Here is a 67,890-nt window from a genome sequence, read left to right as displayed (position 1 = left end):
TTCTGGAACAATAAGTGCTTTCACATCTGAGTACACACAGAGGTGCTCTAGGACACCACAGTATAACTGAAGTCATTAGGATGAGAAGACATTGCTCTTGGAATTTGATTCCCAGGTTTGGACACTGTTACTTCCAACATTGGAGACCTAAGGAATATGATTCTGGTGATTCTGCAAGCAGGTCCTAGCAGTGACTTAACACACACACACAATGCACACACACAATAATGTATTTCTGATGAAACCAAACACACTATCATTCGCAAACGCACAGCGAGGCCTCCTCCCTAACTGTTCCATAAAAGCATCCCCTCTTCCAATCAAGCAAGCAGTGTTCTGATGTGGCCCCGTGTTCCAACAGCTGACAACAAACACGTCTCTCATGTAAACACACATTTTTCACCCCTTTTTTTCTCCCCAATTTCGTGGTATCCAATTGATAGTAGTTACAGTCTTGTCTCATCGCTGCAACTCCTGTACGGACTCGGGAGAGGCGAAGGTCGTGAGCCATGCGTCCTCCGAAACACAACCCAACCAAGCTGCACTGCTTCTTGACACAATGCCCATCCAACCCAGAAGCCAGCCTCACCAATGTGTCGGAGGAAACACTGTACACCTGGCGACCGTGTCAGCGTGCACTGCGCCCAGCCCGCCACAGGAGTCGCTAGTGCACAATGACACAAGGATATCCCTGCAGCCGGCTGCGACAGAGCCTGGACTCGAACCCAGAATCTCTAGTGGCACAGCTAGCACTGCGATGCAGTGCCTTAGGGAGGCCCTAAACACACACTTTCTTTGCATGAGAGAGTACATAGCATCTTTCACATCCAGAGATGCTTTTATAAATCATCAAAGCCTACTTCTTTCGGGTATTTGAGTGAAAATGGCCTACAAAATACCCAGGTCAACAAATGAGAATAAAAAATAAAAACATCACTCAGGTGGGCAGCAATATACTTGATTTCTGTAGAAAACATTAATTTCACACTTCCAACAAGATTCCTGCACATTTGAAAGGACATACAAACACAAAATGGGTGAATTTGATCAAATATAAATATAATCTTTCTTCCTTGAGGCCCCCAGATAGTATTGCATAAAGAAAAACAATAAACAAATTACACCCCAAGCTATAAACAGATAAACATCAGATAAGATTGTCTGTGCAGTACGTGGGAGTGTTGGAGTGTATGTCTGTGTGTGTGCTGTGTTTGTGAAAGAGTTATGTTAGTACAAACTGGAGTGACTTGACATAAGACGTTGAGTGAACATTGACCTGAATTGACAAAAAAGTCCATGGCTTACTATGGACTAATTCACGTAGAGAGGAGCAGAGACTACAGTGCCTTGCGAAAGTATTCGGCCCCCTTGAACTTTGCGACCTTTTGGCACATTTCAGGCTTCAAATATAAAGATATAAAACTGTATTTTTTTGTGAAGAATCAACAACAAGTGGGACACAATCTTTGAAGTGGAACGACATTTATTGGATATTTCAAACTTTTTTAACAAATCAAAAACTGAAAAATTGGGCGTGCAAAATTATTCAGCCCCTTTACTTTCAGTGCAGCAAACTCTCTCCAGAAGTTCAGTGAGGATCTCTGAATGATCCAATGTTGACCTAAATGACTAATGATGATAAATACAATCCACCTGTGTGTAATCAAGTCTCCGTATAAATGCAACTGCACTGTGATAGTCTCAGAGGTCCGTTAAAAGCGCAGAGAGCATCATGAAGAACAAGGAACACACCAGGCAGGTCCGAGATACTGTTGTGAAGAAGTTTAAAGCCGGATTTGGATACAAAAGATTTCCCAAGCTTTAAACATCCCAAGGAGCACTGTGCAAGCGATAATATTGAAATGGAAGGAGTATAAGACCACTGCAAATCTACCAAGACCTGGCCGTCCCTCTAAACTTTCAACTCATACAAGGAGAAGACTGATCAGAGATGCAGCCAAGAGGCCCATGATCACTCTGGATGAACTGCAGAGATCTACAGCTGAGGTGGGAGACTCTGTCCATAGGACAACAATCAGTCGTATATTGAACAAATCTGGCCTTTCTGGAAGAGTGGCAAGAAGAAAGCCATTTCTTAAAGATATCCATAAAAAGTGTTGTTTAAAGTTTGCCACAGGCCACCTGGGAGACACACCAAACATGTGGAAGAAGGTGCTCTGGTCAGATGAAACCAAAATTGAACTTTTTGGCAACAATACAAAACATTATGTTTGGCGTAAAAGCAACACAGCTGAACACACCATCCCCAATGTCAAACATGGTGGTGGCAGCATCATGGTTTGGGCCTGCTTTTCTTCAGCAGGGACAGGGAAGATGGTTAAAATTGATGGGAAGATGGATGGAGCCAAATACAGGACCATTCTGGAAGAAAACCTGATGGAGTCTGCAAAAGACCTGAGACTGGGGCGGAGATTTGTCTTCCAACAAGACAATGATCCAAAACATAAAGCAAAATCTACAATGGAATGGTTCAAAAATAAACATATCCAGGTGTTAGAATGGCCAAGTCAAAGTCCAGACCTGAATCCAATCGAGAATCTGTGGAAAGAACTGAAAACTGCTGTTCACAAATGCTCTCCATCCAACCTCACTGAGCTCGAGCTGTTTTGCAAGGAGGAATGGGAAAAAATTTCAGTCTCTCGATGTGTAAAACTGATAGAGACATACCCCAAGCGACTTCCAGCTGTAATCGCAGCAAAAGGTGGCGCTACAAAGTATTAACTTAAGGGGGCTGAATAATTTTGCACGCCCAATTTTTCAGTTTTTGATTTGTTAAAAAAGTTTGAAATATCCAATAAATGTCGTTCCACTTCATGATTGTGTCCCACTTGTTGTTGATTCTTCACAAAAAAAATCAGTTTTATATCTTTATGTTTAAAGCCTGAAATGTGGCAAAAGGTCGCAAAGTTCAAGGGGGCCGAATACTTTCGCAAGGCACTGTATATATGAATTACACTAGAACAGAGCTAGACTTGCAGTCATCTCCAGAACCTTCACTCTGAAATAACCATTTGAGCTGTGTTCACACAGAGTCCATAAAGAGTGCAAACAAAGTCATAAGGATGAACGCACAACGTGTTCATTTGAGACATATCCAACAGCCTTGAGGGCACCATGTCAGTCAGAACACCACTAATACTGTCCAAACTGCAAGCCCCGAAACACCCTGGGCTCAGAGGGGAACAGAGTGGGGGTAAGGAGCAAATGAGGGAGGGAGGAAGAGGAGGAGGAGGGATGTCCATGGCCCCCTTTTCATAGACTGAAGTGTTAGCAGAAGTGTTCTCAGGTCCCGGGGTTCAAGAGGAACAGCGGGAAAGAGGAGGAGGGGTGTGGAAGGAAAGCCTTCACCCTTCATCATGCAGTCTCATTCAGGCCACAGGGTCGTCTGAACTCCTGCCCTCGTTCATGGATCCATTTGTTTGATACTGAGGTTGACAAGGAGGATAAAGAAAGATGTTAGCTGCCATAGCCTGGTTTGGTAAAATGTCTACAGTACTTACAGAGATTCATTTAGGTGGTTTCAATACACAAACTCACCCCACTTGTTGCCCACCAGTACTGGGCAGGCTGCGTTTCTAGTACTGTAATCTCCCTCTCCACTGGGAAACAGGTTGTACTAGAACACTGCAGTCCCCTGTAATACATCACACACAGCAGAGAGAGGTTACAGGGAATGATGTAACTATGCTCATACACATTGGCCGCAAATATACACACTCATAAGCATTTAGTCACCTTTTTCGGCCATACTACAGCACCCACATCTGGGAAAACTGTAGCTCCTCCTGCTGCCACATCACTCATCTAGAATCGAGAAAACAAGAACTAGTCACCCACTACTATCTTATTGGATTCTTCCCTAATGTATTTATTTTAGGTGGGTGGGGGTAAAGACAGAAGCAGTCCCATGCATATAGAGATACTCACATAGAAGAGCCAGGTTGCTATGCTGTTTCCAGTTCCCAGCTCTTTAAAGGCATCAGGCTCATCTTTCTGTAGAGAGAGAGAGACTAGGTTATCATGACATGATCAATATGAGCAAAAATGGCACATCCTATGTGTAATCCAAAAACGTCTTACAGCAATAATGTGTCCAGTTAAAAATCAGGGCTGCAGGGCTACTAACCCGTCCAAAGTCAAAGTGTGGCTCATACTGCCCTCCCACACCGTAGTTTGCAACCTGAAAAGCAACAAAAATTAGAACCGTGAGATCATTAATATTGGAAAAGTAACCGTCAACAATCCCAAACAATGACACAAACAAACACATATTACCTGCAACTCTTCTGCAGTGTCCATCGCCAGTCCTGTGAGGTCCTCAATCCGCTGGTTGATCTGGTCAATCAATGGGTGTTCATACGCTGTCAGCCATGCACTGGGACAGGGGAAGGACACAGGGGTTCATGGAAAACAGGTGAAATACAGGGTATATGAATTGTCACAGGGGGGCAGTAGAGTCACTATAGGACAGTAGTTATTACTGATGAACAGTATAGAAGAGAGAGAAACTAGACAAACCATGCTGCAAGCTGCTGCTGAATATGAAATATATAAAACTACAGTAGGTTAATGCGTTACTTGCATTCAATAGATGAGCGGTGGGAGGAGCGTTGAGAGAGGAAGAGGAAGGACTTGAGAAAGCGGCCCGACAGTCTCCAATCAGCTCAGCATACAGTGGTGGGAGTGTCTGAAGTTTAGGAGTAACTCAATAAAGTCATGTGTTTCTTTATCTACTTTTCAAGAACGTATGCCTTCTATAGGTCAAAGCTTTCAGTTTGCAGTCATAATGTGAGCCATCCTTTCATTCAAAGACTTAATCATGGACACTCTTACTGACAGTTGTGGCTGCTTCGTGTGATGTATTGTTGTCTCTACCTTCTTGCCCTTTGTGCTGCTGTCTGTACCCAATAATGTGTGTACCATGATGTGCTGCTGCCATGTTGTGTAGCTACCATGTTGTCATGTGTTGCTGCCTTGCTATGTTGTTGTCTTAGATCTCTCTTTATGTAGTGCTGTGTTGTCTCTCTTGTCGTGATGTGTGTTTTGTCCTATATTTTTATAGTATTTTTTATTTTGAATCCTAGCCCCCGTCCCCCACATCAGGCCTTTTGCCGTTTGGTAGGCCGTCATTGTCAATAAGAATTTGTTCTTAACTGTCTTGCCTAGTTAAATAAAGGTTAAAGAAAAAATAAAAAAATAAATGTGGCCTGGGACAATTCCTGGGACAATTCTGGAGGTCACAGGCTTGGTTGATGACTTAAGGGGCACCAGAGGAGAGTCTTTCACCATCCACCCAGGCCCAGTAGTCTAAACTGCCCACTCCAATAGGGAGAGAGCCATTCTGACTGGGTGTCATGGCAATGACTTCTTTCATGTATCATATGAAGACATCACAATTTCTTAGATCTCTCATTTTATGGTCCACAACATTATTTTCATTTTTCTGGGTCATGCACCACAAGCCTCAGTGTGCAAATAAAAATGGTAAAACCACAGACAATAGCATTCAAATGGTGGATTCTCTGCTTAATAGATTTGCCATACACTGCGTGAAGTGAGAGTTGTAGCAGTTGTGGTCGCAATGTTTTCAAGGCCAGGGGGCTGGAGTTTGAGTTTACGGCATTGGGATGAGGTCCAGGACAAAGGCTTGGGTTCAGACATCTGTTCTCCACACACCATGCATTTTTATTAGATACATTATTGAATCTCTCAGCCAATAAAATTACTCATCCTCCCCAGTGCAATATACTGTCTGTATTACTTAATACTGAAAATCAAAACTAAGATGAGTGTTAGTAAAGTGATTTATTAGAAGTTGCTGTTGGGGGAGTGAAGACAGTAAAACAATTAATTGGACATGATACAGTGCTGGTTAGGTAAAAAAGGCTCTCTTCCTACAAATTCTCTCCCCTGCTATGACTGCTCTCCCAATTTGACCTCGTTGTCAATTCAAATGAGGTTCACGCTCAGTTCACCACACACACAGTTGCACATACTTCCACATGAACACACAGAAGCAGACACAGACAGACACACACATGCACACACTCTAGCAAACACACACAAATTAGCACTAACTTGCAGTAATAGGCAGGGACAGAAAAAACAAAGTGATGTGGGGTGGTGTAATGGTTGGTTCTATTATTAAAAAGAGGAATGTTTTTTTTTTTTAAGTATCTTTGACTTAAGACTGGCATGTTCCCGTACAATCAGTAGTCTGACCATAGATTTGGTTGTGTGTGTATTAGATCTCCACAAGGGGGCACTCACTGTTCAACAGGATCATATATATACACATACATATACATATATACATATACATATATACATATACATATATATATACGTATACATATACATACACACACATACATATACACACACACACACATACATATTATATATATATATATATATATATATATATATATATACAGTGCCTTGCGAAAGTATTCGGCCCCCTTGAACTTTGCGACCTTTTGCCACATTTCAGACTTCAAACATAAAGATATAAAACTGTATTTTTTTGTGAAGAATCAACAACAAGTGGGACACAATCATGAAGTGGAACGACATTTATTGGATATTTCAAACTTTTTTAACAAATCAAAAACTGAAAAATTGGGCGTGCAAAATTATTCAGCCCCCTTAAGTTAATACTTTGTAGCGCCACCTTTTGCTGCGATTACAGCTGTAAGTCGCTTGGGGTATGTCTCTATCAGTTTTGCACATCGAGAGACTGACATTTTTTCCCATTCCTCCTTGCAAAACAGCTCGAGCTCAGTGAGGTTGGATGGAGAGCATTTGTGAACAGCAGTTTTCAGTTCTTTCCACAGATTCTCGATTGGATTCAGGTCTGGACTTTGACTTGGCCATTCTAACACCTGGATATGTTTATTTTTGAACCATTCCATTGTAGATTTTGCTTTATGTTTTGGATCATTGTCTTGTTGACAGACAAATCTCCGTCCCAGTCTCAGGTCTTTTGCAGACTCCATCAGGTTTTCTTCCAGAATGGTCCTGTATTTGGCTCCATCCATCTTCCCATCAATTTTAACCATCTTCCCTGTCCCTGCTGAAGAAAAGCAGGCCCAAACCATGATGCTGCCACCACCATGGTTGACAGTGGGGATGGTGTGTTCAGCTGTGTTGCTTTTACGCCAAACATAACGTTTTGCATTGTTCTCAAAAAGTTCAATTTTGGTTTCATCTGACCAGAGCACCTTCTTCCACATGTTTGGTGTGTCTCCCAGGTGGCTTGTGGCAAACTTTAAACGACACTTTTTATGGATATCTTTAAGAAATGGCTTTCTTCTTGCCACTCTTCCATAAAGGCCAGATTTGTGCAATATACGACTGATTGTTGTCCTATGGACAGAGTCTCCCACCTCAGCTGTAGATCTCTGCAGTTCATCCAGAGTGATCATGGGCTTCTTGGCTGCATCTTTGATCAGTCTTCTCCTTGTATGAGCTGAAAGTTTAGAGGGACGGCCAGGTCTTGGTAGATTTGCAGTGGTCTGATACTCCTTCCATTTCAATATTATCGCTTGCACAGTGCTCCTTGGGATGTTTAAAGCTTGGGAAATCTTTTTGTATCCAAATCCGGCTTTAAACTTCTTCACAACAGTATCTCGGACCTGCCTGGTGTGTTCCTTGTTCTTCACGATGCTCTCTGCGCTTTTAACGGACCTCTGAGACTATCACAGTACAGGTGCATTTATACGGAGACTTGATTACACACAGGTGGATTGTATTTATCATCATTAGTCATTTAGGTCAACATTGGATCATTCAGAGATCCTCACTGAACTTCTGGAGAGAGTTTGCTGCACTGAAAGTAAAGGGGCTGAATAATTTTGCACGCCCAATTTTTCAGTTTTTGATTTGTTAAAAAAGTTTGAAATATCCAATAAATGTTGTTCCACTTCATGATTGTGTCCCACTTGTTGTTGATTCTTCACAAAAAAATACAGTTTTATATCTTTATGTTTGAAGCCTGAAATGTGGCAAAAGGTTGCAAAGTTCAAGGGGGCCGAATACTTTCGCAAGGCACTGTATATATGTATGTATATATATATATATATATATACACACACACATATGTATATATATACACATATATACATATATACACACACACACACACACACATATATATACACATATATATATATATATATATATATACACATATACATACATATATATACACATACACATATATATATATATATATGCGAGAGAGGGAGAGAGAGATTCACTGCAAGAAAAGGTGGTGAGGTGGCCCTATATACTCAAAGACCTGCCGAAACATGGATAGGACATCCTGGGGATGCAGGTCAGGGTGGTATGAGATGGATAGAGACCAGAGGCGATGGGAGTCTCTGGAGCCCCTAATGTATTATGCCCTTTGACCCCTTACCTATTGGAGACTCTGTACAGGGCCGTGGTGAGTTTCCCAGTTAGAGGGTCATGTACTGTGGCGCGCCTTAGCTAGTTCCACAGGCACAAGAAAAAACAAGGAAGGAAACAAAAGAAAGGGAGAGAGGTACACAACACATACACAACACAACATTATAGGAAATAGAGGGAAACGGGAAGTGAAAGAAACAGAAAGAGGAGAAAGATAAGCAAATCTGGTCAATGTTATTCCGACATTATGCCAGGGGTTGTTTCAGGGCCAGTCCTTTCACCCAACGTTAGTATCACTTAATAGTTTATGCTGTAGATTAGGAGAATGCTAAACTAGTGATTACATTAGTGATAAAAGGAACAGAGGATTTGTGAAAGGACTGCTCCTGACACACCCTTAGTTGGCCAAAAGCAACTATGTTAATATAAACAACTACATCTTTACACCCATATGTTTTATCCCCCCCCCCCCCTCACCCCTCCACTGGATTAAAATCCTAGAGCAGCTGTAACTCCTGAGCAGAAGCACATTTTCACCACTTTAAGGCCCTACACTCTTCTCTCCTTTTTATTAGTTTATACTCTGAACCTCTAGAACGCCCTTGGAATCTTCTAGAATCTGACTTATGGTTAGACTAACAAAATTTGTCAGAGCGAGAGTGGAGGAGGGTCTAGTCAAAGTAAGATTCTGTGCTTCTGCAGAGGAGTCTTCAAGCCTAGGATGGAGGGAGGAATGCGGACCGGACTCAGAGGCATAGGCCAGTGGCAGGCGTAAGAGGAGGGGATTGAGGTGGGGTGACCCCATCCTCTCCTGCTGCCTGCACCTGGCTGTGCTTTACCTCTTGCTGATCCTGTAGGGGGCAGTCTCGAGCACACCAGTGATGGGGTTGGAGATGGTGGCCCGGCGGAGCTGTAAGCTAGGGAGAGGGGGTTTACAGGATATCCTGACACCACCTTCATCGCCCAACTCCATGCACCAGCCTCTGCTCTGGGTGGCTTAAAGGGCTCAACCTACCTACACTTTCATGGCTCTTTGATATAAGTCAATTCTCATTGACTCGATCAATGCATACTGTGTCAAGAGTGTTTATGTTTAGCATTAACATTGCCCATTTGTTCTGCCTTCCAATGGCCTCGAAGCTGCAGATACACAGCTGCAGCTGGTCAGACAGTTACTAGTATGAGTATCTTGATTACCAAAGAGCAACGACACAGAAATTACACTTCTGTAGGACCATGAAACCCTTCCATCACACACTTCTGTGTGGCCATGACACCCTTCTGAACCCTTATTACCTCAATGTAACACACACACACACACATACCAGACAGAGAGTGGAATTTACCCTGGGCTTGGCCAGCTCTTTGACCTTCTCGATCTCGCTGTGAGAGATGATGTCAAGGTAACGGACGATGTAGGGCCGGTCCCACTCGTCCTCCTGCTTCACCGGGCTCAACAGGTACTTGGGGTGACTGTGGTTGTCATAGTAATGGCAGAAAAGCCAGCTCTGTCTGCGGGGGGTCTACAAGGCAGAGATGCGGAGGGTGGAGGTAAGAAGACAGATAGATTGACATAGAGATAAAGACACAAGAAGAGATGGAGCTAGAAACTGGACGTTACTCTTTGATGACTACACTTGTGTTCAACTAACACACACACATATGCACAACCACATTAAGACACTCTAAACCCATTTATATGAGCTCAACCTTTCACTGTGTGTGTGAGTAACTCCTCCTCACCAGCTTTATGCCCTCCCCTCGACACAGCATCTCATAAATCTTCCTCTCTGGGACAGGCTCCCGGAAGCGCATCTTCTCCTTGGAGGCATCACTCGTCTGTCTATTCGTTCGCCCCTTGCCCTCATTCTGGGCCTTCTGGGCCTCCTCGGCCTGGGCCTTCCTCTGCTTTGTCAGTTGAAAATCAAAGTACTTCAGGTTGCCGTTGGCCAGCTGGTGTTCCGGGTCTGGAGTGAGGAGAGAGAGAGAGGGGACAGTGAGATGAAATGCTGATGCTCATACAGTAACAAGACAAGGAAAACTTCACCTCATTTTTAAGATTCATGCACAGCGCTACTGACTATCTGGATGACTAACTTCAGATCCTACTGCCACCTGGGACATTTTATGAGTAATCCTCTATCCCAGTTTATGCAGGGCATACATATCTGTTGTTCAATGATTCACCTGGAGGGCATCATATTCCCTCAGCACTTGTTAACAGTTCAGGTCCTTCAGTGTGCTCTCATTTTCACTCCTTTAACTTTCTTTGTGTGTCCTAAGTTTGACCCCACCCCCAGTGTGCCTAGTTTAACTCCTTTAATTCTGAGCCATGTTAGGGTATCTCACCCAGTATGAGCAGCCTCTTGGTGAGCTCCAGGGCCCTGCCTAGCTCTCCCTGCTGGTAGATGGCATAGCTGAGGTAGTCCAGCACGGTAACCTTGTTCATGGTGGACTCCTCTCCTTCATCCAGTTGCTTCAGGGCCTGTTCCATCCATAGCTCAGTGTGGTAGTAGTCCACCTCGCTGTAGGCAATCTTCCCCAGCTCAAAGCAGTCCTCCACCGTCATAGGGCTCTTGTGCGTCACTCCTGTGGATGAGCCAGTGGTTACAAACTTACAAATTATAAAAGGCCTCAAGTTCTCTCTCTAGCACTCCCTAACCCCTTACCTGGCAGGTCTCCTCTAGAGATGATGTTGGTATCTAGCCTGTAAGTGTCCTGCAGTCTGAGAAGGGCCTTGGCTGCGCCTGTCTGGTCCTCGTCTGTAGGCAAGTGTTTCCTCTGGAGGGTCAGGTTAGAGATGAAGCCTGATAGAAAGATAGAGATTCTCATTGATGAGGATGCTCACTGTGAGTATACAAAAGACAAACAAACATTGCAGAAAATCTCTAAGATTAACACTTATGTCGTTGCTGCTTTGTGACTACTTTCAACATCCTTTTCATCCCTTCTAATGTGACCCTCATTGTGTAATAATGTCTAACCGTCTGTGGTGTCCTTCAGCACCAGGCTCCCCAGGTCTCCCCATTCTGTGTTCAGCCTCTTCATCAATTTGAAGGCGTTGACCGGGAGTCACAGGAAGCCCTCGGGATCCTGCATGGCTGTGGCTGACAACACATCCAGCTTCTCTGCCCACCTAGGAGAGGGTTTGGGAGAAGAGACGCAATTCAGCAACTCTGTTTGTGTGTGTGTGTGTGCGCGAGCATGCGTGCGTGCGTGCATGTGTGTCTGGACACTCACAGTTTGACCTGTTTCAGCTTCTTCTCCTCTGCCGTGATATAATCCTTCAGTGAAGTATTTCTCTGTGTACAACAGATCTGTCATGTGACCTAAGGAAGGAAAATACACACACACATTATCAAACTTTATTTTAAGTTTATCTAAACCAATAATACACATAGAGATAAGGAATACATTGTGTACTGTATAATTCAACTTCCGGGTAGATAACAATCACAGTATGTGCAGTGAGGGCAGACCAAACTGGGGCATTAAGGGCAGACCAAACCGGTTTCTATTTCATAGGAGAGGGAGGAGCATCACCGATGGATGTGTATAAAAGTCACTATGGGCTGAGAAAGTCTGGAGCAGGCTGCTCAATACCGGTAAACACGACCAACACCGTCGCTCCATCCTGGACATACTGCGAGAGAGAGAGAGACGGAAACAGAGAGAGGTGAAGGAGAGAGAAAGAGAGATATAGAGAGAGGGGAGGGGAGGCAGAGAGAGGAAGAAAGAGGAGGTGAGAATGAGGGTTAGTGAAAGAAGGACAGTGCATGTATGGTGTTTTTTCACTCAAATAATCTATCAGCTAATGTACTAGAAAAAGTCATGATTTGCAGGGTAGTTCCCTTATGACAGAATGCACTAAGCACGGACCAATGTCGACGTCTTTTGGAAGTCTTCTTTTAAGCTATTTATTTTGTGCGGTCCACACCGGCCTTAATTTTAACGTCCACAGACGTCCAGTCTGGACTAGCCTATATTTGGCCCAAACATAGACGTCTATAATTGGTTCAGATTAGGTCCGGTGTGGTCTGGCCTTGATTAGTCACAAACATAGACGTCTAAGTTCGGACAGCACAGTACAGCACAGTACAGTAGAGCACAGTAGAGTAGAGAACAGAACAGAAAAGTAAAGGAGAGTAGAGTATAGTATAGTACAGTATAGGACAGAATGATACAGTAGAGCACAATAGAATACAGTAAAGTATAGTTCAGTACAGTAGAGTACAATACAGCACAGGAGAGTATGGAACAGAATAATGAACTGTATTGTACCCTACTTTACTCTAATGTACTCTGCTCTACTGAATTAAACTCTACTGTACTCTACTGAATTAAACTGTACTGTACTGTACCGTATTGTACTGTACTCTGCTAAATAAAACTCTCCTGTACCGTACCATACTGTACTCTACTGTGCTCTACTGTACTAAACTGTGCGGTAATGTACTGTTCTGTTCAAACTTGTGAAACATAGCCTAGATGTCTATGATTAGTCTAGATTTCGTCTCATCCGGACCGATGAACATTTGTGACTGGTTTCAGGACACTAGGTGAATGTCGCGTGTCACTACTTCACAGGAGAGGCATTTGAACGTAAATATATATATATTTTAATCAAAATGCGTTTTTGGCAGAAATGCTTTCTGGAACATGTTCCTTAATAACAAACGTGTATGCCATCTGTAAATACGAATACAATTGTTAAAATATGAGCCTAGTTGGTTTAGCCACAGAAAAAGACATGAACTTTCCCGCCAGTCATGATTGGCTGAGATAATGGATGGGTTGGAATGTAAGCAGAGTATGATAGTATGATAGCTAAGGAGGTGGAGAAAATTCAGGCGTTTGATTGCAAATATGTGGAGAAAGTAGAAAAGAGGACACACAGAAGGCTGTTGTAATCCGGAGACGGGGTGTTTTATACATCTTCAAATTAAGGGCAACCATAGCATCCATGACAGAGGGAGAAGCGTTCATCCATGTATATGGGTAAGAGAGTCTAGGTAGCTACATTTTCAGTTATTATACGTTTCTATACCGTCAGAAAGTCGTTTTCATTGCAGTTAAAGTGTACTGTTACCAAGCTATGGTTTGAAAAATTAAAGGAGAGCAGCACCCTCTAGAAGCTCAGAGGCAATAATTGAATAACCTAATAACCAACTGTCTTCATCAGGGTATAATGACAAACACTGCGGGGTGACGAGTTTACAGTATATAATGTCTTTAGTCATGGCTGGGTGTGGCCTGATATCATTGGTTCATTCTCAGATATAAAAATAACATACTTAAAACATGAATGGATAGCATATGATCATAGATACAATTTTGCTACATAGGCCTACAAACATTTACAATGAATAGCAGAATCACAATAATCACAAGAATGGCTTCAGATCAAAGTCTACGTTGAGCCCGAAGGGAGCAAGAGTTTTTAAATTAAAGATCCAGGCAGCCTCTCGTTTTATCAATAAATTGTCGAGGTCACCCCCTCTCCTAGGGAGGGTGACATGTGCGATGCCAATATAACGTAGGGACGAAATCGAGTGGTTTTCTTCCAAAAAGTGGGCAGCAACTGGGTAAGTCAAGTTTTTGCACTTAATGGTGCTATGATGCTCTGAAAATCATACTTTTAATTCGCGCTTTGTTTTACCCTCATAATTTTTACCACAAGGAAAAGTTATAAGATAAATAACTGACTTAGTGCAGCATGTGATTACACATTTGAACATTCAAAGCAGAATTACTTTTCCATTGTTCCTCTACAATAGTGTATGATATGCAATTTCTTTACTTTTATACAATGTAAAAAAAAAATTTAAAAAAAATAAAAAAAACTATTTCAAATTTTGCAACATAAGACTGAATCGAACAGGTCGGTCACATTTGTACTTGTTTGGGGTGGAGGTCATTAAATAATACCCAGCATGCTTTGCAATTGTTTGTTTTTACTTTACATTTTGGTCATTCAGCAGACACTCATCCAGAGCGATTTACAGTCAGTGCATTCAACTAAGGTAGATAAACAACCACATATAACAGTCAAAGCAGGAATTAAACAATTATGTAACTGTTACTGATAATGTTATTGTAGTTCAAGTGGTTTGTTGGTTTACACCCTGGGTATTATTGGCCAACGTGCAATCATTAGAAAACAAACTGGACGATCTACGATTAAGACTATCCTACCCACGGGACATTAAAAACAGTAATATCTTATTTTTCACCGAGACATGGCTGAACGACGACATGTATAATATAGAGCTGGTTGGCATCTCTGTGTATCGGCAGGACAGAGCAACTATGTCTGGTAAGACGAGGGGCGAGGGTGTGTATCTATTTGTCAATAACTGCTAGTGCGCGATGTCTAATATTAAAGAAGTCTCAAGGTATTGCTCGCCTGAGGTAGAATACCTCATGATAAGCTGAAGACCACACTATCTACTAAGAGAGTTCTCATCTAAATTATTCGTAGCCATCTATTTACCACCACAAACCGATGCTGGCACTAAGACCACACTCAACGAGCTGTATAAGGCAATAAGTAAATAAGAAATGGGCATTTAGAAATGCTCCTAGAGGCCAGGGACTTTAACGCAGGCAAACTTAAATCCTTTTTGCATAATTTCTCCCACCTTGTCACATGTGCAACTAGAGGAGAAAAAAAACCTCTAGACCACATTTAATCCACACACGGAGATGCATACAAAGCTCTCCCTCACCCTCCATTTGGCAAATCGGACCATAATTCTATCCTCCTGATTTGTGCTTACAAGCAAAAACTAAACAGGAAGCACCAGTGGCTCGCTGACAAAATTTTGTGACCGCCACAGCCCTAGTCATGACTGACCTTGGATAACCATACTAAGTGTCAACATCCTATGCCAATATAATTATACCTTCCTGTGTCTGACCAAAGTGAGCCTTCTGATACACACGTTTTAGCACTTAACTTGTATGATGTTAATTTTTCAATTCAGACTACACTTAGAACAAATGGTTCCAAAAGGGTTCCTTCAGCTGTCCCCATAGGAAACACCTTTGTGGTTGCAGGTAAAACCCTTTTTGGATCCATTTAGAATTATTTGGGGTTACATGTAGAAGCGTCTGTGGAAAGAGTTCTACGTGGAACCCAAAAGGGTTATTCAACAGGTTTTTCTATGGGGACAGCCGAATAACCCTTTTAGGTTCTAGATAGCACCATTTTTTCTAAGAGTGTACTGTCTGAGGCTGAGCTTTGTTTCGTGTTTACCTGAAATCTCTTTCAAGCACATCACCTGATATGATATGTACTAACTGATCTGTTACGGGCGCACAGAATAGGCCATAGAGAAATTTGACTTGGCACTTAAAACTTAGATATGGAGGCTTCATTCCTGTGGTTTTCAAGGAATGTTGTGGAGCACCCATGTCTGTACAGGTATTCATTGGCCACATATGTTGTGTTGACAGTCCTGTCGTAAATCTTTATCATTGACCATGCTTGTTCTAAAAAGACCCCACTAGCTTAAAGGTTAGGAAGCATTGGGGTGGCAGGGTAGCCTAGTGGTTAGAGCGTTGGACTAGTAACTGGAAGGTTGCAAGTTCAAACCCCAAGTTCAAACCCCCGAGCTGACAAGGTACAAATCTGTCATGAACCCACTGTTCCTAGGCTGTCATTGAAAATAATAATTTGTTCTTAACTGACTTGCCTGGCTAAGTAAAATAATTAATTTTTACTCACCAAAGTAACAACTTAGTGTGGCCATGGTGACCCAGCAGACTCGGACCAGCTCCGTAACACCATCTCCTCCCAAGGAGCCACCATTGGTAGACACGAAGAGTTACTTCGAGGTCTTCTGGACGGATTCCAGACCTTGGCAGAACGCCATGACTGTGCCTTGAATACATTGCTGGAGCAATTCCGTGAATTATCTGTGAGGAAGCCGGCCACGACAGTAGCCTTCCAGCCCCCCAGTAACACCGCTGTCAGCAGTGCGTCTAAGAATGTTAATGTTAAGCCGGACGCACTTTCACACCACTATTTCCCCGCTTCTACACCCTCGAGACCATTCTTCCTACCTTGTGCCTGGTGGCTAACCTCGTCTGGGGAATAGAGAACCAGGTCCATGAGCCCGGGTGGGGGGGGGGGGTGTTTGTCCCAGATGCTGTCCGCTCCCGTCTTGGAATGGGCTCATTCATCCAGGCTTGCCTGCCACCCTTGCTCTTGTTGGACCCTGGCCTTTGTACGACCAGGCCTTTGTGCGACAACGCCATCGTTCCAGATGTCTCCGCATTCGTCGCCGCCTGCACCATCTGTGCTCAGAACAAGACTCCACGGTAAGCTCCGGCTGGCCTCCTTCAACCTCTTCCTGTCCCTCACCGTCCCTGGTCACATATATCCCTGGACTTCGCCTATTGTCTCCCTCCGTCTGATGTGAACACCACAATCCTCACAGTGGTGGACAGGTTTTCCAAAGCCGCCCATTTCATTCCCCTCCCCAAGCTACCTTCTACTAAGGAGATGGCCCAGCTCATGCAGCAGCACGTCTTCCAGATCCATTGACATCCGGTGGACATGGTTTCTGACCATTGTCCTCATTTCTAGTCCCTGTTGCGGAAGGCGTTCTGCACACTCATTGGGTTGTCGGCCAGCCTCCGGGTTTCATCCCCAATCCAATGGCCAGTCGGAGCGTGCCATTCAGGACCTGGACACAACACTTTGGTGCCTCGTCTCGGCCAACCCCACCACCTGGAGCCAGCAACTCGTGTGGGTGGAGTATGCCCGGAACACCCTTCCCTGCTCGACCGCTGGACTGTTGCCCTTCGAGTGCTCTGTGGGTTATCATCCCCCGCTCATCCCGTAGCAAGAGGTCAGCATACCATCTGCCCAGATATTTGTCCACCGCTGTCAGCGTACCTGGAAGAGAGCTCGGTCTGCTCTTCTCAAGATCACCTCCAGGTATCGTCGACAGGCGGACCACTCCCCGCTATAGTCTTGGGCAGAAGGTATGGCTGTCCACTCGGGATCTGCCCCTCCAGGTAGAGCCCTGCAAACATTCCCCTAGTTTTATTGGCCTTTTCCCCATCACCAAGATAATTACCCCCTCTGCTGTTCGCCTTCTGTTGCCCCATACCCAACGTATACATCCCACTTTACATGTGACTAAGATTAAACCTATATATCACAGACCCATGTCTCCTGTTTCTTGTCCTGAGGTGGAATGTCACGATAACAGCTAAAAACTCCCTTGAGAGGTTGAATGATCGGCATTGGACCATCAGGTATTCCAACACGGGTGAACATGTTCATTATCCACCAACAGTCTAATTTTGATATCCTATTTCTTAAAATGTTTGAGATTGATGACCAATGAGTTAATGTCCCACTTCAATATAAAGGGACAGAGGAGTAAACTTGCCTTTGCTACCACTTGTCTGTGCTTCATTGCAGTTGGTAAGTAAATGTGAGCAGTTGAGACATTTGACATAGACAATGAGACATTTTTTGTAGATTCTGACTGTCAAAGATATTTTACTGTGCGTTAATGTTCTGTCGTGTCCTTCACGCCCATATTATGCCAATTTTTATGCTTACAGTAAGTGTAATATGTTGCGGTCCCCCAGGAAAGTCCTAAAATATCACTGACCGCCGTGGTAGAAGAGGATGCAAAGTATGTACATGAGCAATTTGCTCTTTTTTAAAGATCATGGTGCAGTACCTCGACTTTGTTGTCCTTAATCTTATGGCTGAAATCCCGTTAATGGGATCGATTTGACAACAGCCAGTGAAAGTGCAGGGTCCCATATTCAAACAACAGAAATCTCATGATTAAAGTTCCTCAAACATACAAGTATTATACACAATTTTAAAGATAAACTTGTTAATCCCACCACAGTGTCCGATTTCAAAAAGGCTTTACGATGAAAGCATACCATGCGATTATGTTAGGTCAGCACCTAGTCACAAAAAACAGCAATTTTCCAGCCAAAGAGAGGAGTCACAAAAAGCAGAAATAGAGAGAGGATTTATCACTAACCTTTGATGATCTTCATCAGATGGCACTCATAGGACATCATGTTACACAATACATGTATGTTTTGTTCATATTTATATCCAAAAATCTCAGTTTACATTGGAGCGTTGTGTTCAGTAAAGCTTCGCCTCCGATTTTGCAGAGAGCCACATCAATTTTCAGGAATATTCATCGTAAACGTTGATGAAAGATACAAGTGTTATGCATAGAAATAAATACACTGCTCAAAAAATAAAGGGAAAACTTAAACAACACTATGTAACTCCAAGTCAATCACACTTCTGTGAAATCAAACTGTCCACTTAGGAAGCAACACTGATTGACAATAAATGTCACATGCTGTTGTGCAAATGGAATAGACAACAGGTAGAAATTATAGGCAATTAGCAAGACACCCCCAATAAAGGAGTGGTTCTGCAGGCGGGGACCACAGACCACTTCTCAGTTCCTATGCTTCCTGGGTGATGCTTTGGTCAGTTGTGAATGCTGGCGGTGCTTTCACTCTAGTGGTAGCATGAGACGGAGTCTACAACCCACACAAGTGGCTCAGGTAGTGCAGCTCATCCAGGATGGCACATCAATGCAAGCAGTGGCAAGAAGGTTTGCTGTGTCTGTCAGCGTAGTGTCCAGAGCATGGAGGCGCTACCAGGAGACAGGCCAGTACATCAGGAGATGTGGAGGAGGCCGTAGGAGGGCAACAACCCAGCAGCAAGACCGCTACCTCCGCCTTTGTGCAAGGAGAAGGACTGCCAGAGCCCTTCAAAATGACCTCCAGCAGGCCACAAATGTGCTTGTGTCTGCTCAAACGGTCAGAAACAGCCATCACAGCCAACAGCCAATCATTTGAGCAAGTCTGGTTCATCCTTGGGAGCAATTTCCAAACGCCTGAAGGTACCACGTTCATCTGTACAAACAATAATACGCAAGTATAAACACCATGGGACCACGCAGCCTTTCATTCTGCTCAGGAAGGAGACGCGTTCTGTCTCCTAGGGATGAACGTACTTTGATGTGAAAGTGCAAATCAATCCCAGAACAACAGCAAAGGACCTTGTGAAACAGGTACAAAAGTATATTTATCCACAGTAAAACGAGTCCTATATCCAAATAACCTGAAAGGCTGTTCAGCAAGGAAGAAGCCACTGCTCCAAAACCTCCATAAAAAAAGCCAGACTACGGTTTGCAAATGCACATGAGGACAAAGATTGTACTTTTTGGAGAAATGTCGTCTGGTCTGATGAAACAAAAATAGAACTGTTTGGCCATAATGACCATCATTTTGTTTGGAGTAAAAAGGGGGAGGCTTTCAAGCCGAAGAACACCATCCCAACCGTAAAGCACGTGGGTGGCAGCATCATGTTGTGAGGGTGCTTTGCTGCAGGAGGGACTGGTGCACTTCACAAAATAGATGGCATATTGAGAAAGGAAAATTATGTGGATATATTGAAGCAACATCTCAATACATCAGTCAGGAGGTTAAAGCTTAGTCGCAATTGGGTCTTCCAAATGGACAATGACCCCAAGCATACTCCCAAAGTTGTGGCAAAATGGCTTAAGGACAACAAAGTCAAGGTATTGGAGTGGCCATCACAAAGCCCTGACCTCAATCCCATAGAAAATGTGTGGCCAGAACTGAAAAAGCGTGTGCGAGCAAGGAGGCCTACAAACCTGGCTCAGTTCAACAAGCTCTGTCAGGAGGAATAGGCCAAAATTCACCCAACTTATTGTGGGAAGCTTGTGGAAGCCTACCCGAAACATTTGACCCAAGTTAAACAATTTAAAGGCAATGCTTCCAAATACTAATTGAGTGTATATCAACTTCTGACCCACTGGGAATGTGATGAAGGAAATAAAAGCTGAAATAAATCATTCTCTAATATTATTCTGACATGTAAACCTCTGACTTCAACTATATTCCTCAGAGATCCTAGAAAGTAACCAGACTTCACTTTATCATTAGGAGTGTAGTATATCCTATAATACACCAAATTTGGTCAGGTGCGCCAATGACGTGAGTGGTCATCACTTGATCGACTCTAACTTTGTCAAATAAGCACCAATCAATCGGGGTCAAACAGCTAGCTAGATTGCCAATGAGCTGGGCTTTACGGGAGTATGCAGAAACCCTGTATCTCTCACACTTTTTTGCTGCTAACCTTGTGCGACTTCAAGCCTTTTGCTTTTGTGCAAAAACTGCAAGAATATGGAAAGTTATTTAGTTATGAAAACTGGTTGTTTTGATAGTGTTGAACTTACATCATGGCTACTACTAATACTGGAAAAGCTAAATCAATGTCCAAGTATACAGATGATGACGATATTCTTGCAGAAAAATGTAATATAAATGTAATTGTGTCCTTCACAATTTGCCCAAATGTACCTGGGTGACTTCACACCAAATGTCATTTAACTTGCTCATACTTCAAGTTACCAGTCTGAAACTTTGCACATACACTGCTGCCCTCTTGTGGACACCATCGGAATTGCAACCAGAGTGATGGCTAGATTTGGAACCTTTCTGTTGCATTTCAAAGATCGTGGTAGAATTGTTTTTTTTTTTAACAGTTGTTTTTTTCCTTTATTTTCTTCTACCATATCTATTGTTATATTCTCCTATATTCAATTCACATTTCCACAAACTGCTTCCTTTCACATGGTACCAAGAATATGCATATCCTTGCTTCAGGGCCTGAGGAGAAAATTGACAAAAAGGGGGCTATCCCTAAGAAGATTTATCGGGGATGTTTGAGCTAATGTATGCTAACGCGAATAGCATAAGGTTGTAAGTAACATGTCAATGTACTGGGACATTTTCTTATCTGATATTGTCAGAAAGCTTCAATTATTTTTCATCTAACTGCACTGTCCAATTTACAGTAGCTATTACAGTGAAATAACAACATGCTATTGTTTGAGGAGAGTGCACAATTTTTTACATAAAAAGTTAGTAATAAACAAACTAGGCAAATTTGGGCCGTCTTGATACAACAGTTTGAACAAAAATACAATGGTTCATTGGATCAGTCTAAAACACATATGTCAGAGTCAAGGCCCGCGGGCCACATCCGGCCCGCAAGAAGGTTTTTTACGGCCCCTGGGATGATCTTGATTTATTATTAGAACCGGCCCGCAGCAAGCCGGCAGCCCGCAGATCTTTTACACGCACCAATACTACATTTCCCACAATGCAAAGGTGACGCACCGAGCAGTAGGCTGCTTCATTTCAATATTTATTGGCACAGCAGTCGTCAGCATCACAGTAAAATTAACTTTCAGATACCCATCAAAAATGGCAAAACGGAAGGTGGATACTGAGAACCGGGGGTTTCAAACAAGGTGGGAGTCGGAGTATATGTTCACGAAGGTAGCTGGAAAACCTGTGTGTCTTCTGTGTGGAGAAAGTGTGGCGGTACTGAAAGAGTATAATCTGAGACGACATTATGAAACGAAACACGCGGACAAAAACAAGAATATGGACATGGAACAAAGGCTACAAAAGGCCAGTTTTATTTTGGCAGAAGAGATCGCTAAATCAGCCCGGCCATTTACGGAGGGGGATTTCATCAAAAACTGCATGATTAAAGTTTGTGACGAAGTTTGCCCAGAAAAAAGGCAACTCTTTTTAAATGTGAGTCTGAGCAGAAACACCATTGCCGAGAGAGTAGACCAGTTGTCCATCAATCTAAAAGAGCAGCTTGTGAAAAAGGGAAAAGATTTTATTGCATATTCCTTGGCTGTGGATGAGAGCACCGACATTTCTGACATTGCCCAGTTGTCAATTTTCATCCGCGGAGTGGACTCCAACCTAAGCGTGACAGAGGAGTTTTTGGCTTTACGTCCTATGCATGGCACAACTACGGGGCATGATTTGTATGAAGAGGTGTCAAGATGTGTAAATGAGATGGAGCTGCCTTGGGAAAAACTCGTGGGTTTGACAACCGACGGAGCACCTGCGATGTGTGGACACAGGAGCGGACTGGTGGCGAAGATACGGGAAAAGATGCAAGAGGAAAACGCGACAGGTGAGCTGACAGCTTATCATTGTATCATACACCAGGAAGCGTTGTGCGGTAAAGCCTTGAAAATGGAGCATGTAATGAGCATCATCACGCGCACAGTTAACTTTATCAGAGCCAAAGGTTTGAATCACCGCCAGTTCAAGGCATTTCTGACGGAGTTAGAAACGGAGCATGGTGATTTGCCTTATCACACAGAGGTGCGATGGCTAAGCCAGGGAAAGGTGCTTCAAAGATGTTTCGAGCTTCGTGAGGAGATTTGTCTGTTCTTGGACAGCAAAGGGAAAGACACAACACAACTCCGAGACTAAATGTTTCTGTGTGAAATGGCTTTTCTGTGTGACATTACGAGTCATCTGAATGCAATAAACTTGCAGCTGCAGGGTCGGGATCGTGTCATCTCTGATATGTACAGTACAGTGAAGGCATTTAAAACCAAACTGACTCTGTGGGAGACGCAGATGCGGAAAGAAAATTTGAGCCACTTTCCCAGCTGCCAGACCATGAAAGAGAAGCTCTCTACCAGTGCGTTCCCGAGCACACAGTTGGCTGATAAAATAGGTATGCTTGCCGCTGACTTTCGACGCCGATTTGCTGACTTTGAAGCACAAAAAAGCAGGTTGGAACTGCTCGGTAACCCATTTGCTGTTGACGTGGAAAGCTCACCACCAAACCTCCAAATGGAGTTGATTGACCTCCAATGCAATGATGCACTGAGGGCAAAATATGCGGCAGTGGGTGCTGCGGAGTTCGCCCGTTTCCTCCCCGGCACAATGCCCCAGCTGCGCATCCAGGCTGCTCAAACGTTGTCTATGTTTGGCAGCACATACCTGTGTGAACAACTGTTTTCTTTGATGAACCTGAACAAAACATCACACAGAAGTCGACTTACTGCTGAACACCTCCACTCAATTCTGAGGATTTCTTCAGCTCAGAGCCTTACCCCGAACATTGATGAACTTGTGGAAAAGATGGGACACCACCAAGTATCACCCTCAACCTCAAACAAGTGAACATTACTGTGCAATCACATATTTAGAGTTTTTACTCAGTTCAAGTTTAAAAGTTAAAATTTAATATTTGTTTTCACTGCATGTTACTTCTCCTTAAACAAAGTGTTGTTTTTGATTAATAGATTTTTGCACTTTATTTTTTTGTATTTCAATCCAATTATATTTTAAAAATATTTCAGTTGAGTGGATGATAGAAAATTGCTATTATTGTTTTTTCTTTGAAGTAAATTTAGCCCACTTTTGCTAAAATAGAAAATATAGTCTACTGATGGTGCCTTGAATACCGGTTTCTTTCATTTAATGTTCATGTTATGGGGATATTTATATAAAGGAAATTTGTCTTTTGTGTCTGTTGAAAATTAAAGATTACTGACAGAGCCATAAGAAAATATTGCTTTATTTATCTGATCATATTGTAATATATTTGTTAGGTTTTCAGTAGGTTCAATTAGGTTCACTAGACTATATGCGTCATTTAAAAAATTTTCAATGAACATTCGAACAGTCCGGCCCTCGTCTTGTAGCTGATTTTTTTATTTGGCCCTCCGTCCATTTGACTTTGACACCCCTGGTCTAAAACATTGCACAAACACTGCTGCCATCTAGTGGCCAAAATCGAAATTGCACCTAGGCTGGACTAATACATGATGTTCTTTCTATTGTATTTCAAAGATGAGCTCTTAAGGATCTCGCTTAAAATTACATACCCAAATCTAACTGCCTGTAGCTCAAGCCCTGAAGCAAGGATATGCATATTCTTGGTACCATTTGAAAGGAAACACTACAAAGAAAAAAAAACATTATTTTGTATTTTTTTTTTGTACCATCTTTGAAATGCAAGAGAAAGGCCATAATGTATTATTCCAGCCATGGTGAAATTTAGATGTTGGCCACTAGGTGGCAGCAGTGTATGTGCAAAGTTTTAGACTGATCCAATGAACCATTAACAGAAATGCAAATGTTGTATCAAGACCGCCCAAATGTGCATAACTTGATTATTAATAACTTTTCATGTTCAAAATTGTGCACTGTCAAATCAAATCATTTAATTTGTTTATTAATAACTTTTCATGTTCAAAGTTGTGCACTCTCCTCAAACAATAGCATGGTATTATTTCACTGCAATAGCTACTGTAAATTGGATAGTGCAGTTAGATTAACAAGAATTTAAGCTTTCTGCCAATATCAGATATATCTATGTCCTGGGAAATGTTCTTGTTACTTACAACCTCATGCTAATCGGGTTAGCTCAACCGTCTCGTGGATGGGACACCAATCCTGAAGATTTTTAATAAAGGGACCAACTTAAACCTACGTATGGGTTTTTTCCATTGCATCTCATTATATTCCCAATATTACTTTATCAAATCTCTATTACTCGATTATACACACATACAATTTATCATTTTTTCATTTCTTCACAGAATCATAATGAATGTTAGAAGTTCTTAGGTACTCACATCAACCAATTCATTGGCTCAGCAAATTCCCAGCAGGAAAAAAAAACCTGAAGGTTGCTGGACACTGTAGGAATAATGCTCTTCGGGTATAAAATAACATCACTCTCCCAATTCCACCCGTTAATATTCTATGATGGGCAGTGATGGACGGAACACCAAAATAACATTATATCATCTTATTATGCAAATGTCTATATCTTATTTCCACACTCACACAACTCTCGTATTATATTCACACACTACTGTTCCCAAACACACTTAAGGTATAGGGGGCAGCATTTTCACTTTTGTATAAATAGCGTGCCCAATTTCAACCTCCTGCTACTCATGCCAAGACTATAAGGTATGCATATTATTAGTAGATGTGGATAGAAAACACTCTGAAGTTTCTAAAACTGTTTGAATCATGTCTGTGAGTATAACAGAACGTATGTAGCAGGAAAAACCTAGAGGACTAACCGTTCAGAAATTATTTTTGAGGTCTCTGTCTGTTCAGTGAAATATCATTGGGAAACAATATTTTTTAGTGACTTGTTTTCAGTTCCTACCGCTTCCACTGGATGTCACCAGTCTCTGGAATTTGGTTGAGGTTATTCCTTTGTGCAATGAAGAAGTACAGCCATCTAGGAACTGCGTAACACTGTTGAGAGTTGCGCAAGACTTGAAAAGTAGCTTGGTTTGTTGTCTTCCTGTATTGAACACAGATAGACCCGTCTTCAATTTGATCGATTATTAACGTTTAAAAATACCTAAAGTTGTATTACAAAAGTAGTTTGAAATGTTTTGGCAACTTTTTAGATATTTTGTAGTGACGTTACGCAAATTGGAAGCTGTTTTATTCTGGATCAAACGCGCCAAATAAATAGACATTTTGGATATATATGGACGGAATTAATCGAACAAAAGGACCAATTGTGATGTTTATGGGACATATTTGAGTGCCAACAAAAGAAGCTCGTCAAAGGTAAGGCATGTTTTATATTGGATTTCTGCATTTTGTGTAGCGCCTGCAGGGTTGAAATATGCTACTCTCGTTGTTTACTGTTGTGCTATCATCAGATAATAGCTTCTTATGCTTTTGCCGAAAAGCATTTTTAAAATCTGACATGTTGTCTAAATTCACAACGAATCAACGATAGCACAACGATAGCTTTAATTTAGTATCTGACGTGTGATTTAATGAAAGTTCGATTTTTATATAATTTTATTTGAATTTGCCACGCTGCATTTTCCCTGGCTTTTGGCCAAGTGGGACACTAGCGTCCCCTATACCTTAAGAAGTTAATAAAGGAGCAGGTCAATACAACACACACATATAAAGTGAATCGATTGAGTGCTCTACGATAATGATGGCTGGTCGACGAATCACTAATAGGTGATTCGTTGAGAGCCCCGAGGCAAAGGTACAAAGGTCTTTTATAGCCAAGATACACTCCCTTCAGTCTACATGACAAACAGATGTATGGAATGGGTCACAAGGTTAAGATTTGTATGAAAGATACTTAGAATTCACAGCAGACAGTATCTGCTATAAAAAACTGTTCTCATTGTGTAGAAACCAGGGTCTGGCCCAAGCCATCTCTAGCTGGTACCTTATAGAACAGAAACACCAACTCATGATATGGAATGTGTTCTTGTTAGTTTTATCACCCAAAGTATCGTAAATCTTCTGTCAGCATTAAGTCGCCCAGAGGCCCACTTTCAGTTCTTACAGACACAATAGAGTTATAAGAACCCTCTACTCTGTTGCATAAAACAATTTGATGCAAAACCAGTATTATAACATAATCTTGTAATTTCTCTCACACTACATGTGCAAAATAACTTGACTAACCTGTACCCACGCACATTGACTTGGTACCGGTACCCCCTGTATATGTGGCAAGTGGCAAGAAAAAGTATGTGAACCCTTTGGAATTACCTGGATTTCTGCATAAATTGGTCAAAAAATTAGATCTGATCTTCATCTAAATCACAACAGACAAACACAGTGTGCTTAAACGAATAACACACAAATAGTTTTTTTCTACATCATTTAAACATTCAGTGTAGGTTGAAAAAAATGTGAACCCCTAGGCAAGGGGTTCTTAAACTTTTTTCAGGCTGGGACCCAAATTTGAAATTCTGTGTTTTCCTGGGACCCAAGCTTATACATAAATATCGGTACATTTCATCGCCCTGGTGCCCAAAACAAATGCAATATAGACAAAAACGAAAAACAATGAAATATCCATATATATATATTCATGTTTATTTTCCCCCATTAAAAACACTCTTACATATCTGTTGGAACTGTTGCTGTTAAAATACAATAAAGCATTTTAATTCTGAACTGGAATAAACTGATTGATCACATCCCACAGATGAATAACAGAACACACACACACAGGCTTTTTATTAGTGCAACCCTAAGTAACAGTACAGATGAAAAATGATCAAGCCTACTGTACATTTTATAGTAGAAATTATTGTTGAAAGAAAGTCTAGCTTGGAACTGTTGCTGTCAAAATACAATAATATTTTTTCATTTTGAACTGGAGTAAACAAACTGATTGATCACATCACAAAGATGTAGACCAGAAAACAAACACACATAGTCCTAATGAGAGGTGTGTAAGCTGGTTGAAGTTTTCAACAAGCATTTTTATTCTGGGCTCCGTTTTTGACAGTGCAATACTGAGGTCATGCTCAGCCTTGAAACTGTTTCTGTACTTGTTTTTTTTAACTTATTGGTGACAGGGGGGCAGTATTGAGTAGCTTGGATGAATAAGGTGCCCAGAGTAAACTGCCTGCTACTCTGTCCCAGATGCTAATATATGCATATTATTTGTAGTATTGGATAGACACCACTCTGAAGTTTCTAAAACTGTTTGAATGATGTCTGTGAGTATAACAGAACTCATATGGCAAGCACAAACCTGAGACAAATCCAACCAGGAAGTGAGAAATCTGAGGTTTGTAGTTTTTCAACTCGTTGCCATTTCAATATACAGTGTAAATGGGGTCATATTGCACTTCCTAAGGCTTCCACTAGATGTCAACAGTCTTTAGAACGTGGTTTCAGGCTTCTACTGTGAAGTGGGGGCGAATGAGAGGGGATTGAGCCAGGTGTCTGGCAGAGTGCCACAGACTCTAAGAGAGTTAGCTCTCGCTCCATTGCTTTTCTACAGACATAGGAATTCTCCGGTTGGAACATTATTGAACATTTATGATAAAAACATCCTAAAGATTGATTCTATACTTAGCTTGACAAGTTTCTACGGGCTGTAATATAACTTTTTGAACTTTTCGTCCGACGTTCGGCTGGACCTGAATGCGCGTTTGGATTTGTTTACCAAACGTGCTAACAAAATAAGCTATTTGGACATAAATTATGAACTTTATCGAACAAATCAAACATTTATTGTGGAACTGGGATTCCTGGGAGTGCATTCTAATGAAGACCATCAAAGGTAAGTGAATATTTATAATGCTATTTCTGACTAATGTTGACTACACAATATGGGCGGATATCCTTTTGGCTGCTTTGTTGTCTGAACGCTGTACTCAGATTATTGCATGGTTTGCTTTTCTGTAAAGTTTTTAAAAAATCTGACACAGCGGTTGTATTAAGGAGAAGTATATATATCTTTAATTCCATGTATAACACTTGTATTTTCATCAACATTTATGATGAGTATTTCTGTGTTTTTCTGTGAGTTGGTGGTGACCTAACATAATTGCTTGTGGTGCATTCGCTGTAAAGCATTTTTGAAATCAGACACTGTGGCTGGATTAACGAGAATGTTATCTTTAAAATGGTGTAAAATGCTTGAGGAATTTTAATTATAAGATTTTTGTTGTTTTGAATTTGGCGCGGTGGGACGCTACCATCCCACATATCCTAGAGTTAAGTATATCAGAGTTGAGAACCCTGACTCGCATAGGTATGTGGTGCCAAACTGAACCAGAACATCTACTGCTTTCTCATTCAGGCAGGAGACTGCTTCCTACTGTAGATGAGCAACCCAGAACTGTGTGAGTGGGTTTGCCTCAAAATGCATCTTGCTTCAATTTAATTTTTTTACCTTTATTTTACTAGGCAAGTCAGTTAAGAACAAATTTTTATTTTCAATGATGGCCTAGGAACAGTGGGTTAACTGCCTGTTCAGGGGCAGAACGACAGATTTGTACCTTGTCAGCTCGGGGATTTGAACTTGCAACCTTCCGGTTACTAGTCCAACACTCTAACCACCCAATCAGTTTATTCCAGTTAAGAATAAAACTGCATTGTTGATTAAGGGCTTGTTAGTAAGAATTTCACTGTATTCGGAGCATGGGAGAAATTCAATTGGATTTAAATGGAAATTGAAATCTAGACACTGACTGTAGGTCTATAACCTCTCACGTAACCTCTCTATAACCTCTCACGCAGAATTAAGCATTTCTTGCAGTAAAATGATACACCAAATGTAAGCTACATTTAGACTCGGAAACAGGAGTGGAGAAATATGATTTCTTTCTTTCAGCATCTTGAGATAATGCAAACGCAGTTAGAAACCATCTGTAAAGGTGCGATCTTTATCAGCATCATAAAAACGGATATTATTTCAATCAGAAATTATGCATCCAAGCCAAACTGTAATCTTATCAGAAACATGTTGGGCCATTTTCACAGCTTTTTTCACAGAATGTCAGAAATAATAAGTGAAACAAAAAATTGTTCCACCATCTGACTGTAGCCTACAGCGCATTTTCTATATTAGCGTGTAAGTGTTGGGAGCGGGCTTCAGATTTTCACTTTATCACATATAGGCTAGTTGTGCGGTTGCGGATTGGTTATTAGCAATAGCGGGCGGGTGCAGGTGAACAAACAGCTGTCCAGCACTGTCTTGCTCCCAGACAAACTAAACAACTTCTTTGCTCGCTTTGAGGACAATACGGTGCACCCGACACGGCCCGCTACCAAAACCTGCGGACTCTCCTTCACCGCAGCCAACATGAGTAAAACATTTAAACATGTTAACCCTCGTAAGGCTGCCGGCCCAGACAGCATCCCTAGTCGCGTCCTCAGAGCATTGACCAGACCAGCTGGCTGGTGTGTTTACGGACATATTCAATCAATCCCTATTCCAGTCTGCTGTTCCCACATGCTTCAAGAGTGCCACCACTGTTCGTGTTCCCAAGAAAGCTAAGGTAACGGAGCTAAACGACTAGCACTCACTTCCGTCATCATGAAGTGCTTTGAGAAACTAGTCAAGGATCATATCACCGCCACTCTACCTGACACCCTAGACCCACTAATTTGCTTCCCGCCTCAATAGGTACACAGACGACGCAATCACACTGCACACTGCCCTTTCCCATCTGGAGAAGAGTAATACCTATGTAAGAATGCTGTTCATCAACTACCGCTCAGCATTTAACATCATAGTACCCTCCAAACTCGTCATTAAGCTGAAGACCCTGGGTCTCGACCCCGCCCTGTGCAGCTGGGTCCTGGACTTGACAGGCCGCCCCAGTTGGTAAGGGTAGGAAACAACATCTCCACCCCGCTGATCCTCAACACTGGGGCCCTACAAGGGTGCATTCTCAGCTCTCTCCTGTACTCCCTGTTCACCCATGACTGCGTGGCCATGCACACCTCCAACTCAATCATAAAGTTTGCAGACGACACTACAGTGGTAGGCTTGATTACCAACAACGAGACGGCCTACAGTGAAGAGGTTGTGTCAGGAAAATAACCTCACACTCAACGTCAACAAAACAAAAAGGAGAAGATCGTGGACTTCAGGAAACAGCAGAGGGAGCACGCCCCTATCCACAGACGGGACAGTAGTGGAGAAGGTGGAAAGTTTGAAGTTCCTCGGTGTAGACATCCCAGACAAACTGAAATGGTCCACCCACAGACAGCATGGTGAAGAAGGCCCAACAGCGCCTCTTCAACCTCAGGAGGCTGATGAAATGTGGCTTGTCACCAAAAACACTCAAACTTTTACAGATGCACAATCGAAAGCATCCTGTCAGGCTCTATCGCCGCCTGGTACTGCAACTGCTCCGCCAACAACCGTAAGGCTCTCCAGAGGGTAGTGAGGTCTGCACAATGCATCATCAGGGGCAAACTACCTGCCCTCCAGGACACCTACACTACCCGATGTCGCAGGAAGGCCAAAAAGATCAAGGACAACAACCACCCGAGCCACTGCCTGTTCAGCCCGTTTACCATCCAGAAGGCGAAAGCTCGGACCGAGAGACTGAAAAACAGCTTCTATCTCAAGGACATCAGACTGTTAAACAGCCATCACTAACATTGAGTGGCCCCTGCCAACATACTGACTCAAATCTCTAGCCACTTTAATAATTAAAGATTGGATGTAATAAATGTATCACATGTCACTTTAAACAATGCCAATTTATATCATGTTTACATACCCTACATTATCATCTCATATGTATATACTGTACTCTATGCCATCTACTGCATATACCATCTATTGCATATACCATCTTGCCTATTCCGTTCGGCCATTGCTCATCCATATATTTATATGTATATATTCTTGTGTGTATAAGGTTGTTGTTGTGAAATTGTCAGATTACTAGAAGCACAAGCATTTTGCTACACTCACATTAACATCTGCTAACCATGTGTATGTGACCAATAAAAATGTATTTGATTAACACAAACTTCACTCTACCCACACATTCACACTGGCAGCCCAACATACACGCACACTGCTGCTACTGTCTTATCTATCCTGTTGCCTAGTCACTTCACCCCAACTATAATGTACAGTACATAGCTACCTCAATTACCTCGTACCCCTGCACATCAGCCCGGTATTGGTACTCCCCGTAGATAGCCATGTTATTTTGTATTCAAATCAAATCAAAATCAAATCAAAATTTATTTATATAGCCCTTCGTACATCAGCTGATATCTCAAAGTGCTGTACAGAAACCGAGCCTAAAACCCCAAACAGCAAGCAATGCAGGTGTAGAAGCACGGTGGCTAGGAAAAACTCCCTAGAAAGGCCAAAACCTAGGAAGAAACCTAGAGAGGAACCAGGCTATGTGGGGTGGCCAGTCCTCTTCTGGCTGTGCCGGGTGGAGATTATAACAGAACATGGCCAAGATGTTCAAATGTTCATAAATGACCAGCATGGTCGAATAATAATAAGGCAGAACAGTTGAAACTGGAGCAGCAGCACGGTCAGGTGGACTGGGGACAGCAAGGAGTCATCATGTCAGGTATTCCTGGGGCATGGTCCTAGGGCTCAGGTCCTCCGAGAGAGAGAAAGAAAGAGAGAAGGAGAGAATTAGAGAACGCACACTTAGATTCACACAGGACACCGAATAGGACAGGAGAAGTACTCCAGATATAACAAACTGACCCTAGCCCCCCGACACATAAACTACTGCAGCATAAATACTGGAGGCTGTATTGTTTTTTTTATTCACACTTGTTATTCCTTGTATCACTATTTCTCATTTGCTATCTTTCTCTTTAACTCTGCATTGTTGGAAAAGGATCAGTAAGTAAGCAAGCAAGCATTTCATTGTTAATTGTAAAAATGTGATAACTAAATGCAAATTGTATTTATTTGTCATATGCTTTGTAAACAACAGGTGTTTACGAAGCATATGACATAAATAAAATGTGTATTTAATTATCACATTTTTATAGCTTCAATGAGGCTTACAGAAGTGTATGAGTTCCCTAAAAGCATATGTAAATCCCATTGTTGGGATAAAATAAACTGTTATTCCTTATTTTAATATATAATAAATAATTGTAATATTATAGAAGAATGTTTAAAATGCACAAAAATAATCAAGGAATGTTTAAATTTCTAGTATGTAAACCTAACATGAACAGGAAAGACATTTACTCTCACGGATGACCAATAAGAGCTCTCTGAAAGTCATGCCCCTAATAAGCCACGCCTCCAGAAAATAAATACCAAGCTGCTTGGTCAATACAGCATGAGTAAAAAAATAAATAAAAGACAACTAATGGTTAAATTTAAGCCATGTTTGGATAATCCCAACAACCCAATGTTTAATGCACCATTTTTTGTGCATGACGGATCAGAGATGAGATTCCCACTAGGGTTACTGTAGGACTAGATACACCTCCATGCACATATGAAGTCATACTAAACAGTATGGTATGTCACATTTGCAGAGGATGGATACAAATGCAGAGGATGGAGCAGACAAATGCATTGTGTATTTAAAAATGAAAGTCAAAGATAGACCTAACAGTACTTCCATACAATATGTAAAGCATTCATGACAAAGTTGTATGTGCTTTTACCACTAGGCTACATATACTGTGAGCTCTATAAGCATAAAACCATGACCAAGCCAAGCTATTTTTATAACGTGTCAATAACATGTTTACAACTATCTACAATGTGGCCCACAGGTATTTTCCAAATGGCTTCAAGGCATACAACTGTATCCTGGATAGATGACCAGCTGACATGTATGGGTTAAAACCTCTGATTTTCTGAAACCACAACCGCCTCTCCTCTCAGGGATCAAATCACTCCTTCCTATGACCACCTCTGGGTGATCTATTTAAGCAATAAGGCCTGAGGAATTTGTGGTATAAGGCCAATATAACACGGCTAAGGGCTGTTCTTAGGCACGACGCAAAGTGGCCATATATCACAAAACCCCCAAGGAGCCTTATTGCTATTATAAACTGGTTACCAACGTAATTAGAGCTGCAAAACAAAATGTTGTCATACTTCTGGTATACGGTCTGATATACCACAGCTTTAAGCCCATCACAATTCAGGGCTCAAACCACCCTGTTTGTAATTACATATGGATCACTCATTTAAGACACTAACAGCTTACAGACAGTAGGCAATTAAGGTCACAGTAATGAAAACTTAGGACACTAAAGAGGCCTTTCTACTGACTCTGAAAAACACAAAGAAAGATGCCCAGGGTCCATGCTCATCTGCATGAATGTGCCTTAAGCATGCTGCAAGGAGGCATGAGGACTGCAGATGTGGTCAGGTCAATAAATTACAATGTCCGTACTGTGAGACACCTAAAACAGCGCTACAGGGAGACAGGACGGACAGCTGATCATCCTCGCAGTGGCAGACCACGTGTAACAACACCTGCACAAGATTGGTACATCTGAACATCACACCTGCAGGACAGGTACACGATGGCAACAACAACTGCCCGAGTTACACCAGGAATGCACAATCCCTCCATCAGTGCTCAGACTGTCCTCAATAGGCTGAGAGAGGCAGGACTGAGGGCTTGTAGGCCTGTTGTAAGGCAGGTCCTCACCAGACACCACCGGCAACAATGTCACCTATGGGCACAAAGCCACCGTCACTGGACCAGACAGGAATGGCAAAAAGTGCTCTTCACTGACGAGTCGTGGTTTTGTTTCACCAGGGGTGATGGTCGGATTTGCGTTTATCGTCGAAGGAATGAGCGTTAGACCGAGGCCTGTACTCTGGAGAGGGAACGAATTGGAGATGAAGGGTCCGTCATGGTCTGGGGCGGTGTGTCACAGCATCATTGGACTGAGCTTGTTGTCAATGCAGGCAATCTCAACGCTGTGCGTTACAGGGAAGACGTCCTCCTCCCTCATGTGGTACCCTTCCTGCAGGCTCATCCTGACATGACCCTCCAGCATGACAATGCCACCAGGAATGTCAATGTTCTGCCATGGCCAGCGAAGAGCCAGGATCTAAATCCCATTGAGCACGTCTGGGACCTGTTGGATCGGAGGGTGAGGGCTAGGGCTATTCCCCCCAGAAATGTCCGGGAACTTGCAGGTGCCTTGATGGAAGTGTGGGGTAACATCTCAAAGCAAGAACTGGCAAATCTGGTGCAATCTATGAGGAGGAGATGCACTGCAGAACTTAATGCAGCTGGTGGCCACACTAGATACTACTGTTACCTTTGATTTTGACCCCCCTTTGTTCAGGTACACTTTATTCCATTTCTGTTAGTCACATGTCCATGGAACTTGTTCAGTTTCTGTCTCAGTTGTTGAAACTTATGGTCATACAAATATTTACACGTTACATTTGCTGAACATAAACACAGTTGACAGTGAGAGGACATTTCTTTTTCTAATGAGTTTATAACAGGTGAGGTTAAAGTCCATCTAGATGTCAATAACTGTGTGCTTAGAGTTCGTGAAGGCTCACATGGAAAATGCATTCCGCTCAGGTCATTGGCCATCAGACGCTCAATACTGAGAAGATAGAAAGGGAACTCTTTTAAACCTGTTTGATAAGGAACATGCATCTGTGGTCAATATAACCACATCAACCTGTTTCATCCGTGGATATTGGTTGGAGAGGAGAAGGAGACGAGGGACATACATTGTTCTTATGGAGTTTTGTCTGAGTAAATATAGGGTATAGTCCACTTGAAGAGTTTGGAACCCTGTTTTAAAATTACTCAAATGTCAAGGTAATTGTTTTACATACAGATCTCATATTACTGTATTGAATTATAATTTGTTATATATTTGTCACAAATGTATCATTTATGCAGTTCTGTATTAAAAATGTAGTGTTACATTTGACAGTGTAAAACCTAGCAGTACTACTTATTTATCTGAGAGTGAGGCAGATATAGCAAAAATAACAACCCCATGTCATTAGATGATAACAAATAACAACCCCATGTCATTAAACACCAAGCTCTTTCATCATTTCTTTAAAACAATTAATGCTAATTTCAGAAAATGTATTTATGGCGTTTTGGAATTTATCGTTTTGTCGTAGTGTTTTGTCAGTTACAAAGACAGAAAGCCCAAGATAATGGTGAAGTAAATTAATAAAGAAATAAAGATGTTAATGTGATTTATGTCATGGAAGTGATTGGTGGCACCCATTTTTTAGGGAGTGGAGGAACGATGGCTCTCTACCTTCATTACCTGCTGCAGTAGAGGGGTTGATGAGAGGCAGTTGGAATATGAGGATGGACCCCAGGGATACCTACCCTACTACCAGGGACTGTCTCCGGAAAGAATGGTATTCACATGTTTTCTATAATATTAGATAATAGATTAATAGTACTTAAATTGTAGACACATGAGATATATGCAGTTCATGGCAGTGTATTCCAATTCGTTTAAATGTTTCTATCAATAGTCTCCTGAAGTACACTCTTCCTGTATTACTCTCTGTGCCATTGTGTTCCCTGAACAGTCCTTGGTGGATGAGATGGAAGAGGAGTGCTAGTATACTGAGGAGGTTTTTGCCTGATGTATGGAAGCCTCTAGTGCCATTACTCAGCTATGGTGCCACCTTATTGGTCATGGTGTTGTATGCCCTGGCAGATCGGCTCCGCAGCTTTGTTGCTGATATCTTCATTCCCCAGTACCACTACCAGTTTTCTGTACCAATCACATTTGTCCAGGTAGGGCACGGTTTGCTCAGGGTTACTATAAGAATAATCTGTGTCGGGTTTTGAGTTGTGGTGTTTGGATTTTGCATGAGCCATCAATGTTTCTAATCATCATTAGGCTTTTAGAAATAATAATGATCAGAATTATTGTAAAATTATCTTCAGCCGGCTGGTGTGCGACTGTAACAAAATTGGTTTGACTTTGGATAGCCTATCTACGGGGCTAGTTAGGGACCGTCAATAAATTACACAATGTAAATGCGAAAATATTTTCATGTTGCAGACATTTTAGTTGTCTCATTAAATGCTTTCAATATTTGTAAAGGAATTTCTACAATCTGTAGTTGGTTTGAGATTAATATATGAAATTGGGAGCTATTGACATTTTCAGATATTGTTCCACGTACATTGTGTAATTTACTGATGGTCCCTAACTAGCCACATAGGGATATCAAATGTCAAACCAAATTGTAATGCCCATTGTCAATCTGGTCACATGCAGCTGTGTTCCCAATTGAGGATTGCTTGGGTGCTGCCAGCTGTGGGCATGACTGAAATAAACCCAACCCAAGGAAAACTGTTACGGAACCCTCATTATGTGACATATGATCATCTCGCAAATCTCAGTTTTGGATGAGACGGACTATGACCACTTATTTACAATTCATAGTCAATTTTGACACTAGAATAAATGTTTGACTTATCATTTTCAAAAGGAGAAGTTGGTTTTTAGGGGCAGTTGCTCTTTAAAATGGCTAAAGTTTGCCTGTGTTTATGGCATGTCTTTCCCAGGTGCTGGTGACTCTGCTATACTTGCTGCTCCTCCATGCCATGGGCCTGGCACCACTGAAGCCCTACTCTTTGTCTCTGGGTGAACGCCTGCTGGTGCCTTCTGTCTGTGGCAGTGCCCAAACTGTGCTGGGTGTGTGGGCAGAGGCCAGTGCCCACTCCGGCATGTACGCCCTCACCATGCGCCTGCTGCCCCTGCTCTGTGTGGGCTGGAGTCACGGCCTGCGGCTGGCAGTACCGCCATCAGTCCACCTAACAGGCCTTATCACGGTCATCACTTTTACCTCCGTCACTATCACAGGTAAATGCATTTACAGTGATTAGCTTGAGGGGAAAGTCAGTGGGGGAGGTTTGTGGGAAATCTTAATAGTCTCATAAAATTGAATGTGTTGGTGTGTCAATCATCAGTTGTGTCAGTACACTAACTTACCCCTTCTCCTTGCAGCGTCTCAAGGTCTCCCGTCAGTGGAGGTTCTGGAGTGTCTCTACGCCCCGCTGGCCCTCCTTCTACACAGCCTTTCTCTGACCTGGCTGGCCAAGGTGGCTGAGACCGAGCACCGGCACCACAGCAGCTCCCACATCTCACCTTTTGACCTGTACTTCACCCTGATGGTGAACCAGAGCCTGGTGCTTGGCTTCCTGTGCCTGCTGCACCCAGAGGGCCCCCGGGCACTGGGCGAGGGTAGCTGGCACAGCCTGCTCTTCATGGGCTACCTGCTGGCGATACTGCTGCTGGGAGCTCTACAGCACCTCTTGGTGGACATGGCCGCTCTGACCTTCTCACCGCTGGCTGCAGCGCTACTCCACACGGCACACGGATTAACAAGACCGTTGTACAGCCTGTTGTAGATGATCCAACATGGAGGAGGATGAAGTTGACTCTAGAGACTAGTCAGAAGTCAGTTGCCTCCCTCAAATCAAATTGCATTTGTCACATACACATGGTTAGCAGATGTTAATGCGAGTGTAGCAAAATGCTTGTGCTTCTGGTTCCGACAGCGCAGTAATATCTAACAATTCCCCAACATCTACCTAATACACACAAATCTAAAAAGGGTTGAATGAGAATATGTACATATGGATGAGCGATGGCCGAGCGGCATAGGCAAGGTGCAATAGATGGTATAAAATACAGTATATTAACGTGACTAGTGATCCATTTGTAAAAGCGGCCAGTGATTGGGTCTCCATGTAGGCAGCAGCCTCTCGGAGTTAGTAATTGCTGTTAAGCAGTCTGATGGCCTTGAGATAGAAGCTGTTTTTCAGTCTCTCAGTCCCAGCTTTGATGCACCTGTACTGACCTCGCCTTCTGGATGGTAGTGGTGTAAACAGACAGTGGCTCGGGTGGTTATTGTCCTTGATCTTTTTTGCCTTCCTGTGACATCGGGTGCTATAGTTGTCATGGAGGGCAGGTAGTTTGCCCCCGGAGATGCGTTGTGCAGACCACACCACCCTCTGTAGAGCCTTGCAGTTGAGGGTGGAGCAGTTGCTGTACCAGGCGGTGATACAGCCTGACAGGATGCTCTCAATTGTGGATCTGTAAAAGTTAATGGTTAAAGGGAGGATATGGTAAGGATAATCTTTTCCTAGATCTGTCTATATCAAATCAAATCAAATCAAATTTTATTTGTCACATACACATGGTTAGCAGATGTTAATGCGAGTGTAGCGAAATGCTTGTGCTTCTAGTTCCGACAATGCAGTAATAACAAGTTATCTAACTAACAATTCCAAAACTACTGTCTTGTACACAGTGTAAGGGGATAAAGAATATGTACATAAGGATATATGAATGAGTGATGGTACAGAGCAGCATAGGCAAGATATATGGTCAACTTCTACCAGTAGAAGGATAGTTGTACTACAGAGCAGTATTATTCACTCTCTGTAGTACAAAGTCACCTCCCTAGGTGCAGCACTTTAATTACCAGCGCTTGTGTTCCTTCTTATCCTGTATATCATACTTACTACTGAACCTATATAAAATGGTTTGAAAAGGCACTCAATATGTAGGGAGACTGGATAAAATCTTTGCACTGGATTATCAACCATACAGAAATGCTCAGAATGTGACTGGGAATATGTCATAAGGCTGCTAGTTCAGAGTGGTGTAATTAATAAACGAAATGATAAGCATTACAGTTCAAGTGTAAAGATACTGTCTACCTCAAGGTTTTTCAAATCCCCAAATGCAACAATAAAAGTTAACAGTAGCTAGGTTTCCATCCAATCATGTGAATATATGCATAAAGAACCAACTTGTTGGGGATAATGTAACATACGGCATTTAGCAGACGCTTTTATCCGAAGCAACTTAGTCATGCGTGTATAGGTTTTACATATGGACGGTCGCGGGAATCGAACTCACTACCCTGGCGTTACAAGCACCACCAACTGAGCTACAAAAGACAAATGATAAAAAGCAAGCACATGACCATCAAATTACTAGAATAATCTTCAACTTTATAAGGTAAATGTCAGCCATTCAACCATGGTTCGCCAGTGCTATAAGATAGTGTAAAATAATGCATTTGAAGAATGTATATGCACTGTGTTTGTTAGCTAGCCATCCAAATTTAGAGGAATGATTCCATGCATTTTTCCAACTACCAATATTCAATTCAAACAACGCAGTCAATCCACAGACATACAATACACAGGCTGAAATCAGTTGATAGGACTTTTGTAAATTCATGTAGATATACCGAATAAAAATCAGTTCAACGTGCATTTTCTACTCTACCCATTGTTGTCACAAAAACTGTTGCATTAAATAGGAGAGGGGGGGGGGGGGGGGTTATTATGGATAATAGCGAGAATTTTTATTTGTCAAATAGAATATCTATTGAAAAGCCGCAGCAAACTCATCACCGTGCACTTTCACCACCCTGTGATTTTTATAACCTAATAAAATGCAAAGTTTCCGAGTCTTCGTGTGACTCCAGGTTTACGTTATTAAATCATTGTGTTTCATTGTGTTTCCATCACCATTTTCCGCATAATTCATGTTACTGACAAATCTCACCTTGTCTAGAATATTTTGTTGACATTTGGAAAGTTTACTGACAAATTTGATCGGTCCTGACATTCTTTATCTGACATGTGCATTTTGGTTAATATTTAATAACAATGTAATTCCAATAAAGGCACAGGGTAAGTGAAGAAAAGGCAGTGAAAATAATTTGAAACCACACTTAACTTAGAAAATAGTTACACACATTTTGTCCCCAAAAAGTAATGGCTTTATTATTTCATGTTTTATAAGTGCTGTAAAAAAACATTTAAGATAGTCAGAATAAGATTAATATATCCAACAGGGATACAAGTGTGTTAGAATCAAAGTTTTAGGGTTACAGTTAACTTTTAGATCCTGCCATTCTGAATGCAAACATGATCCAGTTGTCAAAACCCTATCCTGATGATAAATATTGATTCTGCCCAGTGTACTCTGAGCCAGGAGTTTAAAGTCCTGTGCAGACAGTAAGATATATCACTAGGTCATAATGAAAGGTCCGTTTTTTTGGGGGGGGGGCAGGTGTTCATGAACGGTCAGTATTGGGAGGCAGGTGGATGCCAAGACTGTGCAGCAGGTTAGAGGCAGGCCCAGCCAGCCCAGCCTGGGAGCTCAGAGACTCCAGGAGGTTAGAGACCAGGTTGAGGTCTATGTTCAGGGGCTGGATCTCCTCCTCAACCTCACCCAGTAGATCCTCCTGGCCAGGGCCTGCTTTACTGGTGTCCTGCTTGAACCATAGAATAAAATTGTTATTTAACATATTTCTATGCAACTAATTCAACTTCTGCAGCCTCTCTCAAATAACTCTTTACAGAATTTGCACACAGCCACAAGAAGTAATAAATATCCACAACTCGGACTTGCCTGCTGGTTGAAGCTCTGTCCGATGTTTGTGCCCATAAGCTCATGGTCCATCTCATCCATGTACTTCCTAAGATTTTCCAAAGCTTCTGGTCCTACTCCTAGCGGTCCAGTAGGACCCTTCACTCTATCATCATCATCATCATCATCTAGGTCGTCTGAGTCCAACTCCTCATCCTTAGCCCCTGAAATATTTACATAGCAGATAGTTGAAAAGTACAGACTAGACAGGTCCCGGCATTATGCAGCAGGTTAATCAATAACTAGGGTAAGGGCCGGGCCTGTCTTTTTTTAATCCATAACTAGGGTAAGGGCAGGGCATCACTAACATTTTGAAGCGGAGCCATTTGCGCATATACTCTGCTGTGCATTATAAGCATATCAAATAAAATGCTATTGGTCACCACATATTTAGCCGTTATTGAGGATGTAGCGAAATGCTTCTGTTCCTAGCTGCAACAGTGCAGTAGCATCTAACAATTCACACAAATAAAATAATGGAATTAAGAAACACATTTTAGGACGAGCAATTTCAGAGTGGCTTTGACTAAAATACAGTACATACACATATGAGATGGGTAAAGCAGTATGTAAACATTAAAATTGACAGTGATTCCATGTCTTTGTATAAATGGCAGCAACCCCTAAAGTGCAGGGTTGAGTAGCGGCTTGTGACAGCAATTTAACAGTTTGAAGGCCTTGATAGAAGCTGTTTCTCAGTCTCTTGGTCCCAGCTTGATGTATCTGGGGTGGCAGGTAGCCTAGTGGTTAGAGCCAGTAACCGAAAGGTTGCTGGATCGAATCACAGAGCTGACAAGGTAAAAAAAAATCTGTCGTTCTGCCCCTGAACAAGGCAGTTAACCAACAGTTCCTAGTCCGTCATTGTAAATAAGAATTTGTTCTTAACCAACTTACCTAGTTAAAGTTTAATATATATATTTTATCTTAAACTGTACTGACCTCGCCTTCTGAATGACTGCGAGGTGAACAGGCCGTGGCTCGGCTGGTTGATGTACCTGATCTTTTTGACCTTCCTGTGACATCGGGTGCTGTACGTGGCCTGGAGGGCATGAAGTGTGCCCACGGTGATGCGTTTGGTAGACAACACGATTGCGGGAAGTGCAGTTGCCATACCAGGCTGTGATACAGCCCAGGATCAAGCACGATGGGACAAGGACAAACCCTTCCCTAACCCGGATGATGTTGGGCCAATTGTGCGCTGCCTCATGGGTCTATTTATTTATCCATTATTTTACCAGGTAAGTTGACTGAGAACATGTTCTCATTTACAGCAACGACCTGGGGAATAGTTACAGGGTAGAGGGGGATGAATGAGCCAATCGTAAACTGGGAATTATTAGGTGACCATGATGGTTTGAGGGCCATTTCAGAGTGGGAATTTAGCCAGGACACCGAGGTTAACACCCCTACTCTTACGATAAGTGCCATGGGATTTTTAATGGACCTCAGAGTCAGGACACCTGTTTAACATCCCATCCGAAAGACAGCACCCTACACAGGGCAGTGTCCCAAATCACTGCCCTGTGGCAGTGGGATATTTTTTTTTAGACCAGAGGAAAGAGTGCCTCCTACTGGCACTCCAACACCACTTCCAGCAGCATCTGGTCTCCCATCCAGGGACTGACCAGGACCAACCCTGCTTAGCGGCCAGCTGTGACAAAGCCCCGGATCTGTAGTGACGCCTCAAGCACTGTGATGCAGTGCCTTAGACTGCTGCGCCACGAGGGAGTCACTCAACTGTGCATCTGTAAAAGTTCGAGTGTCTTAGGAGGCTATAGCAAATTGGTTGGGCCCCTGAGATTGAAGAAGTGCTGCTGCGACGTGGATAGGGGCTTGCTCCCTCTGCTGTTTCCTGAAGTCCATGATCAGCTCCTTCGTTTTGTTGACATCGAGGTGGCCTCGTCCATTGCTGGTAATCAGGCCTACTACTGTTGTGTCGTCTGCAAACTTGATTGAGTTGGAGGCGTGCATGGCCATGCAGTTAACGGGTGAACAAGGAGTACAGAAGGGGGCTAAGCACACACACCCTTGTGGGGCCTGTGTGTTGAGGATCAGCAAAGTGGAGGTGTCGTTTCCTACCTTCACCACCTGGGGGGGGCGGCCCGTCAGGAAGTCCAGGACCTAGTTGCACAGTGCGGGGTTCAGACCCAGGGCCCCAAGCTTAGTGAGCTTGGAGGGTACTATGGTGTTGAAGGCTGAGCTATAGTCAATGAACAGCATTCTTACGTAGGTCCAGATGAGGGCAATGTGATTGCATCGTCTGTGGATCTATAGGGGCGGTAAGCAAATTGAAGTGGGTTTAGGGTGTCAGGTAAGGTGGAAGGGATATGATCCTTAACTAGCCTCAAAGGACTACATGATCACAGAAGTGAGTGCTACAGGGTGATGGTAAAATAAATAAATAAAATGACTTAACTAGGCAAGTCAATTAAGAACTAATTCTTATTTTCAATGACGGCTTAGTGGGTTAACTGCCTGTTCAGGGGCAGCACGACAGATTTGTACCTTGTCAGCTAGGGGATTTGAACTTGCAACCTTCCGGTTACTAGTCCAACGCTCTAACCACTAGGCTACCCTGCCACCCCAGGGTAGTTCAGTTACCTTTGCTTTCTTGTGTAAAGGAACAATGCTGGACAGCTTGAAGCGAGTGGGAACAGCAGACTGGGATAGGGTGAGATTGAATATGTCCTTAAACACTCCAGCCAGCTGGTGTGCGCCGAGGACGCAGCTGGGGATGCCGTCTGGGCCCGTAGCCTTGCGGGGGGTTACCACACTTACCACGCTAGTCTTACTCACATCGGCCACAGGGCACAAGAGCCAACAGTCCTTGGGAGCAGGCCGCGTTGGTGGCACTGTTATCCTCAAAGTCGGTGAAGGGGTTAAGCTTGTCCGGGAGCAAGACATCGGTGTTTAAAGCCAGCTCTGGCTTTAAACTCATACCTGCGCAGGGCTCTAATGCAGGCCACCATCTTCAAGCTAGTTCTACTGTGACATATGGGAGTTCATAAAAAAGTAGCCCTTATTCAACTACATACCCAGTAGTCTGTCCAGTGCACCAGCCATGGATTCTGGATCAAACCTGAACAGCTCATTTGAATGGGACCTATAATAAACAAAGTCAAATTACACATATACACGCACACCTGAATACCATTACAGTCAGCTAGCGTACATCAACGTTCTATACCGTATTATTGCATAGCCCTTTACGTGGGAAGCTAACTGCTAAGTAGAACAGTGTGGGCAGACAGTGAATCAGCCACTCAGTCAGTCTAACCAGGGTAGTTCGGCCCCCTCGTGTGAAGACATGGCGTTGATGAAGTTCTTCATGCCCTGGGTTACAGCCACTAGGCTGTAGCTGCCCTCCTCCCCTTTCTCACTCCTTCCCCCCTGCGTATGATTGGTCAGGCTGGGCTCTGAGCCACCCAACCCCACTCCACTCCCCTCCAACAGATGCTCCAGCTCCTGGGCTGAAATATCCAGCCAACCTTCACCTGGACATGGGGGGGGGGGGGGGGGGGAATAAGAGAAAAAAAAATCTGTGTTGTCATCAACCTTGAGCTCATTCTAGCTTATCTTTATGGAAACAGCTTCTTTGTTCTGTTCACTACAGTTCACTTCCCCTAATCAGCAGTCCCAATGACTGATTTTATCTAACATGAAAGCCAGCATGTTACTTTGTGGTGTGAACATATCAGTTCAGTGAGTGAGATATAATAAAAGTAACTTCACTCAATGCGCCTGAGCTGGTACAAGACTGACTGTTGTACTATAGTAAAGTGAGGTGTTGTACTCACTATCCTCTGGGGGTAGATGGGCCTCCAGTTTACTCAGCTCATCCAGGTTGTAGGGAGCACAGCTCTGTAATAGCTGAAGAACCTCCTCAGCTGGGGCCTTGCCACCTGAGCTACAAACACACAGGATAGTATATTCAGTGTTTTTCCTATATGCATTTAGCAGTGATGCACTGCTAAAGCATTTTCAGTGTAAACTTAAATGACTAAAACCAGATTGAAAAATATATGGCTCCATTAGCTTTTCTATAAGAATGAATCACCAAAATAAAAACTAGACAGTCAGGGAGAATATGAAATTCCCAAAATGTCATGGAGTCCATATTGATTTTGTCATGTTTGAGTCACTCAGATGGCTTATGCCATGTCAAAATGCACATAATTGTTAGGAATTACAACTGAAAATTCTCAGCCCCATGACGAAACGTAGAATTGCAAGAATTTGTGTTTGAAACCGCAAACTTTTTTTCTCTCTGCCCCATGGTAAAATTGCAGGAAATTAGCTTTAACGGTTACATTTGTCTCTGCAGCTAAGAGGGCCTATAAAACCACGGCATTGAAAATACCACACGTGTACCTACACACACACAAGCTGAGAGCACTCACCTGTGTGTTGGGGTTATTGACTGCTTAAAGAAGTTCTCTGCTGAGGTCATCAGTTTTCTGTAATGTGCAGAGCCCTCCAGCTCCCCCTGCCACAGACAATAATATGTCACCAAAAGGTATAACACTATGAATCACTGACAATTGCAATGCTAACAGTACAACACTGCTATCCTCACTGAAACACGAAATAGAGGATTCAAGAGCTTCCCCCCCCCCACCCACCCCTCTTACTGGTTAACTAGCAACAGAGATTAGCAGTCTCACAATCTAAACAATTCTGAAATAATGATTTACTTTTGTTTGCAAGATTGGTAATCTTTTTTTGTCTCTTACTAACCAATAATAGAAAAATCGAAACTCTTGAACATGTGTAATCAGTTCGCTGGGTTAACTATCAGTTGAAGCAGTAACTCAAGTTCATTGGTACAAAACCGATGAGCTAGTGTCTGCTAAATGTTATATCATATAAAATAAATATTACATAAAAATGTGACATATATATATATATATATATACACACACAGTGCCTTGCGAAAGTATTCGGCCCCCTTGAACTTTACGACCTTTTGCCACATTTCAGGCTTTAAACATAAAGATATAAAACCGTATTTTTTTGTGAAGAATCAACAACAAGTGGGACACAATCATGAAGTGGAACGACATTTATTGGATATTTCAAACTTTTTTAACAAATCAAAAACTGAAAAATTGGGCGTGCAAAATTATTCAGCCCCCTTAAGTTAATACTTTGTAGCGCCACCTTTTGCTGCGATTACAGCTGTAAGTCGCTTGGGGTATGTCTCTATCAGTTTTGCACATCGAGAGACTGACATTTTTTCCCATTCCTCCTTGCAAAACAGCTCGAGCTCAGTGAGGTTGGATGGAGAGCATTTGTGAACAGCAGTTTTCAGTTCTTTCCACAGATTCTCGATTGGATTCAGGTCTGGACTTTGACTTGGCCATTCTAACACCTGGATATGTTTATTTTTCCATTGTAGATTTTGCTTTATGTTTTGGATCATTGTCTTGTTGGAAGACAAATCTCCGTCCCAGTCTCAGGTCTTTTGCAGACTCCATCAGGTTCTCTTCCAGAATGGTCCTGTATTTGGCTCCATCCATCTTCCCATCAATTTTAACCATCTTCCCTGTCCCTGCTGAAGAAAAGCAGGCCCAAACCATGATGCTGCCACCACGTTTGACAGTGGGGATGGTGTGTTCAGCTGTGTTGCTTTTACGCCAAACATAACGTTTTGCATTGTTGCCAAAAAGTTCAATTTTGGTTTCATCTGACCAGAGCACCTTCTTCCACATGTTCGGTGTGTCTCCCAGGTGGCTTGTGGCAAACTTTTAACAACACTTTTTATGGAAATGTTTAAGAAATGGCTTTCTTCTTGCCACTCTTCCATAAAGGCCAGATTTGTGCAATATGCGACTGATTGTTGTCCTATGGACAGAGTCTCCCACCTCAGCTGTAGATCTCTGCAGTTCATCCAGAGTGATCATGGGCCTCTTGGCTGCATCTCTGATCAGTCTTCTCCTTGTATGAGCTGAAAGTTTAGAGGGACGGCCAGGTCTTGGTAGATTTGCAGTGGTCTGATACTCCTTCCATTTCAATATTATCGCTTGCACAGTGCTCCTTGGGATGTTTAAAGCTTGGGAAATCTTTTTGTATCCAAATCCGGCTTTAAACTTCTTCACAACAGTATCTCGGACCTGCCTGGTGTGTTCCTTGTTCTTCATGATGCTCTCTGCGCTTTTAACGGACCTCTGAGACTATCACAGTGCAGGTGCATTTATACGGAGACTTGATTACACACAGGTGGATTGTATTTATCATCATTAGTCATTTAGGTCAACATTGGATCATTCAGAGATCCTCACTGAACTTCTGGAGAGAGTTTGCTGCACTGAAAGTAAAGGGGCTGAATAATTTTGCACGCCCAATTTTTCAGTTTTTGATTTGTTAAAAAAGTTTGAAATGTCCAATAAATGTCGTTCCACTTCATGATTGTGTCCCACTTGTTGATTCTTCACAAAAAAATACAGTTTTATATCTTTATGTTTGAAGCCTGAAATGTGGCAAAAGGTCGCAAAGTTCAAGGGGGCCGAATACTTTCGCAAGGCACTGTGTGTGTGTGTGTGTGTGTGTGTATATACACACACACCAAATATATGCAAGCCTTGAGCCAATCACAATTTCTGTCAGAGGCAGAGTAATGACTCACTCTGAAATAACCCTTCTTCTTCAGACTGTTCAGAAATCCTTTCCACAAGGGGTTACAGCTGATGGGAGCATCAGGGACCGATGATGGCTGTCTGCATTTGGAGCAGAGGATTTCAAAGCCATGGGCCTGGGAAGGTCAGAGACAAGAATAACTAAGAACTACACAATAAATAATTTCCCCAAGTAGTCTAAGAAATATCAATATTGTTAGTGGGTGGGGGTGAACTCACCAGTTTCATGCCCAGCTCGTGGGCACGGTACTGGGGGTGGGACCGGGCAGGCAGGGTGAACCCACTCCTCCGGTCGGGGGTGAAATGCTGCTGCTGCATTTGGGCGTACAGGCAACGGGTGAATGTCACCTGGAAAGACACATAGGCACCATCTAAATACAGCACTAATATACCAAAACTACACTGCATAACACACAATGCAGTCGTGTTGTAATGATACCAGTACCGCGATACCAGGAAGTAAAGGAACAAAAACAGCCTTGTGTTTCCAACCACAGTCACATTTGTATATTTCGCAAGCAATGGCACATCATATTTTACAAAAGCAGGTTTTAAAGGACCATAGAGTTTTGGTTGTGTAGTGGTCTTTTTTTGCCAAGGAAAATCTGGTATCTCAATATTGGTATCGTGACAACACTAAAATGCATACACCCGTCAACAAGTAAAAAGGCAACTTATGTGTACCGAGGTTAGGACTCGTGTGTCGGCGGGAAAGGTCCGGAACGTCCGACAGGCCTGTAGATCTACTGGATCTCTCAGGTAGAAAGCTGACACTGCCGGGGCAACCAGGTCTGGTCGCTGTGCCAACACTGTAGCGATGCCCGCAGGCAGGAAGCAGTGAGCATGGTGAAGGTTTGCCTGGATCTTCTCTGGATATCTGTGAAGCCAGAAACTTGAATGTGTGGCTAGACATACACAAATCTATATACCCTTAAATATGCATTTCTGAGCAATCATAACACCCAAAACTACCGTCAAACAGATACCTTACAATCCCTTCAAGTCATAGCGTTGTTTCTGCTGCTTCACTCACCCCGCCAGTCTTTTCCCCAGGGCAGTGCGGATCTTGGGGCTTGCGAGACAGGCCTGTGTGTGGGATGACAGCAGTGCCAGAGCCTGGGTCACACTGGGCACTGCATCTCTGGGCAGGCCAACATCACCAGAGCGGGAGGGACAAGGCAGGATGTACAGCTCACCTCTGTGGAGGAACACCTAGCAGAGCAGAACCAGAGAAACACACAGATTGAGAGAGACCTACAGAGAGTGAGAGCGAGATCTGATATGCACCTCCAGAGACAACAAACAAAGGGATAGTCAGGTATGTGAAGCGATGTACAGAGAGTGATAAACAGATCGTAGTCATCACACGTAGAGATCTTACTCTGTTTTCACTGCTCTCTGGATTCAACCACTTTGGAAGATAGTCTGCTGCTTCAATCAGAAGGAACTCCCCATCATTGTCCTCTAACCTGTATCAAGTTAAAGTAAATATCAGTAGGAAAGAACACAAAAGAAGAATTGAAACCAACTGGAAGTATTACAGGGATTTGCAGACTGTGTTCCACTCTACCTGGCAGCAAGTTCAGGGAAGGATTGTGTGATTTGGAGGAGGAGGTATACGATGAACCACTCATCCTCCACATTGTCCCCAAACACAGTGCTACCTCCAATGTGTGCAGGAACTCCCCCTGCAGGTACAATCAAGACACCACCATTCAATCAGTCAAAGGTTGAAATTAATTTATATAACAAATACTTAAAACCTTGAAGAACATTTGTATCCAGATCAGGACAAGTACTGTACCTTTCTCAGTGTGGTACTTGAGGTTGAATGGCTGCTGTTGCCAGATATGCCGCATGAGGAGAGGTGCAACCTTGGCCAAAATCTCCTCCACTAGGTGTTGCAGACATAGTTCGTCAGCCTGTGTGTCTGAGAGGTTTGGCTGAACCAAGAAAAGATCGTACTGGACCATGTCCTCTTGCATGGCTGTTCTCCTAAGTAGGTCCATGGTGGGGATGGTTTGATGAACCTATTATATGAGCAATAACAAGAGAAGTGATGTTTCTTGGCTTTGATATCAGCAGAGACTGTTGTAGGTCAGGACACAGTGCATTCAGAAAGTAATCAGACCCCTTGACTTTCTCCACATTGTTACATTAGCCTTATTCTAAAATGTATAAAATACATTTTCCCCTCATCTACACAATATCCCATAATGACACAGAGTAAACAGGTTTAGAATTTTTGCAAATGTATAAAAAACTGAAATACCTTATTTGCATAAGTATTCAGGCCCTTTGCTATGAGACTTGAAATTTAGCTTTAGGTGGATCATTTTTCCATTGACCATCCTTGAGATGTTCTATACAACTTCATAATAAAAAATGACAATAATGAACCTTTATTTAAGTAGGCAAGTCAGTTAAGAACAAATTCTTATTTACAATGACTGCCTACCCCGGCCAAACCCGGACGGCGCTGGGTAAATTGTGCGCCGCCCTATGTGACTCCCAATCACAGCCAGATGAGATACAGCCTGGATTCAAACTAGGGACTGCAGCGACGCACTGAGACGCAGTGCCTTAGACCACTGCGTCACTCGGGAGTCCACCTGTGGTAAATTTAGTTGATTGGACATGATTTGCAAAGGCACAAACACACCTGTCTATACAAGGTCCCACAGTTGACACTGCATGTCACAGCAAAAACCAAGCCATGAGGTTGAAGTAATTGTCCGTAGAGCTCCGAGATAAGATTGTGTCGAGGCACAGATCTAGAGAAGGGTTCCAAAAAATATCTACAGTATTTAAGGTCCCCAAGTACAGTGGCATCCATTCTTAAATGGAAGTAGTTTACAACCACCAAGACCCTTGGCCGCCGGGCCAAACTGAGCAATCAGGGGGAAAAGGGTCTTGGTCATGTAGGTGACCAAGAACCTGACAGAGCTCCTCTGTGGAAGTAGTTGTGTCTCCTGACCCTTCCTGTCTCAGCCTCCAGTATTTATGCTGCAGTAGTTTGTGTGTCGGGGGGCTAAGGTCAGTTTGTTATATCTGGAGTACTTCTCCTGTCCTAATCGGTGTCCTGTGTGAATCTAAGTGTGCGTTCTCTAATTCTCTCCTTCGCTCTTTCTTTCTCTCTGAGGACCTGAGCGCTAGGACCATGCCCCAGGACTACCTGATATGATGACTCCTTGCTGTCCCCAGTCCACCTGACCGTGCTGCTGCTCCAGTTTCAACTGTTCTGCCTTATTATTATTCAACCATGCTGGTCATTTATGAACATTTGAACATCTTGGCCATGTTCTGTTATAATCTCCACCTGGCACAGCCAGAAGAGGACTGGCAACCCCACATAGCCTGGTTCCTCTCTAGGTTTCTTCCTAGGTTTTGGCCTTTCTAGGAAGTTTCCTAGCCACCGTGCTTCTACACCTGCATTGCTTGCTGTTTGGGGTTTTAGGCTGGGTTTCTGTACAGCACTTTGAGATATCAGCTGATGTACGAAGGGCTATATAAATCAATTTGATTTGAGTTGTCCTTCTGGAAGGTTCTCCCATCTACAGCACTCCACCAATCAGGCCTGATGGTAGAGTGGCCAGACAGAAGCCACTCATCAGGAAAAGGCACGACAGCCCATTTGGAGTTGGCAAAAAGGAACCTATAAGACTCAAACCATAAAACAAGAAATTATGGTCTAATGAAACCAAGATTTAACTCGTCGGCCAGAATGCCATAATCAAGTCTTGAGGAGACCTGGCACCATCATGAAGCATGGTTGTGGCAGCCTCATGCTGTGGGGATGCAAAGTAAAGAGAGATCCTTGATGAAAAGTGCACTCAAGACCTGGCCCAGCGAGAGCACAAATCAAATCAAAGTTTGTCACGTGCACCGAATACAACAGGTGTTAGTGAAATGCTTACTTATAGGCTCCAACCAATAGTGAAAAAAAAGGTATTAGGTGGACAATAGGGAAGTAAAGAATACAACAGTAAAAAGACAGTGAAAAATAAACAGTAGTGAGGCTACATACAGACACCGGTTAGTCAGGCTGATTGAGGTAGTATGTACATATGGTTAAAATGACTATGCATATGATGAACGGAGAGTAGCAGTAGCGTAAGAGAGGGGTTGGGGTGGCACACAATGCAAATAGTCTGGGTAGCCATTTGATTACCTGTTCAGGTGTCTTATGGCTTGGGGGTAAAAACTGTTGAGCCCTTTTTGTCCTAGACATGGCACTCCAGTACCGACTTGAACCCCCTGTGCAGCAAAGCTTCCCATCCAACCTGACAGAATCTTCAGCGAAGAATGGGAGAAACTCCCCGAATACAGGTGTGCCAAGTTTATAGCGTAATTCCCAAGAAGACTCAAGGCTGTAATCGCTGCCAAACGTGCTTCAACAAAGTACTGAGTAAAGGGTCTGAATAATTATGTGAACGTGATCAGTTTATTATTTTTGTGCAAACATTTTTTTTTAAAGAAAAAGGTTTTGCTTTTTCCATTATGAGGTAGTGTGTAGATTAAGAAAAAACAATTTCATCCATTTTAGAATAAAGCTGTAACGTAACATGTGGAAAAAGTCAAGTGGTATGAATACTTTTGAGTGCACTGTATGTACAATGACATTTGAATGATAACTAATTGAATTATAGGAAAATAAACTATTTAGCTCGTCCTATATCGATTAATGTAATGATTTGCTAACGTTAGCCAACTGTTAAAGTAATCTCTAGGGTTCTAGTTTGGACATGCCTCTGGAGACCTTGCTATCGTGGAATGATGTAATTAGGCCAGCTAGCTAAATGTTTGTTTGTGTAACTGCAATTGAGCACATGCTATCTTGATCGCTCGAAGTCTTCAATGTATAGGCCTAAACTACAAATTACAGGACATTTGCAAATGAAGTCATGACACTAAAAGTAAGCAAACTGGACTGATAGCTAGCTAACGCGATACCATACTAGTCAAAGTGTCTTCACCATGATAAATTCACGTTAGTGACAGTTCTGAGAGCGGTATTACCTTGCCTTGTTTATTGTGTATCTGATATAACGTTGGTCTTCAAGACGGAGTCCAATAAAATTACAATTAGTCGTAAAGCTCTGTCGTTCTCATGCTGTTTTTAAGACAGTTTTTGTCCTACCATTAATACATCTCGGCTATAAAACTAGTTTTACTATGGTTCCTATATGAAACGGATTTATCTCAGAAATAATTATTTACTGCTATGACAATGTGCTTTAAATGTTAAAATATTGACCAAACATATAATGAATCAATAGAACATTTGTAAAATGTACATAAAATGTGGAATTACAACAAAAATATCAAAATAAATATGTGTGGTCAAAATTCCCCCGTGAGAGACGGATAGAATTTAGGAGCGCGATAGGAAAATCGCACAGAGCATATGGATTTGTAGTCTTTTATATTAAGGAGAAAGCTCATATGAGACGAGATAGAAATGTATTTCCCATCAGGCCCATGGATTGGGTGTCCATAACATCCTTGTTGTTGTGGCAATAATCCTCTTTAGTAGTAATGGATGCTGTAATATTGTTATATATTATTACACTTGCGCTGAAACATAAAAACACATTTGTAGGCCACGGTTTGTTTGAAATATTATATTGTAGATCAATACATCTCTTTCTCAGTTATCTAGAGTAACTACGTTAGCTAGCTAGCAAGTTAGCTGCAATTACTGTTAGCCTCAATAAGTTCAGTAGCAACGAGGTCAGATAGCTAACGTTACAGCAGCTAGCTAACTTGCAAGTGTGTACGTATTGACCTGCGGTCGGGGAAAAATGGCAAACCTCTTCCAAAAGACAAAGTGGGGACAGGAATCAGAGGGATGCACGACGAGAGAGGACACACAGGAGGGCACGAGCCGATAAACAGAAAAAGGAGAATGATTTCGCGATACAGCAGGAGAACAGTATCGCACAATCTTGAGGTGTAAGTAAAGCAAGCTTGTTTACTAATGACCAAGCTTATCATTCTTTGCTAACAGTCATTTCTGTCATACGATATTCTGATTTGTTAGCTAGCTAACCTAGATTGACTAACGCTACATTGTTGGTAAGTAATAGCTAACGTTAGCTAATGCACAGTCCATGATCGTATGACAATGTAAAAGGAGAATGTATTGATCAGATCACATTTTTGACAGCCCATCTGTCACACCAAGGTCAGTTGCCTCCACAAAGGGATGGGATAGGATAATGTTTAATGCTTTAAATTGATTTTGTAAAGTCCCACCTCATGCTTCACTCCTTGTTTGTTTGGGATTAGTGTATTTTTTACAACAATACATATCAACCTACTATAGTATTAGAATGAAATATCTATGTATCTATCGATGCGATTGCTTACTCATGTTTAATAAAGCTGTGTTTTCCTTTCTCTGCAGTCGGGGCATATCCCGAAGTAGCCTTGACCATCACCCTCTCCCAGAGGAGGTAGACAATGACTTCCTCCCCCATTGCCTCCTCCATGACCTTCAGGAAGCTGTCTCCACTTACAACAGGTATGACCTGTTCTCAAAGAATCGGCCGGGCGATACCAAGTACACTTGTAGGGAGCAACAATTTTGCTTTCACATATCCCGTTTAGATGCGTGAAGGCAAGGAGACAATAAAGAGGGAGGTAGCCAGTTAGTTACATAATCTGGTCTAAATTATTCCCTCACACACTCGACAACACACAACACTGTAATGTACAGCAACATGTAAACAATATCTGTCCTCTTCTGCAGCTCGGAGATGACATCTGCAGCCTCTCGCCGGTCAGACTGTCCAACGGCCACTACTGGAGACACGACGCGGCCCTGGTCTGGGATCCACAGCTACACAGAGACGGGTATCTCTACAGAGAGGAGCTCTGTCTTCTCCTGGGGCTATGATGTGAGTCTCGCCTCACCTTCTCAGCTGGTTCTTACCATTCAATTGCCCTATGTTCTGAGTATCAAGCGCTTATGTTGCCTTCAGAACGTATTCATACCCCTTGATTTATTCCACATTTTGTTGTGTTACAGCCTGAATTCAAAATGGATTAAATATATGTTTGTTCTCACCCATCTACACACAATACCCCATAATGACAAAGTGAAAACAGGCTGTGATTACAGCTGTGAGTCTTTATGGGTATGTCTCTAAGAGCTTTGCACACCTGGATTGCAGAATATATGCACATTATTCATGTCAAGTTGGTTGTTGACCTTTGTTTGACAGCCAAGTCTTGCCATAGATTTTCAAGGCAATTGAAGTCAAAACTGTAACTAGGCCCCTCAGGGACATTCAATTTAATCTTGGTAAGCATCTCCAGTGTATATTTGGCCTTGTGTTTTAGGTTATTGTCCTGCTAAAAGGTGAATTTGTCTCCCAGTGTCTGTTGGAAAGCAGACTGAACCAGGTTTTCCTGTAGCATTTTGCCTGCGCTTAGCTCTCAGTTTATTTTTATCATAAAAACTCCCTTATCCTTGCCCATAACATAACATGATGCAGCCACCGCCATGCTTGAAAATATGAATAGTACTAGTCAGTGGTGTGTTGTGTATTCATAATGCTTTATATTCAGGGCATAAAGTGAATTTCTTTGCCTCATGTTTTGCAGTTTTACTTTAGTGCCTTTTTGCAAACAGGGTGCATGTTTTGGAATAGTTTTATTCTGTACAGTCTTCCTTTTAACTCTGTCATTTAGGTTACTATTGTGGAGCAACTACAATGTCGTTGATCCATCCTTAGTTTTCTCCTGTCACAGCGACTAAACCCTGTAACTGTTTTAAAATCACTGTTGGCCTCATGGTGAAATCCCTGAGAGTTTCCTTCCTCTCCGGCAACCGAGTTAGGAAGGACGCCTGTATATTTGTAGTGACTGGGTGTATTGATACACCATCCAAAGTGGTATTAATAACTTCACCATGCTCAAAGGAATGTTCAGTGTCTGCTTTTTTACCCATCTACCAAAAGGTGCCCTTCTTTGCGAGGCATTAGAAAACCTCCCTGGTCTTGGTGGTTGAACCTGTGTTTGAAATTCGCTGCTCAACTGAGGGACCTTACATATATTTATATCTAAGGATCGAATCCCGAGCTGACAAGGTAAAAATCTGTTGTTCTGCCCCTGAACAAGGCAGTTAACACACTGTTCCCCGGTAGGCTGTCATTGTAATTAAGAATTTGTTTTTAACTGACTTGTGTGGGATACAGAGATGAGGTAGTCATTCAAAAATCATGTTAAACACTATTATTGCACACATTTTTACTGTTGAACAATTATAGGCTTACCATAACAAAGGGGTTTAATACTTATCGTCTCGAGACATTTCAGCTTTACATTTGTATTTAATTTGTAAAAAATAAAACAAACTTTTACATTATGGGGTATTGTGTGTATGCCAGTGACACGATCTCAGTTTAATCCATTTTAAATTCAAGCTGTAACACAACAAAATTTGGAAAAAGTCAAGGGGTGTGAATACTTTCTGAAGGCACTAGCTAGGCCTAGCCATGCTGAATGCTACAACAGTCTTTTATACAGTTTTCAATTAAATTAGCCTTATCATATTGTATTGTAATGACTTACAGTCTACTCTGTCTGCAGAGGTCAGTTCCCTCATGGTTTCACTTCATGGTGATTTTTAGCTTTCTAGAGCTTGCCCTCAGAAACTTTTATAAAAACTCCATTATGTATTTACACACAGCCATGTCCTCAGAATGCCTCATAGGAGTCATACTTCTATAATCCTAATTTATATTCTACAGTAAACACAACCTGCCTGTGCAGGCACACACTCTCTGTCTCTCACAAACATATGCACATGATACCAATTACTCCAGCACGATCACTCATACACTGCCACACACACAGTTCCCTGGGAGCTCTAGTAGCCCATCGCCTGCTGTGACATAAACGACTCTCAGCGATGTGCTGCTAATATTTGATTAGCTTGAAAAGCAACTGCCTTCTGTCATAGTGTTCCTCTGCAGGGCCTCCTCTCTCTCTCTACCTCTCTCCCTCCCTCCATCCCTCAGGAATTTGACAAGGTGGCGTCGCGACAGGTGCAGCAGATGTTTGAGGAGATTGACGAGGAGCTTTATGAGGGGCGGGGTGGGGCACATCTACGGGGGCTGCAAGATGAGTGCCATCAGTGGGCCTTCAGGTTCCCTCACCTACGGTGGGTACTCACCCTACTCCCCCCTCACCTCTCACACACTGTCACACATTACTGCCACTCTAGTTCCTACACTATTCGCCTGCAAATGTATCACTGAAAGTACTTAGGGTTCAATAAAGGTATACCCCTTAAAAGAACAGTCCAACTTGAAGGTACCTAAGATGAATCTGATTTAGATTTGTTTTCAAACCTGAGAAGAAACTACTTGCCACATAATTATAGGCTCAAAGCCCTTGGGCCCCATTCCCAATAAGATATCATAAACCATTGGCTCAGTGTGTGTTTGGGGGGGTTAATACATTTTCCTATCGGTTTGATTCATTTAGGTTGTAATCACTGTTTGACCCCCTCCACCCTGCTATGTGAACCCACAGGATTCTAGGTAGTCAGCTTGTGTGTCCCAATGACGAGGGCTTCCAGTGGTACGCCACTTCAGGGGAGGGGACCGGGACAGCCAGCAGCAGTGGAGCTGGACAAAAGGACAGCATCAGTAGCAAGCCCCAGGACAAGGACAAGCCTGGCCCCTGCACAGAGTGAGCACTGACTACTGATGCTGTTAACCCATCAATTATGGATGTCCGTTTGCTTTGTGGTTTTGTGACCTACATACTGTGTGGCTTGTCAAACAGCAAGTCAACTTAAGTAAGTCAGCGTGTGTAAGTTACAATGCGTCAGTTGCGATTTTAGCATGTAAATCTTGGTGGGGCAAATCCCCCCACGTTTTTTTTAGATGCATGCCAGCAAACCCACAACACAACACTTATCAATATATTAATTGCAATATAACTGACACACTTAGGGCCTACATAAAGCTGTCCCAACACCTTACCACTGCTACACCTGGCTATCAGTGGAGCTTGTCTGGCAGCGAAACAGTTCATTCAGCCTTATTTAATGCCTTAAAAAAACACAGCTGATATGGCTGACTTGCTTAAGCAAATGTGGTTTCTACTAACAATTGAGATGTACCAACAAAGGCATAAGGGTTTTGCGAGCGGATAAGAGGCAATCCTTCATTTCGATTAAGACATTAATGAGCGAGCTAGGACAGCACTTTTGAAATGTACAGCGACAGAATTGAGATCACGGCCGTTCTTACAGTGTTCTCCCTGTACACCAAGTCAGAACCGTAGGTTAAATAAAGGGGGCATATAAGCAGACAATGAAAGCTCTTACAATATTCAATGATTACATCCTCTAAAACCGGCTACCGGCTACATGTGCACCACCAAGTCAGAAAAGTAGGTGAAATTAGGAGGGGAGACAGGACCAAATTATTAAGGTGAGGCACATGGGCTACTAACAGCTTATTACACAACATACACTTAGTATTACTTTCTCAGCTACAGTATACATATCTCCCAGGCATATTACATAATTTATGCAGCAGCATACAATACATTTTTTGACTCACCTTGTTGTGCTCACTTGAACAAGAAGGTGGTGCAGCGGTCCATCGTGGGCAAATTCTGTCATCAAACATCGAAGTCTGTCATTCTCTGGATTTCTGGTTCTTTCTTCAAGACAACTGGGAACTCGGGGGGGGGGGGGGGGGGGGATCATGATGACGTCAGTGATCTTCAGGTCGGAGCTCTAGAAAGAGGCCCGAATTCCAGACTTGCAATTCCGAGTTAGATGAACATTCCAAACGTATCTTTTTTTAGCTAGTTTTTTTCAGAGTTCCCAGTTGTCTTGAACTAACTGAAGTCAGATTTCCCAGTTCCAAGTTAACAGTTGTTTAAAGCGAGGCAGAAATCATGCTGGATTGACAGCATGGACAATGTTGAATGTTTATCATTTTAAGCTTGGAAAAGAGACCCTTAAACCCAGAATTGGGACCACACACCCACTCCACTGACTAGCAGGCAAGTGATTGCTTTGAAATGCTTGCAGTTAGCCACTGATTCCTTCCAAACCACTCATTGTTGAGTTTGCAATCTCCAACTTGTTATGTAATGTTTATGTCCAATGTCCAATACATTTTATCTATAATTTCACTTCATTATTTCTCTTCATATGACAAGGATTAAAACTACTGGATTAAGTAGATTGTCGACTTGATTCAATATTTTAAAAGTATGATGTTGACATGATCAGTCCAATCAAAGTTGCTGTAGATATAATGTGGTTTGATATCATTTTATCTGTGGGCAATGACCTTGAGCCTTCTTGGATGGGCACTTCTAATGTAACTCTAATTGCAGCACCCAAAGGGCTTGCATTTTCGAGCTCTACCCTTAGATTTGGCGGTGACGTAGTGTCCCAATGAGTGACAGAACACTGAGCCAATCACGGCTCAACTAGAGAACGTTACCAACACCTACGCTCCATATTTTCCGCTGGCTGCCCCACCACCACAGAAAGCATTGAGCCAGGCCTTACTCAAGAAACCGAAAAAGAGAAGTTTGTATGTGGCTTGATTATTAACTCATTAAAAATAAAAAAAATAAACATTTTTACATTGCTTGCAAACTCATGTGACACTTATTAATGCCAAAATAACATGCAAAACAGGCATCCCCCAAAAAATATATAAAATAATATGTATTATTTTTTATTTTTTTTTGCAAGGCGTACACGTACTGGCTAGGCTACTTTGGCTAGCCAACAAATTAGGACTGATGCTTTTTAGGAACCATGTTGTTTGTGTGTCCAGTCTGTGTGTGCAAGGTAGGAAGGCTGTGCTGTCCAGGCCCAGTGAGGATGTTGACCACCCCCCTGGTACTCCCAGTGGATCCAGAGGTCATGACAGGCCCAGGGTGATCGAGGCTGAAGGCCTGATGGAGGAGTACCTGGCCTTTGACTGCAGTGATTTGTGGGTCACCTCCCGGCTCTCCTGTTTAGTACCCTCCAGTATATCTATAGGGGCATTTCAAACACTTTACAGTATGGTGCAGTTGATTGAGCTTGTTGCCTACTTTTGGGATTACCCTAAGGGTACCAAGTAACCTTAAACCAAGCTGTTTATTTGACAGTATTTTACATAACTTTGCCCAGGTCTGTTGTGTTGATGGTTTAATCTATGGTTTGACCTTTACAGGGATGACAAGTGGGAGCGGGGGTGCATGGGGGCTGGTCGGCGGTGGTACGGCCTGCCTCCGGTGTCTCCCTACCGCTGTCGCAGACAGGCAGTCCTCGACCTGCTGTTTGACGATGTGTGGCGAGAGCTGTTTGGCTGGATGGAGGAGCTGGTCCGCAGGCACTGGGAGGGCTGTGTGTCAGGTAGAACCACAGGGCTATGTCTTATAGGCAACGCTGGGTCATACATTAGTGTTCTGTTACTCAACAAAGAGACTTGCAATTTACTTTTAAACCAAGAAATCCATCATTGCCAAATGATGCCATACCCACAGCATAATCTGTTGCTTGAGCCTGTGTTGACAGTATTTTGCATCCTCTTTTTGACAGATGATGAGAAAAATGCAGTGAACTTCAGCCCATCCCAGTCAGATGCTCAGAACCCTTTCCTGCTCCTGTCCACACTGCCCAGTCTGCTCCCCAGGCTGGGCCAGAGCAGGGTTCCCCAGCTAACAGGAACCCCGCAACCCCAGGTCAGTGCCCTGAGAGGGGGGAGAAGGACCACCAATGGGTCTACCTCTCCGCAGAGTGGAAAATCCTACTGTTAGGATGTAGGATTTAGATCAATAGGATATATTACTAAGCACTGTGAATGGACTATAATAACTTTCAGATTAGTTTGAGAGTTTAGGCTTAGTTTTCAAAACTGGAAACACAGTCACACACTGATGCCGAATTTTTCCCCTGCTGTCAGGACTTTTTCTCATTCTGTTTTAAGGCTATCAGATAGTTCATTAACTTGAATCCTTTTTTCTTTCCTTCTTTTTGCCCCCTACTCTTTCTTGTTCCTTGGTCTGTTCCACACCCTTTTAACCACCAATCTGTCCTTCCTTACTACCTCCTTTTCTCTCTCTCACTCTCTCATTTGGTCATCCGTTTTTCCCCCCAAAGACCACAAAATCAAGGGGCTCAAAGCACAAGCCCAGACGGAAATCCAAAAAGCAGAAAAAATCATCTACCATATGCAACTCTCACCTAGAGGCAAAATGTTGCCGATCGACGCCATCCACAGCGGCATGTTTTTATTCATTCTTAGACTGAATGTGCTTGTGCCTGTTGAATAACTCAAACCATACCAATTTTAGTCACTTTCTTACTTCTTAACCAACTGTTGAGTGTCTGAAAAAAAATGTACACCCGTCTCTGTCATTTTTAAAAATGTATCAATGACAATTTTGGAATGCTTTTACTTACTTAATTCTTGCTTTAATTTGCTTTTTTGTCTAATTGTTTGTTTGGTCTCAAGTGGGTGGTTGTAGGTCCTCTCCACTTGGTTGCATGTAGACACGCTGAGTTGGGGCTAAGGTGACGTGCAAGTGTCCATAGTGATAATGAGGTGGCTGTAGTCTTTTTTAGGTGAATGACCACTTTAGGTGAATGACTCTTACTCTGTATCGGCTTCTGCCACCCTCCCTCCTACAGTTCAGTCGGGTCCCAGTAGAGGCGGCGGTGACACATCACAACCTCAACGAACTCATAGTCATCCACGGCATCCCCCTGCAGCAGAGGAACCTGGGAGTGATGGAGAGAGCCCAGTATGGAGACCATAAGTACTGATCATACTCCTGCTGATACTATAATAATCTTTATTAGTATTATTATTTAGTATAAGAATCTTTTGTATTATTATTTAGAATAAGAATCTTTATTAGTAGAGTGTAGCATTAGGAGCTAACTCTAGGGGTCAACCACTATTATTACTGATTACCTATTATCGTCTTATTAAATAAGAGTTGAAGAGACTGTTATTAGCTATGGATATGTAGGTGTGTATGCATATCTTACTTTGAGTAAAGGTTAATTGCTTCCTTTTTCTTCTTAGGGACCCTGAGGAGAGGGTGATGACCCATAGGCCAGGGTCCACCGTGATTCCGTCTAGCAAGCTACGTCCTCGCCGGGTGCTAGAGCAGAGCTCCTCCTCCCTGTCCCGCCCTGCCCAGTCGGCGAGACGCCGTAAACCGCCTCCACGCACCCTTTTGCCCTTGGTTCCCAGCCTGACGCAGTCCAGTGCCGCTGGCTCCATGGATGAGGTCATCCGTGGAACGCGCCTGTGAGTTAACTTAGAGGGTTACCCAATCTCCATCTGGTCCCTGTCCTCCTCCATGTACACCCCTCCTTCCTCGCTCTTCTTCTATCGCTCTGAAGCTGGAGAACCGTCTGTGCAGAGAGATTACTTTGAAAGCGGTTTGCCTTTTAACTTGTGCCTTGTGGCGTTCTGTTCAGCAGAATGGAGGGAAGGGATGTGAGGAATTGTGTGTGTGTGTGACTAGCTAAGCACCCTAACAGATGAACTTGTCATGAACCTTGAGTGGAACAATATCTGTGTGGAGCATATAATTTACCCTTGTGTGGAGTGAGATTTCAGTCTGCTCCATGTTAAAGGGACTTGTGTAACTTTATAGAAAGCGTGGAAGGTGAACAGAGTTATTACTCTCTCCAGACCCACAGCCAGTGACCGCCTGGCCTCTCCTCCGATGCCTCTGAGCAGGAACACACTCCTTCCTCCCATCGGCACTGGGGACGCTGAGCCCAGGCACTCTGGACAGCACTTCAGACCTACTCAGGTATGGGACGAGTAAAACTGCATACTAGTTGTACATCTTGAACTGACTTGATAAAACACTTAATACTATCACCTGCTAATAACGCAATTTTATTTTGTGTAGCGGCATAGAGACTCGTCCAGTCGTGCCCACAGTGCTGTTACAGATGAAGCAGGTAGTTTGCTTGCTCGGGATCGGCTTCATCAATTGGACGTATTCTCCCGTCCCAACACCACCCACACCTACAGGGTATGGCTATAGTCACACATGGTAGTCACACATTATTACCACTACAGCATGATTTTGGTATATTTTGTAGGTTTATTTTGTAAAGGATGAATGTGGAATATGTTTTCCTGCATCCCAGTCAGTGAGATTTAACTCTGGGTTCTGTTGCAGTCAGACACCCCTTACCGCCGCTCCTTCACGGTTCTGGACAACATTGGACAGGGACGTCCTGGCAGGGCATCTGTGGGTACAGGTGGGCACCTCGTTTTACATTGCATACTGTACACAGTTTCTACACATTTATTTTTGTGACCGACTGATTGAGTCTCTGTCTGGTATCCTGGCAGACTCTCTGGGCATCGGAGTGACGGGCATCAGTTTGGGCATCAGCAGCTCCTCCTTCCTGGACTCCTTTGCCCACCACCCCCTGGGCCACTCCCCCATTGAAGATGAGGAGGAGCCTGATACACAAGCCCCTCCCCCAGGTCAGTAGGCATCTCCAGTGGTCCTCATCATTTCTAAAAGGCTGTGGCTGCGGATCTGACTTCTCACAGACCTTTATTTACCCAGACTACAGATCCCGAAGCTTCTACGCTTGTGTTTATTCACTACTTTATGCTTTCTCTGCTCTACTTGTAAAGAACAGTCTACTCTGGCGAACAGGTCTCATTTAATAAAGTTATATCAAAGCTGAATCAATGTCTGCAAGATCACATAATATAAAGTCATAGTATAACATTACTGTAAGACAAAATCACCACTGCATTTTTCTTTCATGTGGCCAAAACTCAACAGGGTGCGCCACTAGGCAAAATACACAGGTAGGCTATGCTACAGTTTGCACCATTTGCTCAAAAATGTGCTCACTGAACATCATTCAAAACGCCACTGAACAACTCAAGATGATCTAAATGCATATCCCCATGAAACTGATTGAGATAAAATGGTTGGTAAAACTTGAAATGATCATTCACGATTGATTGGGAAATGTGAAGGGAAGGAGACCTCAAAAATGTGCTCATAGAGTAGAGGTAAAGAAGCACATACGCAGAACGGACGGTGATCCGCACATGCCCCTGACGCTTTAATCCGTGAAAAAAAGATCTGCGGCCACTCCGTTAATAAAACATGTCGCTGGGTTGTGTTTGGTAATTAAGTATGTTTATGAGAGAGTTCGGTCGTAGCCTCCGGTTACGAGGAAAGTAGTTATCTTCAAATAGAGACGAATTTGAGTATTAACTATCAATGCTCATTAACACTTGTCTTCTTTGTCCTGATCTCCTCTCTTCTCAGCTCTACTGGTGCCTGTTTCAGTCCCAGCAAGCTCCCACAACCGGGGTGGCTTCATGTCCCGCAGTAGCAGACCTGGGTTGTAGCTGCTTTGACCTCACCCACCTCCACCTTCTCTAACCACACTCTCCTCAGCACAGCAGGGTGCAAGCCCTGCTTCCAATCCCAACGGTGCCCTCAAACGACACTTTATACAGAAGCAGATCTTTTGTACAATGTACTGTTTGGTGATTTTATTTATTGATGCTTTTTGTTTTTCGAGAGCCTTATTTTTGTATTTTGGAACTCTCAGCTTACCTGGCTGCCAAAGATAGTAAACTGTCTCATTTACCACCTGTATGTCGGTATGTACTCTACCGTTCAAAAGTTTGGGGTCACTTAGAAATGTCCTTGTTTTTTAAAATAAAAGCACATTTCTTGTCCATTAAAATAACATCGAATTGATCAGAAATACAGTGTAGACATAGTTAATGTTGTAAATGACTATTGTAATTGGAAACTGCAGATATTTTTATGAAATATCTACATAGGCGTACAGAGGCCTGTTATCAGCAACCATCACTCCTGTGTTCCAATGGCACGTTGTGTTAGCTAATCCAAGTTTAAAAGGCTAATTGAACATTAGAAAACCATTTTGCAATTATGCTAGCATAGCCGGAAACTGTTGTTCTGATTAAAGAAGCAATAAAACTGACCTTCTTTAGACTAGTTGAGTATCTGGAGCATCAGCATTTGTGGGTTCAATTACAGGCCCAAAATGGCCAACTTCTGAAACTAGTCTATTCTTGTTCTGAGAAATGAAGGCTATTCCATGCAAGAAATTACCAAGAAACTGTACTACTCCCTTCACAGAACAGCGCCAACTGGCTCTAACCAGAATAGAAAGAGGAGTGGGAGGCCCCGGTGCACAACTGACCAAGAGGACAAGTACATTAGAGTGTCTAGTTTGAGAAACAGATGCTTCAAGTCTTCAACTGGCAGCTTCATTAAATTGTACCCGCATAACACCAGTCTCAACGTCAGCAGTGAAGTGGCGACTCCGGGATGCTGGCCTTCTAGGCAGAGTTGCAAAGAAAAAGCCATATGTCAGACTGGCCAATAAAAAGAAAAGATGAAGATGGGCAAAAGAACACAGACACTGGACAGAGGAAGATTGGATAAAAGTGTTATAGACAAACAAATCTAAGTTTGAGCTGTTCGGATCACAAAGAAGAACATTTGTGAAACGCACAAAAAAATGGAAAGATGCTGGAGGAGTGCTTGACACCATCTGTCAAGCATGGTGGATGCAATGTGATGGTCTGGGTGCTTTTGTGGTGGTAAAGTTGGAGATTTGTACAGGGTGAAAGGGATCTTGAAGAAGGAAGGCTATCACTCCATTTTGCAATGCCATGCCATACCCTGTGGACGGCTCTTAATTTGAGCTAATTTCCTCCTACAACAGGACAATGACCCGAAGCACAGCTCCAAACTTTGCAAAAAAGATTTAGGGAAGAAGCAGTCAGCTGGTATTCTGTCTATAATGGAGTGGCCAGCACAGTCACCGGATCTCAACCCTATTGAGCTGTTCTGGGAGCAGCTTGACCGTACGTAAGAAGTGTCCATCAAGCCAATCCAATTTGTGGGAGGTGCTTCAGGAAGCATGGGGTAAAATTTCTTCAGATTACCTCAACAAATTGACAAGAATGCCAAATGTCTACAAGACTGTAATTGCTGAAAATGGAGGATTCTATGACGAAAGCAAAGTTTGAAGGACACAATTACTATTTCAATTAGAAATCATTATTTATATCTTGTCATCGTCTTGACTATTTCCTATTCATGTATGTTTTAATGGAAAACAAGGACATTTCGAAGTGACCCCAAACTTTTGAACGGTATTGTGTGTACTGTGTACTGTACCTATGGTTTGGATGTATATGTGTGAATGTATATTGTCTGTTCTTTTCTCTGATCTATCTCTATACTCTTAAGTGATTCTATGCAGGTAATGGGAAGTCAAAAGCATTTTGCACACTGACACACTTCGTCAGGCTGCTTTGTACTTTTCTAAGGACATGATTTTTTTATTTTCCCATGTATAAAAAGACGAGCACAAAACCTCTGGGTTTCACATAGCATACCTTAACAGGACAAGCTTTAGACGCTAACTAAATGGGTAGGTATTTGGTGTTTTCCTCACAAGCCTTTTTGTGATGAGGGCTTAGTGTAAGCCACAGGAGACATGTGAGGGAATAGAGGGGCTGTATTAGTACTGGGTCCTCACTGCAGTAGAAGCCATATGTTGTTTTCAGCAGAGGGACTAGCTGAGCCTAGATCAGTCAGGCAATTTTTATATAAATACGTGAAAGATGTGTGACTAGAGGGCATGCAGGTAACAAGTTTTAATCCTAATTTGACCTTCTACCTTGTCTTAACTTCAAGGTTTTGTGCAGGGAAACGTGTAAGATTTCTGCTAAATGTAATAGGGTTTTATAAGCACATTTATGTTTCTAGTCCCTTGTGCTTAACACAAGATATATTGGCGCTCCTTTGCATTTCCTAATTATGACTGAGATGGAAGGTTTTTATGTATATTTTCCAAAACAGAACTGCAGGTCCCCTTCTATTTCTATGGCTTCAACAACAGTCAGGAGCACCAACTAACATGGAGGTATTTGACTTCTTTATAGAGTTAGGTTGCACTGGATGGTCTCCCTTGTAGATGGCATTAATAAAGCTTGAAATGCAGCATAGTTCTGTATGGATTCCTTTTGAAGTTTATCCCAGAATCTTATATAGAATAATAAAGATGTGTATTCAAATAAATATAATTATTGAATTGCCTCTCAAGGCTCTTGGATTATTCACCGTAACATAAAACACCTCAAATACAAAATGCTATGTTTGACATGTGATAGTTATAAAGTACTAGTGTATAAAGATACTATAAATTCGACTTACAGTATAACAGGATAAAAATTGCACTAACTAACAACTAAGTAACATTTGGTGTGGATGCATATGGAATACACAAGTTGCTGCCAACATCAATCTAAAATTACTTGCAACACTAAACAAAAATATAAACACAACATGCAAAGTGTTTGTCCCATATTTCATGAGCTGAAATAAAAGTTCCCAGAAATGTTCCATAAGCACAAAAAGCTTATTGCTCTCCAATTTTGTGCACAAATTTGTTTACCTACCTGTTAGTGAGCATTTCTCCTTTGCCAAGATAATCCATCCACCTGACAGGTGTGGCATATCAATAAACTGATTAAACAGCATGCTCATTACATAGGTCACCTTTGCTGGGGACAATAAAAGGCCACTCTAAAATGTGCAGTTTTGTCACACAACACAATGCCACACGTCTCAAGTATGAGGGAGTGTGCAATTGGCATTCTGACTGCAGGAATGTCCACCAGAGCTGTTGCCAGAGAATTGAATGATCATTTCTCTACCATAAGCCACCTCCAACGTCATTTTGGAGAATTTGGCAGTACGTCCAACCGGCCTCACAACCACGGACCACGTGTAACCACGCCAGCCCACATCCGGCTTCTTGACCTGCGGGATCGTCTGAGACCAGACCCTGAACAGCTGATGAATGTGTGGGTTTGTACAATCAAAGAGTTTCTGACAGTTTGTGCAAAAGTTATCTCAGGGAAGCAGGCATAAGCTACGGACAACAAACACAATTGCATTTTATCGATGGCATGCACAGAGATAATGTGACGAGATCCTGAAGTCCTTTGTCGTGCCATTCATCCGCCATACATCACCTCATCTTTCAGCATGATAATGCTCGTCCCCATGTTGCAAGGATCTGTACGCAATTCTTGGATGCTGAAAATGTCTCAGTTCTTCCATGGCCTGCATACTCACCAGACATGTCATCCACGGAGGATGTTTGGGATTCTCTTGATCGATGCCTACGACAGCGTGT

General features: G+C 42.7%; 3 protein-coding genes and 1 pseudogene across 11 annotated transcripts; 2 read left to right on the top strand and 2 right to left on the bottom strand.

Annotated features, from left to right (window-relative positions):
• Positions 1 to 2,992: 2,992 nt before the first annotated feature.
• On the bottom strand, positions 2,993 to 15,302 carry LOC110503096 (annotated as a pseudogene).
• Positions 15,303 to 35,072: 19,770 nt separating this feature from the next.
• si:ch211-248a14.8 lies at positions 35,073 to 39,331 on the top strand. The gene is made up of 5 exons (XM_021580595.2): positions 35,073 to 35,387; positions 35,822 to 35,953; positions 36,131 to 36,341; positions 37,122 to 37,419; positions 37,564 to 39,331. The coding sequence occupies exons 1-5, from the start codon at positions 35,380 to 35,382 to the stop codon at positions 37,965 to 37,967; spliced, it is 1,053 nt and encodes a 350-aa protein (XP_021436270.2). The 5' UTR covers positions 35,073 to 35,379; the 3' UTR covers positions 37,968 to 39,331.
• Positions 39,332 to 40,311: 980 nt separating this feature from the next.
• On the bottom strand, positions 40,312 to 54,141 carry ecd (ecdysoneless homolog (Drosophila)). 5 transcript variants are annotated; one of them, XM_021580593.2, is made up of 14 exons: positions 54,021 to 54,141; positions 49,453 to 49,678; positions 49,219 to 49,336; positions 49,030 to 49,117; positions 48,682 to 48,860; positions 48,333 to 48,525; positions 47,868 to 47,996; positions 47,639 to 47,764; positions 45,414 to 45,499; positions 44,811 to 44,920; positions 44,291 to 44,507; positions 44,049 to 44,116; positions 40,996 to 41,177; positions 40,312 to 40,858 (listed from the first exon to the last, which is right to left on the bottom strand). In XM_021580593.2, the coding sequence occupies exons 2-14, from the start codon at positions 49,655 to 49,657 to the stop codon at positions 40,658 to 40,660; spliced, it is 1,902 nt and encodes a 633-aa protein (XP_021436268.2). In that variant the 5' UTR covers positions 49,658 to 49,678; positions 54,021 to 54,141; the 3' UTR covers positions 40,312 to 40,657. The 5 variants fall into 5 exon arrangements, with proteins under 5 accessions (XP_021436268.2, XP_021436266.2, XP_021436267.2 ...); XM_021580591.2 differs by lacking the exon at positions 54,021 to 54,141 and adding an exon at positions 52,668 to 52,823; XM_021580592.2 differs by lacking the exon at positions 54,021 to 54,141 and adding an exon at positions 52,673 to 52,821.
• LOC110502517 (protein FAM149B1) lies at positions 53,111 to 65,061 on the top strand. 5 transcript variants are annotated; one of them, XM_021580587.2, is made up of 16 exons: positions 53,111 to 53,603; positions 54,058 to 54,174; positions 54,403 to 54,550; positions 56,678 to 56,820; positions 57,195 to 57,353; positions 59,477 to 59,635; positions 59,861 to 60,042; positions 60,229 to 60,371; positions 60,790 to 60,912; positions 61,321 to 61,433; positions 61,721 to 61,948; positions 62,339 to 62,462; positions 62,565 to 62,690; positions 62,841 to 62,922; positions 63,017 to 63,154; positions 63,963 to 65,061. In XM_021580587.2, the coding sequence occupies exons 1-16, from the start codon at positions 53,500 to 53,502 to the stop codon at positions 64,043 to 64,045; spliced, it is 2,172 nt and encodes a 723-aa protein (XP_021436262.2). In that variant the 5' UTR covers positions 53,111 to 53,499; the 3' UTR covers positions 64,046 to 65,061. The 5 variants fall into 5 exon arrangements, with proteins under 5 accessions (XP_021436262.2, XP_021436260.2, XP_021436265.2 ...); XM_021580585.2 differs by having other exon boundaries at positions 61,321 to 61,448; XM_021580590.2 differs by lacking the exon at positions 59,477 to 59,635 and having other exon boundaries at positions 61,321 to 61,448.
• Positions 65,062 to 67,890: the final 2,829 nt, after the last annotated feature.

Source organism: Oncorhynchus mykiss, chromosome 23 (assembly GCF_013265735.2).
Source record: "Oncorhynchus mykiss isolate Arlee chromosome 23, USDA_OmykA_1.1, whole genome shotgun sequence".
Taxonomy (NCBI): Eukaryota; Metazoa; Chordata; class Actinopteri; order Salmoniformes; family Salmonidae; genus Oncorhynchus; species Oncorhynchus mykiss.
The sequence above is the reverse complement of the archived record's forward strand: the minus strand, read 5'-3'. Positions and strand labels throughout refer to the sequence as shown.

Coding starts and splice junctions, on each gene's coding strand:
- si:ch211-248a14.8 (XM_021580595.2), top strand. Junction 36,342..37,121: donor TACCAATCACATTTGTCCAG/GTAGGGCACGGT, acceptor TGTCTTTCCCAG/GTGCTGGTGACTCTGCTATA. Junction 37,420..37,563: donor TACCTCCGTCACTATCACAG/GTAAATGCATTT, acceptor TTCTCCTTGCAG/CGTCTCAAGGTCTCCCGTCA.
- ecd (XM_036960063.1), bottom strand. CDS start 51,879: ATGTCTAGGACAAAAAGGGCTCAACAGTTTTTACCCCCAAGCCATAAG. Junction 49,337..49,452: donor CAAGTACCACACTGAGAAAG/GTACAGTACTTG, acceptor TTGTACCTGCAG/GGGGAGTTCCTGCACACATT. Junction 47,997..48,332: donor ACACACGAGTCCTAACCTCG/GTACACATAAGT, acceptor GTGTCTTTCCAG/GTGACATTCACCCGTTGCCT.
- LOC110502517 (XM_021580585.2), top strand. CDS start 53,500: ATGCACGACGAGAGAGGACACACAGGAGGGCACGAGCCGATAAACAGA. Junction 62,691..62,840: donor ACACCACCCACACCTACAGG/GTATGGCTATAG, acceptor GTTCTGTTGCAG/TCAGACACCCCTTACCGCCG. Junction 62,923..63,016: donor CAGGGCATCTGTGGGTACAG/GTGGGCACCTCG, acceptor GTATCCTGGCAG/ACTCTCTGGGCATCGGAGTG.